This window comes from Vigna angularis, chromosome 1 (genome assembly GCF_016808095.1).
Source record: "Vigna angularis cultivar LongXiaoDou No.4 chromosome 1, ASM1680809v1, whole genome shotgun sequence".
Classification (NCBI taxonomy): domain Eukaryota; kingdom Viridiplantae; phylum Streptophyta; class Magnoliopsida; order Fabales; family Fabaceae; genus Vigna; species Vigna angularis.
The window spans coordinates 15,845,559-15,916,399 of NC_068970.1; the positions used below are offsets into that span (position 1 = coordinate 15,845,559).

General features: G+C 31.9%; 8 protein-coding genes and 1 long non-coding RNA gene across 12 annotated transcripts; 4 read left to right on the forward strand and 5 right to left on the reverse strand.

Moving 5' to 3' along the window:
• The first annotated feature begins 3,733 nt into the window (after positions 1-3,733).
• Positions 3,734-5,587, forward strand: LOC108331855 (homeobox-leucine zipper protein HAT4). The gene is made up of 4 exons (XM_017566838.2): positions 3,734-4,134; positions 4,394-4,704; positions 4,805-4,884; positions 4,970-5,587. The coding sequence occupies exons 1-4, from the start codon at positions 3,969-3,971 to the stop codon at positions 5,298-5,300; spliced, it is 888 nt and encodes a 295-aa protein (XP_017422327.1). The 5' UTR covers positions 3,734-3,968; the 3' UTR covers positions 5,301-5,587.
• A 7,472-nt stretch (positions 5,588-13,059) lies between these two features.
• LOC108329139 (uncharacterized) lies at positions 13,060-14,174 on the forward strand. The gene is made up of 4 exons (XM_017563202.1): positions 13,060-13,276; positions 13,358-13,671; positions 13,746-13,937; positions 14,013-14,174. The coding sequence occupies exons 1-4, from the start codon at positions 13,060-13,062 to the stop codon at positions 14,172-14,174; spliced, it is 885 nt and encodes a 294-aa protein (XP_017418691.1).
• A 349-nt stretch (positions 14,175-14,523) lies between these two features.
• On the reverse strand, positions 14,524-18,594 carry LOC108341209 (protein MAINTENANCE OF MERISTEMS-like). Of its 2 annotated transcripts, XM_052873298.1 has the most exons (5): positions 17,463-18,594; positions 16,242-16,557; positions 15,511-16,173; positions 14,842-15,423; positions 14,524-14,761 (listed from the first exon to the last, which is right to left on the reverse strand). In XM_052873298.1, exons 3-5 carry the CDS (start codon positions 16,090-16,092, stop codon positions 14,576-14,578), a joined length of 1,350 nt encoding a protein of 449 aa, XP_052729258.1. In that variant the 5' UTR covers positions 16,093-16,173; positions 16,242-16,557; positions 17,463-18,594; the 3' UTR covers positions 14,524-14,575. The 2 variants fall into 2 exon arrangements, with proteins under 2 accessions (XP_052729258.1, XP_017434379.1); XM_017578890.2 differs by having other exon boundaries at positions 15,511-16,557.
• A 2,086-nt stretch (positions 18,595-20,680) lies between these two features.
• LOC108321534 (uncharacterized) lies at positions 20,681-23,654 on the reverse strand. Of its 2 annotated transcripts, XM_017553347.2 has the most exons (2): positions 20,885-23,654; positions 20,681-20,798 (listed from the first exon to the last, which is right to left on the reverse strand). In XM_017553347.2, exons 1-2 carry the CDS (start codon positions 22,627-22,629, stop codon positions 20,786-20,788), a joined length of 1,758 nt encoding a protein of 585 aa, XP_017408836.1. In that variant the 5' UTR covers positions 22,630-23,654; the 3' UTR covers positions 20,681-20,785. The 2 variants fall into 2 exon arrangements, with proteins under 2 accessions (XP_017408836.1, XP_017408914.1); XM_017553425.2 differs by having other exon boundaries at positions 20,681-23,654.
• A 7,470-nt stretch (positions 23,655-31,124) lies between these two features.
• Positions 31,125-32,286, forward strand: LOC128196520 (uncharacterized). The gene is made up of 2 exons (XM_052877780.1): positions 31,125-32,152; positions 32,241-32,286. Exons 1-2 carry the CDS (start codon positions 31,125-31,127, stop codon positions 32,284-32,286), a joined length of 1,074 nt encoding a protein of 357 aa, XP_052733740.1.
• A 3,286-nt stretch (positions 32,287-35,572) lies between these two features.
• Positions 35,573-39,228, forward strand: LOC108331997 (phosphatidylglycerophosphate phosphatase PTPMT2). Of its 2 annotated transcripts, XM_017567074.2 has the most exons (6): positions 35,576-36,212; positions 36,931-37,053; positions 37,695-37,788; positions 38,195-38,277; positions 38,383-38,472; positions 38,685-39,228. In XM_017567074.2, exons 1-6 carry the CDS (start codon positions 36,018-36,020, stop codon positions 39,054-39,056), a joined length of 957 nt encoding a protein of 318 aa, XP_017422563.1. In that variant the 5' UTR covers positions 35,576-36,017; the 3' UTR covers positions 39,057-39,228. The 2 variants fall into 2 exon arrangements, with proteins under 2 accessions (XP_017422572.1, XP_017422563.1); XM_017567083.2 differs by lacking the exon at positions 36,931-37,053 and having other exon boundaries at positions 35,573-36,212.
• A 1,354-nt stretch (positions 39,229-40,582) lies between these two features.
• On the reverse strand, positions 40,583-42,724 carry LOC108336134 (deSI-like protein At4g17486). The gene is made up of 5 exons (XM_017572490.2): positions 42,558-42,724; positions 42,066-42,314; positions 41,369-41,656; positions 41,055-41,138; positions 40,583-40,947 (listed from the first exon to the last, which is right to left on the reverse strand). The coding sequence occupies exons 2-5, from the start codon at positions 42,217-42,219 to the stop codon at positions 40,796-40,798; spliced, it is 678 nt and encodes a 225-aa protein (XP_017427979.1). The 5' UTR covers positions 42,220-42,314; positions 42,558-42,724; the 3' UTR covers positions 40,583-40,795.
• Positions 42,725-44,824: 2,100 nt separating this feature from the next.
• LOC128197764 (uncharacterized) lies at positions 44,825-45,997 on the reverse strand. The gene is made up of 2 exons (XR_008250582.1): positions 45,684-45,997; positions 44,825-45,453 (listed from the first exon to the last, which is right to left on the reverse strand). It is a non-coding gene; the product is annotated as an uncharacterized LOC128197764 (long non-coding RNA).
• Positions 45,998-48,591: 2,594 nt separating this feature from the next.
• LOC108331756 (nudix hydrolase 8) lies at positions 48,592-51,717 on the reverse strand. The gene is made up of 9 exons (XM_017566669.2): positions 51,191-51,717; positions 50,543-50,823; positions 50,270-50,335; positions 50,041-50,178; positions 49,861-49,938; positions 49,656-49,706; positions 49,495-49,529; positions 49,120-49,228; positions 48,592-48,973 (listed from the first exon to the last, which is right to left on the reverse strand). The coding sequence occupies exons 1-9, from the start codon at positions 51,327-51,329 to the stop codon at positions 48,770-48,772; spliced, it is 1,101 nt and encodes a 366-aa protein (XP_017422158.1). The 5' UTR covers positions 51,330-51,717; the 3' UTR covers positions 48,592-48,769.
• Positions 51,718-70,841: the final 19,124 nt, after the last annotated feature.

Below are 70,841 nucleotides of genomic sequence, written 5' to 3' on the forward strand. Positions count from 1 at the left end.
ATTTTATTGGAGTGTAGGATTAAATTGTTGAAAGAGGAACATTAAACCCCTAATTGATGAGAGGTTTTTTATTATGAGTGGATAATGAGTTATTTCATAATAGATTTTTGCACAACACAAATTGATACATATGTTTAAAACAATGAAAAATTTGTATTAGATGTTTAGATCATGAGTTGATAAATGAAATAGGCTTAGACATTTTAGAATTGTAATTTTCTGACAGTATTAATCGATTAAATAAGTAATATAATATGTTAAAACAAGTCACAACTCATAGAAAACAAAAAGAAAGTAAAATTATTTGTTCTAATCGATTACATTAGTAGTATAATTGATTAAAACATTAACTTAGGTCTAATCTATTATGCTACTAACCTAATCTGTTAGAGAAAGTCAGAAAAAACAAAACAAGACATAATGTCATTTTAATTGATTACATTAGTATCCTAATCGATTAAAATAAAAACTTTGGTCTAATTCATTTTGCTGACAACTTAATATGTTAAGTAAGTCAAAAGAAGCATAACAAGGCATAACTGTCATTTTAATCGATTAAAACAGAAACATTTACATAATTGATTAAGGTTATAATCTAATCGATTAATCTGCAATGGGATTTGATTTTCTATATAAATCAGATTTGAAACTTGACTCAATACGATTTTCATTTGCAATATACTAACATTTTGTTTGAGTTTGAGTACAAACATATTCAAGAAGAGTTATTAGAGGTTTCAAGTTAAACTGGTGAAGAAGATAACAAGAAATCATTCAAGACTCAAAGGAGCACATATGTTTTGAATTATTTGCACATATTTCTTTCAGGTTCTTTTACTTGTTACCTGTGCTGGATAGGCCAGGTTTGAAGAGAGTGAGTGTGATCCTCTTTTGATTTCTTTGTCTTGAATTTGAGTGTTGGTGATGTTACTAATTAAGTGTATCATTGTATTCTTTACTCAAATCTTGATTTGTGGATTATCTTTCAACGAATGTTGTTGAAGGAGGCTGAATGTAGACTTGTTTTAATAACCGAACCAGTATAAATATTTGTGTGTTATAATATTGCTTTTACACTTCTTTACTTGCTTAATTCAAATATCATTGACTAGTGATTTCAAGATTAAAGAATTTTTAAAGATTAGAAAAAAAATTTGAAATCCAATTCACCACTTTTGACTTGAGTTATAGGGACTATTTTTCTAACATAAATTTGAGAAAATTAGGCTAAACAAGTGGTATAGAAAATTGATATGCTTTGTTAATTTTACAGGTTTCTAAATTTTAATTGGTTTTGTACTTGTATTAATCAAATATATGGATGCATTTCATGTGATCCTATGATTGGAATTGAGATTAGTCAAAACTATCAAATTAGAATATAATTAAATTTAAATTAATTGATTGAGTACTGTTAAGTTTTTTGTAATTCTTGAATCAAGTGTTTTGATGATTTGTACGAGGTGACAAAAGGTGAGAGGGAAGATTGATAATTTGTCTCTCATTTGGTGACAAAAATGTTTTGTTCAAATAAGTTTTTATGTCTCTCCTCGTTTACTTTCTCTTGACCTCCTATATTATTTTTTGTATCCTTAAGAGATTATTTAAACAAGAGATACAGTACTTTATGCATAACAACAAGAGGTCTTGAAACAAATGGATGGTATGCTACAAAATGTAGTTGCAAAAATAGGAAGGTAATGATATATTTAAAAAAAAAATCATATATAGTAAGTTTGTATGAAAAATGCGTAGGTGAGACAAATAAAAGGTTCAATATGCAGGAAAACAAATTTGATAAAAGATTTTGAACATTTGTATGAAAAATGTTTTGATGAAAAAGACTCTTACTAAATTCTGAATAGATTTTGTTGAGACATGCTGTGTTGCTTTCAGAGCAAACTATTTGTTTAAAGGAATGTATAAATCCTATTATTGCATCCTCAAGCATCTACATCATTATCAAAGTTAATATGGCCTGATGAGAGTTACATGTAATCATTTACTACCATTTACAATGTGAGTTTCTTTTATTTATTTTTTTTTTCAATTTATGAGATTGATGTCATCCGCATAAGGAAAATCGATTATATTGTGCTACTTTACCAAACTCATTTTGGTGTTGAAAAGTGACATATTGTATGTCTAGGAAGGAAGAAAGCTTGAATTTATTTAAAAAAAAAATGTATGTAAAGGTGTGAAAAGGAATAATATAATTTAATACTAAAAATGGTTAAAAGGAGGAGTGAAGAGACGTAAGGTATTGTGGCACGTGTAGTGCAGAGGCATGTTGGTTCATGTGAGTGTGAGTTGGGGGCAGGTTTTTTCTTCCACGCTTGCTTCATCGTCGCTCCACGTGAATACCAATCGCACTTGTCCCCCCTCACTGTTTCTTCACTTTCTTAACTTCAGTTGAGACTCACAATAATAATAATAATAAAAATAAAAAAAAATTAAATCTCGTATTTCCCCACCCCCATGATTGGATAGGCCTGCAAAAATAAGTATTCGTAGAATAAGATGTTTTAACCTAACTCTGGGAAAACCAGAGGTACAACATAAGAAAACAAGATGGTGGTTCTTTGAACCTAACTGATTAACTTGAAGCATGGTGAAGGAAGGAAGAGGCGTGGTGGTGCGACGCGCGGGTGGTGTGAGGAGAAGAGGAAGAAAGAGGTGTGTTTGTTTTGATTTAAATTTGAAGAGTGACGGGGCACAGGGTGTGTGATAGAAGAAAAGAAAAAGTTAGGGAAAGCGACGTTGTTGGCTGGGGGGAAGACCCTCGTGGTGATCGCATGGGTGGAGATTTGTGTGTCGCGTAGGATAAGGGATAATGGGGTCCCACTCAGGGACAACCCAAATATAATGAAAAGGTTATCTGTTTGCTTCCAATCATGACCATTGGCTGTGCTGATTTTGATGGATGTCCAGGGACGATGCTCATCATGTCTGTTCCTACATCTCACATTTTACCTCAGCCGTTGATTTAGGAACTCATTCACCCCTGGCCCAAATCTTCAGGTGCCACCTGCCCCACCCTGTTTAATGCTCAAGATTTCTTGCGATTTGCCACCCCACACTCTCTCTATCCTACCTAAACCTAACTCCGTTTTTTTTTCCTTTTTACATTTTCATCAAACTCACCACCCTGTTACCTCATTGCACATTCCTGGCTAATCATAATATTATCAATTCGTTTATCACTTTTATAACATCACACGTTTTAATTCCATAACCAGTCTTATCAGCCGTGTTAGCAAAACTTTAGAAAAGGAAAAGCAGTATCATCAGCGAAAAAAAATATGACATGAAGAATGATGTGATGTATATAGTTATCGTCTTATCAGAAAGGCTTTCAGAAATCATCTTCCTTTGCTTGATGGGTCAATAGTGTGAAATAACAGAGTCCTGGATGTAAATTCAAATTTGAAAAGGGGATATCGTTTTCATATGTTTTCCTGGTTGTGTTCCACTACTGGTTTGATGGGGCATTTAAGGCAGACAGAGTAAAAAACATGGTCAATGGAATTAGTTGTGGTGTTGTGGAGTGGGAGTTATCCAGGAAAGATGGCGTGAAAGTTATCCAAAAAGATGAGAGTGTGAAAGTAAAGTTGAATAAAGTGGAGTTTATTTACCAGATGGTCAAAGGTAAAGAATAAAGAGGTGTGAGGAAGGAGGGGGAAGAGAGAGAAAGCAGGTGGGTGGTATTATTTTGGGGGCAAATGTCATGATTGAGATAACTGGCTTGCTGACATAAAGTCATCATTGAACTTACACACTACTTCCACCCATTCTCTCTCTTTTCTATATAATCTCAACCCACACGGCCCCCCTTTCCACTCCTCCACAACTCCACCCCCTGCTTTTCATCATCATCATCATCCCCTTCTTACTCTCTCTCAACTGCACCTCAATCTCACTCCCTCGTTACCCAACTTCTTCATCGGTTAAATTTTATAAAGCTAGATATGATGGTTCAAAAGGAAGATTTGGGTTTGAGTCTAAGCCTCAACTTCCGTCACAATATTCCCAATCCTCAACATCTTACTCTCATCTCCTCCTCTACTCATTCGTCTTCCCCTTCCGCTTCAAATCCTTTTAAACCCTCTTGGAACGACGCTTTCGCCTCCTCCGGTATGTCCTAAAATTCCTCCACTCTCCATATAACTAGATAAAAATAACACTTTTTCCTTTTTATTTTCATGCAAACAATGTTCCAGATCTGTTCAAGTTTATCTCTTTATTTCCTTTCTCTCCACCAGTTTTTCCTTCACTTTGATCCGGCTTACTGGGTCTCCTTTTTTGTTCCGGGGAGAGAAATATTATTCTGGCCCTTCACTTTCTGTCCGACATCCGTGACCCTCTAATTTAATGGTTTTGTGTTTGCATCCAGATCGAAACTCGGACTCATGCAGAGGCGAAACCCGATCGTTCCTGCGCGGAATCGACGTGAATCGGTTACCTTCGGCCGTGGACATGGAAGAGGAAGCGGGAGTTTCGTCTCCGAACAGCACCGTTTCGAGCGTGAGCGGAAAACGAAGCGAGCGAGAACCCAACGGCGAAGAACACGACATGAACAGAGCCTGTTCCCGCGGAATCAGCGACGAAGAAGACGGCGAAACCTCAAGGAAAAAACTGAGACTCTCCAAAGACCAATCAGCTATTCTGGAAGAAAGTTTCAAAGAGCACAATACCCTCAACCCGGTAAGCTTAACAGAAAACCACCTTAAAATCAGTTATTACGTTTTTGTTGGTACTAAACGAAAACCGCTAATTAACGTTAATTAATTTAATGTTCTGGCAGAAGCAAAAACTTGCACTGGCAAAACAGCTAGGCCTTCTACCAAGACAGGTTGAGGTGTGGTTTCAGAACCGAAGAGCAAGGTCAGTTTACAAATTATACAACACATGAAATAAATGGGTTTAATACAAAGTTTAGTTTTATTAAACGTTGTGGAACCAATTCCAGGACTAAGCTGAAGCAAACCGAGGTGGACTGCGAGGTGTTGAAAAGGTGCTGCGAGAATCTGACGGAGGAAAATAGAAGGTTGCAGAAGGAAGTCCAGGAGCTTAGAGCACTGAAACTTTCCCCTCAGTTTTACATGCAAATGACCCCTCCCACCACACTCACCATGTGCCCATCTTGCGAGCGGGTGGCTGTGCCGTCGTCGACCGTGGATGCCGCCACGCGTCATCATCCCATGGGCCAGGCCCAGAGCCACAGTCGGGCCCTAGGCATGGGGCCGTGGGGTTCGGCAGCTTCCATTCCGCAGCGGGGCTTCGATGGTTTCCACCACTGATTGTGAATAATCTATGGTAGCAGTAGGGTGTAGGTGAAAGATGGGGGAAACAGTGAGAGGTATGGATCTAGGACACGGTGATTAGAAGAAGGGTTCTGGTGGGTTTCCAATGTTTTGTACCACTTTGACTCATGATCTTTTGTTTTTTGCTTGGATGACCCGTATTAGTTAGGAGGTTTTCAGTTTTTAATATTACTTAACCTTTTCCCATCTCAACACTAAACACACACTTTGTGTAAAGTGCAATTGTCTAGTTAAATTAAATTATATACCCTGTTTTTCTCAAACCATTCTTTTCCCGCTGATACTTTCTTTTGTTTTTAGTGTCTATACTTCCTAGGCATCTTATAACCACGCTTTCTGATACCTTAATAAACAAGTTTCTCTTTCAGATCATATTTCTAAAATATCATACAACTCTTTATTTTATTATTATAGGAACACTTTACAGTTTTTAAATATTTTAAATTAAATCTAATTTATAATATTACCATAAGTAAACTTCTTTCCATGGGATAGATACCACTTTCCTATACCTTTACTATGAGAATGAAATAAAGCAAACAAATATACTTTCCAGGAAATATATATTTGTCCATCATATTCAAGAACATAAGAAAATGACTTGATCTTAAAAGTTATAAATACAAAAGAAATATAAATATAAAGTACGTATATAAAATACATAAATTATTGTTTTTTTAAAAGTAAATTTTGTGTACTTACTTTGCATGATTTTAAGAAAGTAATTTAGCTTGATAGTATTTTTAATTAGAGTGAAAAAAAGTGACTTAAAAAATAATTTATGACGGAAATTTGCATTTTTATTTTATTTACAATATATAATATTTAAGGAACGTGTTTTAAGTTTAAATTTAAAAAAATAAAATTAGGTGTTTATTATATTTTATAATTTCCATACACATTTGAATTTATAATACCCTCTGTACTTTTAGAACAACTTTAGTAGATATATTGGATGTGTGTTCGTCAGCATTTATCTCTGTTCTGTGTTCATAGTCCACAGGGAATTGTTCCCCTGCTGTGGGGCCTTCTTAAATCTTGGCATTCAACCATATTAAAGTTTCATGGTTGTTGTTTGATGTGAAGCCAAAATTTGATGTAATGTTAGGAAAATAGTTATTCATCAATGCTTGAAAGATCCTTGTTTGGTTTGGAAGATTTGGTATGGATTAGTGTTTTGGATTGGAATAAGAGGTCAAAATAACCCTGCAGCGAAAAAGTGAATTTCAAAGGATGATAATCTTTTCACTGTGAAACGAAATAATTGGGTGGGTCCCTGGAACGGGTGTTGGGTTTGCCATGGAAAATGCAATTGGTTTCTTATTTTAAGGGTCAATTTAGGGTGTAGAGTGCCACTGAGACCACGCCTGTTCTATAAATAATGGTTTAAGAAATTTGGGTCATCATCAGCCCATATAACAATGCTCTGTTTTTGTGCAGAACAGAGTCCCTGTTTTCGTGGATTATGTTCATTGATCAACTCCAAGAATTGATATGGACAAACTCAAACATAAAAAAATGACCAAAGTCACACTTATATTTAGAATACTAATAAACTTTTAGAATGCAATGATGCAAGTTACTTATTGAATATCTTGGACAATAGAATAATAGAATAAGATGTTGGTAAAATGTGTAGGTGTTCATTGAATTACGTGAACGTGATGAATTTCAAAAATATTCAAACCAACTATATTGGTTTAGTTTGGGTTGATTGAAATAGACAAGGGACAGTTTAGTTAGTTCATTAGTTGAAAAAAATTCAACCAAACACTTCATATGATGATTAGGGAATGTAACCTTCTTAGCCAAAATTTTGAAATTGATTGGTCTCTCTCTTTCTCTCTGTCATTCACAGTCTTCACCTACAAACTAATTCTACTTGTCAAGGCTATGTCATTCAAAGTTACTTTTGTGAGGAATCAAATGGTTACCAAATTTTGGCTTATTGTTTCTCATTCTGTGTCAACGCCGAATGTGACGTGAACTTGTATTTGATTACCCTTATGGTAGGATTCATGATATTTTCTTGGTGGGATTTATGAACTTTAACTAAAGGCTTTTTATGGTAGAAATTGTGTTTAAAAAAGTACCCGAGTTCATCATGTTTAGTTGTTTTTTTCAAATTCGTTGGGGTGTTTCTTTTTATGTTTAGTTATTTTAACAATACCAACTAAATGGATCTTAAATGGGTCAGCTCCAAATAGAAAAGGTTCTTAATTCAACCAAACTAGCCCAAATATAATTCTATGTTTTCGTCGTATAAATTGAAACAAATTTACTCTCATACTGATTAACAGTTCACATATTTTTATGTTCAAGATCACCTGTGTCTTTTATAGAAATTGAACTATGTGGATTATTACAAATACATATCAAAATTTACGTTTAAATTGTTAATACAATTATTGTTATAAAATAAGTGTTACATAGATAATATTGCAAAAGATATCAGGTACAGATTTGTAACCAACAACTCTCGTTGTCACGTTCACGAAAGTTATGCAAGATTTCTTTCGCATATCTTGCCTCCTAGTTGCTTTGAACTTTGCATATTTCTTTTTCACAAGCTAAGTACAATGAACTTTGAATGAATTGTTGCTAATTTTGTTTTTCGTGAGTTAATGAGATATTTCACTCATTCTATACTCATCCTTCACTTATAATAGGTGTCTAAATTTCCTTTCGAAAATATACTTTAGCACTCTCACTTATTCTTTCCTTTTTTCTTCTCTCTTATATTTTTTTCATAAGTCTTTTCTCTCTCTTATATTTCTTTCATAATATCATAAGTATATTTACTCTCTAAGAGAGTTTTTCTTGGTTATGAGATCCTAAAAAAATTTGGGAAATTCATGTTACATCTGGAGAGACTTGCACAACACATTGCAGATAAATCCTTAAGTATAATGAATATAAACGTATTAGGAAGTCCAGTTTATTTGTGTTTTCGTAAGCTATTACAACAATTTTAAGGACTTATAGACTAATAGTGTGGGTGTCGACACCAACTATAGATTAGACATGTCAAACAATGTTACATATATCTTCTATCAGAGTTAATCTAATATCTGTAACATTATTAGAAAAAATTAGGGTTAAAGTTGTCATTTAAATCTGACAAGATTCTTATGACAAAGAATATCATGTTTGTGGGGGAAGGGATATTATGATCAATGTCTCTTTCTACTTAATATTTCTAAAATTATTAATGAATATTGCTTTTGTGCTAATATTATTGATTCATATAATATATGGTATATTAGATTAAGACAAGTGAACTCTTCATATATTATGAAATTACAACGACCAGACCTAATTAATATGCATGGTAAGAAGAGTAGTACATGTGATATTTGTAGAATCTAAATTAACAAAGTAAGTTTATCATTTTGTAGGATGTCAAACTGAATTATTAGGGTTAATTCACACTGATTTAGTTTATTTAAAACAAACCATATCTAAATGTATTAAAAGTTATTTTGTAACATTTATAGAGGATTTTTCTAGATACACCAAAGTGTACTTAATCAAACATAAGGTTGGGCCTTTAATATATTTTTTAACTTATAAAGCAGGAATAGAAAATCGATTGAATAAGAAAATTAAGAGGATTATATTCGCAGAGGTGGTGAATATGTATTGTTTAATGAATATCATGTTAGAAAATATATTATCCATGAAGTAGTTGAGAAAAAGAATAAAACTCTTAATGAAATTATGAATGTTATGCTTATTAGTTCTACTGTACTTGGTAACCTTTAAGGAGAAACCCTTCTTACTGCATGTATTTTTACAAAATAGGATACCTAAAAAAACAATGGTAAAACTCTCATTGAGTTATAAAGATGTTATCAACCTAATCTAAAATATCTAAGAGTACGAGGTGTCTAGCTAAGTATTGTTACTCAATCCTAAAAAAGGGAAAATAGGCTCTAAAATATCTAATTGTATATTCTTAGACTATGCAGAGAATAATGTTGTTTATAGATTTCTTGTTCTCAAAGTGATGTAATTGAGCATAATACTATAATGGAGACAAGACATGTTGAGTTCTTTGAACATATATTTCCTTTAAAGATTAATGAGACACCTAAACAACCTATAGATATTAATAGTAACGTCATGTGAGAATTTGAGAAGAAATAAAAGACAAAGAAAGGAAACTTTTGTTGAAGATGACTTTTATATTTATCTTGTTGATAATGATCCAACCATACTTTTAGAGGCTACTAGTGCTCTTCATGCAAAATATTGGATAAAATCATTAGGACTTAAATTAAATAATACTTGGACCTTAGTAGATTTGTCTACAGGAGAAAAACTCATTGGTTGCAAGTAGATCTTGAAGAAAAAATATCACCTTGATGGATCCATAGACAAGTATAAGACAAGATTAGTAGTTAAAGATTTCACTTAAAAATCCAACATTGATTACTTTGATATTTTTGCCCCTGTAACTAAAGATTCCATGAATTCGAGTATTGTTAGATCTAACAACTATCCATAAGCTAGTGATACACAATGCTGTTCTGGTAATGAAAATAAAGTGTGCAAATTTTTAAAATCTTTGTATGAATTGAAACAAAGACCGAAACAATGACATAAAGAACTTGATAAGGTGCTGCTTTGTGATAGTTTTTTACCTAATGATAGTAATAAATGTGTGTAGTCTAAATCTAAAAATGGTGAATGTGTCATTATTTACTCGTATGTAGAAGACATGTTAATCTTTAGTACATGTATTGTTATTAGCCTCTAAAAACTAAATTATTTCTAGGATGTAAATTTGAAAAAAAAACATGAGTAAAAAAACTAATGTTATTTTAAGTGTTAGAATTATGAGTGCATATTTATGTTTTTAATTTTTAATTGAATTTTTATGTTTAAAATATTGATTTAAATAGAATGTCTGAATGATTGAATATATTAAACTTGTGAAATAATTTTTTTTAATTATATAAATTATTTCCAAGTATTCTAGTATTTATTAATGTAATTAAAGTTAATTTTTTTTATCAAGAATTGAAAATAAATTATTCCTAACTACAAGAAAATAATTTGAAATAATCAGTACTTTACCCCCTAAATTTTTGGGTGTTTCTCCCTCCACCACCACACCTTTCTCCCTTCACCTTCCTTTTACTATTTTGCCCTTCAATAAAATTTTATTTTTAAGGTTATTATTTTTTAATTTTACCCATTCACAACCTATTTCACTAATAACCTATTGTAATCCGGTGCATAAGATATTTTTCTTTCATTTTAACATTATACTTCTTCCTCTCTCGTCTGCGCTGTGAGATACTATAAGTGTGGTGGTAGAAATAATTATCAAGCAATCTCCCTCTTGTGGTGGTGCAGTGTCACTCTCGTGTAGTGCGTGGAGTGGTGCAGTGCGTGTGTGGTGCTTCCTCCTCCAGGTGCGTACTCAAATAAACCTTCAAATAAAACCCTAAAATAAAAAACGAAACCTTTAAAACGGAGGTTACATCCTTCAACGGATGTCAACATCCGTTTAAGGTAAAACAGATTAAAAAACGAAACTTTTAAAAACGGAGGTGACATTCGTTGAAGGATGTCACCTCCGTTTTAAAGGTTTCGTTTTTTATTTTAGGGGTTGTGTTTTTAGTTTATTTTTGTTTTGGAGATATTTTAATAATTTAATTTAAATGTTTTGATTTATTATTTTTGAATGTAATTTTAATGTATTTTAATAATGTATATTTATATTAGTTTATATTTATATTTTTGTATTTTGGATGTTATATATAATTAGTTTTTAAACGTAATGATTTTGTAAAATATATATTTTTTATATATGATTTTTGTATCTTTAATTCTTTAACAATTTTATAATTATATAAAAAATTACTTATTACTTTATTTATATGAAATATATAATTTAATTATATTAAAAATTTTATATTTGTTTGATTAATTATTAATTATGTTAATAAGGCTCATTATAATTTTCTAGGTGATTATTATTTAAAATGGATGAATATCTTCATATGGATTCTCAAATTGGTTGTAGTTTGAAATCTGATTTGTCTTCATCGATTAGCAAAGTTGTAGAGGAAATTTTACAAATAAATTTACAACAAATGAAATATTTCGTTCACGGGAGCACTTAATTCAATGGGTAAGAGGGATGACTTATGATTTAGGATTTGTTGTGGTAATAGTAAGATCTGACATAGCTACTAGTGTACAGGGAAGAAAAACGTTCGTCATATTTGGATGTGAAAGAGGGGGGAAATATCGGAAATACAAAGCCGATGCGGTGGCTAGTGTATACGGCACTCGTAAATGTGAGTGTCCGTTTAGATTAAAGGGTAAACCATGTTCAGATGGAGCCGGATGGGTGTTGAAGGTGATGTGTGGACATCACAACCATGAGTTGGCTGAAACTTTAGTTGGTCACCCTTATCCTGGCAGGTTAAATACGAGTGGGAAGTCATTACTGGTTGATATGACAAAGAGTAAAGTTAGACCTGCAAATATTTTATTAACACTCAAACAAAATAATGATCGAAATGTGACAACGATTAAACAAATTTACAACGCAAGGCAAGCGTATAAACGATCATTAAGAGGGTCCATAACTGAACTACAACAACTTATGATGTTGTTGGATCGGGATAAGTACATTCACTAGAGTAGGTGTGCTGATGATTCAGAGGTTGTTACTGACTTGTTTTGGACACATCCTGATGCGGTCAAATTGTTAAACTCATTTAATGTTGTATTTTTGATGGATTCCACATATAAAACAAATAGATATGGACTTCCGTTGCTTGAGATTGTGGGTATGACATCTACAGGGTTAACCTTCTCAGCAGCATTTGCTTTCTTGTCTACTGAAAGGCAGAGTAATTTCACATGGGCTTTGGAAAAGCTGAAAGGTTTATTTTTAACATCTGAGGGTGGTCCTAAAGTCATTGTCACTGACCGAGACTTGGCTTTGATGAATGCCATTGCAAATGTATTCCCTGAGTCATATCAGATGTTATGTCGGTTCCACATCCTTAAAAATGTTAAAGCTAAATGCAAAATGTTAGTTCATTCTACTGAGGTATGGGAAGTGTTGATGGATGCATGGGAAAATGTGATGGATTGTGATGATGAAAGCTTGTTTGTTGAGTATGTGAATGGTTTTCAATACGCAAGCAGTTCATGGCCTTTGTTCTTTGAATATGTGAATCAGACTTGGATTATTCCGTACAGCACATACTTTGTAAAGTTCTGGATGAACAAAGTAATGCCTTTAGGGAACACAACCACAAATAGGTATGTTGTAATGTTATTTTATTTATTTGTTTTGTAGATAAATATTTATTTGCACTTGTTGATGGTTTTTTTTTGTGTCAGGGCTGAATCTGCTCATTGGAGCCTGAAGAAAGTTCTCGGCAATAGTATGGGTGATTTGTGTTCTTGTTGGGATAATATTCATAACGTCATTATCCTACAACACAACAAGATTAAGGCGTCATTTGAAAGTAGTCTGTTGCTAACGAGTGACCATTTTAAAGGCTACAGATATAGAGAACTTATTGGACGTGTGTCTCAATATGCATTGGATCTCATTGCTAAGGAATTGAAAATAGTGTAGCAGATAGGATTGGACTCCTCAAAGTGTGGATGCGTATTGAGACGTACATTTGGTCTCCCATGTGCATGTGAATTAGCAAGATATGATCCTAGGATGATCCCTATAGGTGAATTTCATATCATGTGGCGAAGATTGCATTTCTCAAATGTTGAATTAAATGAAATTGAGCCTCAGTTATCCATTAAAGATGAGTTGAAACAAGTAGAAGAACGATTCAATGAGGTTGACATTGGCGGTAAAGTCACCATCAAGCAGAAGTTACTTGAGATTGTTTGTCCTACATTGACATCAATGGTCCCTCCATTACATAAAGTGAAGACAAAGGGTGCACAAAAAAGTAAAGTTCAATGAAGTGAAAGGTCTACTACGCGGGATCCATCATATTTTGAGTATGTGGACGCCTTTCATTCAATCATAGAATCTTCATCTGTGAGAAGTAAATTACAATCAAAGCCAAAAGCAGTGAAGAAAAGGAGAGTTCCAATGATAGACCAGTTTCATTCTACTACTCACTCCTTGATTGTGGACGTTGTTGATGTTGTGGCTGATGGTCACTGTGGGTATAGATGCATTGCTGCGTTGTTGGGACTCGGAGAAGATTCATGGCCCGTTATCAGGAATGAGTTGTACAAAGAACTCAGTGCATGGCGTGATGAATATGCAAGCCTAGTAGGAGGCTATGATAGACTAGAAGAACTGAGGAACTCTTTGTTGGTGCAGTCACTGTCGGCAGTAAGTGTTTCCCGTTTTATGTATTTTATTTATTACATTTGTTTTTTTCTAACAACTTCTTTTATTCATAACAGGCTAACATGAACAAGTGGATGACATTACCAGACATTGGTTTTCCAATTGCTAACCGATATAACGTTATCTTAGTGTGTTTGTCATACTCTCAAAATTATACTATCTTCCCACTACGTTCCACACCACCTTCTGATATAACTCAACATCGCTTAATTTGTATAGGACATGTTCATGGATGTCATTTTGTGCAGGTAAGTGCATTTTTTTATGATTTCATTTTAAAATTACTTATCACTCAATTAATTATTGTAATTTGTATAATGCAGGTTAAGCTACAAGAAGGTTGTCCGTTGCCCATGGTGAATATCATGTCCTCAACCCACTGTTATCCTGAGGCACGAGCGTGGTCATATATTTATACTAGTAGGATGCAAGTATTTGAACAGTTGATGGACATAACATCTTTTGTTGACTTAGGTGATTCGTGATATTTTTATTATGTATGAAGATATGTAAAAATACACTATTATATTTTGTTATTTAAGTACTTTATTGTCATTTTTCGTGATATTTATATTATTATTATTCATGATATTTATGTAGTATTTATTTATGTATCAAGATATTTATATTATCAGTATTCGTGATATTTATATTAGTTGTTGTTAATTAAGTTCTTATTTTTTTCCACTTAAAAATATAAATATTTGATCATCTATATAACCAATATAAAAGAACATGTAACTCAAAATGAAAACATTGAAATTATAAGTAATTATAAATGTCTAATACAAATACAAAGGAAATATGATGTCAAATAATACATAATGAGAAAAAGGAAATATAAAGTCCTCTAATACATAATGAAAAAATGAAATACAAAGTCCTATCAATTAGACGTCGACCGTCTACCACGCACATGCCTTTGTCCTCTCTTAGTCGGGGAATATTCGTCGATGCCCTCATTAGCAATCTGAAGCAGGTCCACTGACACCTGATGTGCAACAGTACCCTCGGTCACATGACGACACGATATCAAGGACTGTAACATTCTCGCCATTCGCCTAAATCTAGCCTGCATTATAATTATATCAAACAATTAAATAAACAAGGTGAAGAAAATTTAAATAATATAAGCAATGAAAAATAACATACCAGGGCGCCAGATGGTGAAGGTGGAGACGATCTACGATGGGGTCGTGCCTCTTGTGAAACATCGGGGCGTTGTCTAGGCGCAAGAGCCGGTCGCGCGTCATTTGTAGCAATAATAATATAAGGATGCGAAACCCTCCTGAACCATTGAATGTACCCATCGACACAGTCAGAAGGGGATGCTGCATGTCTGACATTACTTACAACGTGAGCTCTAAAGTGCAACCAAACATGATCAATGGCCACTATATCTGCATCTGGAATCGTAGACGGTGATCGTGGAATGTCTTGCTGAAACCCAAATGTCCTCAACACACGCTCAAGCAAATGACGACAAAGGGTGTCACCAATCCGAATCCATTCAGAATACATACAGATGCCGAAGAATGGCCGAATGGCCCGATGCCCCTCATAAGGATGCCATACAACTCCACTGTATGTCAGCGTATCCAACTGTGACCGAATCTCCGCGAGAGTGGAACTCTGCCTAGGGCTCTGCCACCTCATGGCACGTGGTGTGGTATCATCGTAAGAAGTCACCAACCGCCTCCTCCCCATGCCAGGGAAATGTTCGTATATCCAACTCTAAAAAAAGAATTATTCAATTAAATTTCATCCATCTTCGAACATGGAAATAAATACATGAAATAAATGTCAAAGTTATAACTGTACCTGAAATAGAGTCAAATATCCGGCCATCTGCTTCGTGGAGGCGAGACTCACATCCCCGAGCTGCTCGTACAAATGGGCGAGTGCAGCAACACCCCAGGCATATCTGCCACACGCGTGTACGTCTCTAAATAACAATAAGTAAGATACGTGTATAGAACTGGCACTCTTATTTGCAAAAATCGTGCATCCCACTAGATGCAACAAATATGCTCTGGCAACATAGTCCCAAAGCTGTGACTGACACCTCTGAACATATATCTCTCTAAGCCAGCTGAGTCTGACTTTCGGACCACGTGCGTCCTCCATCTCAGCACCTGTTGTGCCACCATCAACGCCGAGCAACTGCACAAGGGCTGTACGAGCCTCCTCAAACTCCAACTCTTTCAAATCACACATTTGTCCCATCACGGGCAGGTGAAGTAATGTCGAGACGTCATCAAGAGTAATCGACATCTCCCCTATAGGGAGATGAAAACTATTAGTCTCGAAATGCCACCTTTCTATGAATCCGAGGAGTAACCCCTTATCAACGTAATCATAACAAATCCCTGTGAGAGACATCAAACTAGAATTCAACATCATGTGTTGAATTTCCTCGTGGCATGGTCCTAACTTATTTATTTTTTTTCCGTGGGAGATCAACTTCAGTGTGTCCCCTCGATCCTACACATCAATATTTAATAAAATTTCTATTAAAAAAATAATAAAATAAATTTTATTTTTGCACTCACCCGGCCTTGTGAAATAGCATAAGCTACATGTTGAACATAGTGCGTCAGCAATGAATCATCACGTGGACCTCCAGGAAATCCACCGACATCCTCTTGTATGTCATGAACATTTGCATGCTCCTCCTCATCGTCCTCGTCGTTAGGGGCCTCAAATGCATGCTCCTCACCATGAGTCTCATACGCCTCATATGTTTGTTCCTCAACGGCTCGCTCCTCAGTTATGGGGTCATCCTAGATAAGAGCTGCACGACCTCTACGAGCAAAAACGGTAGGTCTTCTCCGAGCTTCGCCCTGCGACGAACTCTCTCCTCGAGAACTAAAAGATGCACCACATGTTCTTGTCATTTCTAACAATAATTTATTTGTTTAATTTCAAAAATTAAAAACAAATATTGTTTTAAATATCATTAATAAACTATAAAAAATACAATTCAAAATAAATTAAACTAATAATAATCAATTTATTAACTACAACAAAAATTAAATAAAATAAACAATTAGCTAATTAATTAAAAAAATATATGTAAATACATTTCCATTTAATTTTTATTAAATTAAGTATTATTACAAATACAAATTTACTATAAAGAAATTAAATAGAAATACAAATTTACTAACATTAAATACAATTAAATTAATAATATTTATTTCAAGAAATAAAAATAATTTAAATATATAAAAGTTTACGTATCTAATTCAAACTTAATCAATTCATTTAAAAACTATAGAAAAATTTATAAAATATTCAAATAATAATCTAAAACGTTAAAGAAAATCTAAAAATAACTATATATATATCAAATAAATATATATATATATATATATATATATATATCAAATAATACTGTTTAAAAAAAATTAAGAAAAAATATATCAAATATATATATTCCAATTATAATAATTCTAAAAACAATTAAAATATTAAAGAAAAAAAGTAGAGCATCCCGAGAGTCAAAACGGATGTGGGATATCCGTTTGGCCTTCAACGGATATCTGACATCTGTCGACGGAAGTCGGACATCCGTCGAAGGTCAAACGGATATCCCACATCTGTTTTGGCCTTTCGCGGGCACTGTTCAGCGACGCACAATCGAACCAGCGGCGAGCAGAATCCATTAACAGTGACCAATTCAGCACATATTCAAACAACACAAACAATAATAAATCCTAAACTAAACTACCTAACATAAAAAAATGAAGAGAATCGTGAAAAAAACCAACCTGAAAGAAACGAAAACGGCAAAAAACTCCTCTCCTCACGCGGGTCGATGTCTGGGCGCTCCTCCACACCACGGTGGCGACGCTCCTTTACACACGGTGGCAATGGAAGCTTTCAAACCAAAAGGAAACTGGAAAGAAAAACGAATTGAAGCGCAGGAGGTGGGGAGGTGAAACGGAAATGGGAAAAGGAGAAGAGAGTTCCTTGGGGTGAGTGGTGGGTGGTGGGAAAGTAAAATTAGGATTTCAAATTATTTAAAATAGGACAAAAGTAAAAATCTTTTTAACTTAAAGATATAATTATATTTAAAATAATGTGGAGAGGTGGAGGAAATATACGGTGGTGAAGGGAGCAACACCCTAAATTTTTTATACACCTTTTTAAAATGGGTCTCTGAAAACGTAGTTCTATGTCCTTATTTTTCTATCTTCACCCCTCTTATTACTAACAATTAGTCCAATCAAAATAATGTCATGTGACAATATACTATACTTTCAAATCTGTTTAATCAAAACATGCCATCTGTCATCCATCACTCATGAATCTGAGCAATCAAACACTGCCTCCTCCACTTACAGCCGCCAACGAAGCATCTCCTCCACTCCAACCCATCCCTGAATCGCCAACATAGCACCCTCGATGCAACCCATGAACAGCGCAGATCGGCGCAACCCATGAATCTCGGTGGGGTTCAACTCCATTCCTGCATCTGGAAGACGCAAATCGCGAGCCAGGACGAACCAGCAAAACGAGATCACACCGCGAGCCAGGCGTGAAGTCTCGTCGGAGACGCAACCCACCAGAACTTTGCACCAGCATGGCATCATCTTCTCCAAATTATAGCACGTCACCAGTCACCATCCTTCATCACGAGAAAGAAACAGATCGGAGCCATGCGCCTGGAACAGATCAGAGATGCATCCCGCCACCCAAGAAGGCCAGGATGCACGATGATGCTGTGCCAAAAGACACCTACCAGAAACCTTGTTCCTCCAATCCCGTAACCTCAGCATCTGAACCAAATCACGGCAGAGCTTGTCGGAAAACGACACAGCTACCTAGATACCTCCATCTTCACCGTCAGCCACACAAAGCAACCAGCTGAAATATATCAATCCTAATTTCCTAAAGTGGTGAAATGGATAGCAGGAAGAAGTGAATTGGAATTTTTGACATTGATAATTTTTTTTAAACATTTTATAAAATAATTAATTTTATAATTTCATAATTTTATAATATCATAATTTATAATTTTATAAAATAACATGCCATAACTATTGAGAGTTACCAAATTGATTGGAGATTTAAAACATAATTAAATCTAACAAAAATTTGAAAATTAAGAAAAATCTTATAATGAGTCAAAACTGACTTTAGTTTTCACCTTAATCCACTTTAAAGAAGACTTTAAGAATTAATTTTTTTAATCCAAACAGTAGTGACCAATAAAAAATAATTATTTTGGAGTGAATTATAATTGGCTGCTATAATAACTAACAACTTGTATCATTACCATTGTAGTTGTCTTGAGCATGAAAACATTTGGTAAGAAAAATATTTTAACTATTTTTATGAAGAAGAAAATGTAATTTAAGATATTTTAATTGAAAATTGAAAATTTATTATTTTCTTAAGGGATTCTTTAACTCATTTATTTTTATGGTTGTAAATTATAAAAAGAAAGAAAATTCAGTTATGTCAACTCATTCTTATATTTATATGTTTAAATCTTATGTTCACAAGGCTCCATTTTGGTAGAATTTGCATAACCTTTTAAAGTAAATTTTTACTATGCAAAGCTTCGAAATAAAACTACTTCTCAAAAAGCAGCACAAACAACACCTAACACACTCTTTCTTTGATCATCTTTCAATCTCAAAATAATTGATATTTAAAAAATTTAAATTCTAGTTAATAGTTTTTTTCCAAAATACACTATAATTAATAATTAACAGTATTTTTGGTAAGTATTGTTTAATATATATATTGTGTATGTATCAAGATCTGGGCATTCAATAAGGATTTACTTCCATTAAATATGTTTATGTACACTCAAAATTAACTTCTTGTTGTGATATAATTGACTCCTATATATAATTATGGAGTGAAAATTTAACGAAGAAAGAAAAAAAATTGTGAAATTCATTCTGTTTTCAATCATAGTAGAAATGAGATGATTTGTATGGATTTATACCAATTTTCATATTTGACCCGGGTACATTTTATAATTTTCATATATTTTTTCTCTTAAAATAATAATAATAATACAATTTTTTTTTATTTTAAAAATTAATTTTTATTTTTTTATAATAATTTTTTCAATTATATATAATATTAATAATTATAATTTTATAATTTTTATTAATTAAATAATTTTTTTATATATCGTATCAATTAAATTTTATACTAAATTTTATATATTTTATTTCTAATTCTATTCTTACTTGTCTTTAAATTTCTTAAAAAAACAAGAAATAATTCGTCTTCAAATACTCTGTTCCAAATTAATTATGTAAAATAAACACTATGAGATAACATTGGTATCATAACCGAGGTAGCAATTTCGTTCTGTCAGTCTCCAACTTAAACGACATTGCTGGAAAACAGGACGGAACAGTACTATCTTAATTTGTATGGATGGACAACTTCAATTTCAGTGTCCATTTGGTGAAACACTTTCATTTCCTAGGAGAGGCAATGCAGTGTTGTACTTGTAAACTGCCCAAAATAAAGAACGACAATAATTGTAGCCATAACATACTTTTATTTATTCGCTTTTATGATGTACTTGCCAGCATAAGACAAATACCTTCCAGCCAGAGACAAGTTAAAATGTTAGTGAATGAAGCCACAGATCCACTTTTCTCCATGATGGTCACAAATTTAAATGAAAACAAGATTTTTTTTTTTAAATGGTGTTTTGACTATTAATCTGTGCATATAACCAATTAATAAAGCTTTTTTAATCACAGCTAACATCTTCTGTGCTTCTGCAATCGTCACATCTTTCTGTGAACAATCACTCTCCTAACTGCGTCATATTTTCTGATTTAAACTCAATGTTTTCTATGACTTCTAATAAATTTAATCAACAGTAAAACAAACTTAAAAAATGTTAAAAAAATACTCTATTAACCTTGTCTCCCACCATCTGTAAGTTGTAATAGGTGAATACTAAATTCACTACAATTACCGTGTACAAACAAGAAATCCGTATAAAGTAGAACTCATAATTAAGAAATTGAAGATATTGCAAGGCTTAAGTAAGATCAGTAAATCTGTCTATGCCATAACCGTTTATGGGGAAGAGGAAAGGAGTATCCAATTACAACCTTAATCTGTGGAAAGAAACATCCTTGTCAATTTAATTACATCCCATTTAGAAGGATATGATATATGGATATGGATCTTCAATATTATTTACCTTGAAGAGTTTCTTGCATTCCTTGTACTCCTCTTGATAGACTCAATTCTCTGAAGCCTTATCTGCTCTCTGAACTTGGCAATGAACTCATCAGCCTTCTTATCCACATCTGGTCCTTCATCACCGCTTGTTCCACTGAAACCACTATCTGTTTTTGAACTTTCTTCACCAATAACAGCTCCACCCTTCGCTTTTCCCTCGTTCTCAACCATGATTCCTCCTCCGACATCTTCATCCTCGGTTTCCGTGTCTTCTTCATCATCCTCATCAGATTCCACAAGTACCTTGTCAAGATAGCTTTCTTTCTCAACTGCCTGTGTCACCAGAGGCACGCTTGCATGCCCCGTGAGCTTGTCACTTCTAAACGACGTGAGTTGCATGGATTCTTTTTCTTCAGCAAGTTTTTTCCCCGTTGGCTTGTTTTTCTCACTTGTGAAGCTTCTCTTCAACTCTTTATCGAAGGAGGGTTCGATGAATGAACCACCGTACCTTGGCTTCATGGACACTGATTTCTGATACATCATTGGTGGGGGTGGTGGGGGTGGTGGAGGTGGGGGAGGACAGGATTTGTAGAATCCCTTCTTCCGCACTAAATCCTCTGAGTTTTTGGCGAGTGATTCTGTCGATAAAGAAGACAAGGAACTTGCTCGAAAAGAACGTGAAGTTTGAGGCTTCGGTGGGCGAGATTCCACCTTGGAGAACTCGGATTCTTCCTTTGAAGATTGATGGGAAAATGCATCGTCAACTTCTTCTTGCTTAGGTTCCATTCTTCCTGATCTAGAACGCCATGGAATGGGAGAAGGAAGCACCACACTCTCTTTCTTTTTGTCCTCAGCTCTTGGTCCTTCAACTTCTTTATTTCTATTTGAATTGCTTGAAAATCTTTTAGAAGATGCTGACCTATTTAGAGATTGAACACCAACATCAACATCATCGGCGTCAACTTCTGCTTTTCTATTCGAGTTGCTCGAAAACCTTTTGGAACTCGATGACCTATTTAGAGATTGATCATCAACATCACCCGCTACAAATTCAGCACTTTTACTTGAATTACTTGAAAATCTATTGAAGGTTTTTGACCTATTCAGACATTGAACATCAACAGCAGCACCCGCGCCATCAGCTTCCACGACTTCACCTTTTCTATTCAAAGTGCTTGAAAATCTTCTAGAACTCATTGACCTATTTAGAGATTGAACATCAACATCTTTATCATCATCAGACAAGCGAGACTTGAGGCTTCGAATGGGCAAAAGCAAGGGCTTGTCCCCACTCTGGTCATCAAAACTAGAAAGCTTTTTCAACGGTGGAGCAACCACAACCACAGGTTCATTCCTGCGATGTTGGTTGCTCCACGTTTGGACTTTGGTTTCATCGGACTCAGGTGGGTTTTCAGCCTCGTCCTCGAAGAAGGAAGAGACCTGAAGGAACTTAGAGACAAGAGTTTGGGCGGTGTCGAACTTGGAGTGGTTATTCTCTTTCTCTGCCTCGTGGTTTCGGCGACTGAAGAGGCCGTAAGAGATGGCGACACCGACGAAGAGAAGGTGGAGGAGTTCCCAGTTTCTGGTGAGGAGTGATTGGTTGATGAAATGAGGAGCTTGTGAGGGGAACAGGGGGAGAATAACGAAGAATATGAGAAAGAGTGCCGCTTTGTAGAGGAAATGGTAATAGAATTTATTTGGGTCTTGTTGGTTTTGTTGAAGAGGTAACTTTTGTTGCTTGGTAGCGTGGATTGCAGCAGCCATTGCAGAAGGAAGGGAGAATGTTTAGTGAGAGATGGAGAAGAAGGAGAAGAGAGTTTACTTGGAAGAAGAGGTTAAGGAAAAGATGAAGGTGCAGCGTCAAAGACAAAATGTCAAGTGTAGCCTTATCTTTATTCCTTTTCCGTGTTACCTTTTAACCCTTTCGGTTCCATCACAGATATGCTTTGCCTCCTGCAATCTCACTTAATATATAACGTCAAACTTACCAACTTCCCATATCAAATTTTAATCCTTCCTTATTCATTAAATGTTGGTAACAAATTAAATTCCAAAACCTTAAAATTTAACAAACTTCACTTGTTTTCCCTTGAAACTTTAATTTATGTGGATGTTTTCAATCTTCTCTTGAGACTGATTTGGTTGGCTCCAACATGATCTGTTGATTCCTTTTCTCTTAGTGTGAACTGATAATAGACTTGAGCCATGGTCCCTCACACTACCAAAAGAAACTCAACCGATACCTTTCTTAGCTTCCCTTTGTTTCTAGAAACTTAAATTTAGGTGGAGATGCATATCTTATAAATTTCACATGAAGACCAAGAAACAGTGAAAATTTGGCACATGGAGCTATATGCTTAACTCAAGTGAGCTTTAATTGGTTTGACCAGTATTTTCCCCCAGTGGTGCTACAGGTTGATGGAATAAAAGTAATCGTAAAGAGAGTGAAACGAAAACAACAATTTGTTGAGGTGATGGTCCATTAAAGCAGAATTGGAGGAACATATGCAGAGGGTCCATGAGCATCGAATAGATTTGCCTACCTACTGTTACAAAATGCAAGGTGCAAATTATTAGCGTTGGAATCACTCATGATTCCCCTCTTCTACTCCTACCATGCCTTTCATTTGGATGGAGCCTGTTGGATTTATGTGACAAAAGAAAAGACAAGTTCCACACTTGGACAAAACTTAGACGTGAATTCTTAATATATTTAGAATTTTAGCTCTTTAAAACTGTCATCGCTTTATTCCAAGTCATCTATAAACTGTACTAAAGGTTTATTTCATTTAGTATATTGTTTTTAATATAAAGAATTGTTAAGTGTTGGTCTTTATACTTATCTACTGTTTTTGGCTGCTGTTGGATTCTCTTAAAGTTTACGCAGTGACTCAAAATGTTCCCTTAAAGGTTACGCAGTGACTCAACATGGATGCAAAAGTACATGGAATAAGGATCGCGATATGTTCACAACGCAAATTTAACAACGTTTTGACAACGTCACGTGTTGTATTGGCCCATTTTAAAATTATTTTTTTAAAAAAAATTGATTTGGAAAAGGGGTCAGAGTTGAACATTAGCTTATTCTGAAACCACCCTCCTTCCTTTCAGCACTCTCTCCTTCTTCCGAAACACTCTCTCCTCTCTCCATTTTAGGTTTTTAGTTTTTTCATTTGATATTCTCTCCCTCCATTTGGTGAAGTTGAGCAATCTCTCTGGACGTTGAGGAAGTTCTGTCGTCGGTGGCCTCGAAGTCTCTCGTTGTCTCTCGAGTTCGTGATTTCAACGATATACGTTCAGCGATCTCTGTGGTTGGTCTGTTGAAAGTGTCTCGTTCGGTGTCGATTTTGTCGAAGTTCTGAGCTTTTTTTGTGCAATGGGTTCGTCCGCTGACATTGGTTCTTCTAACAAGGTATGAACTTTTCTCTTTTCGTATTCGTATTCGTATTTTGGGGTTGGGTTTTTGCTTTTGGCCTTTATTGGACATTTTGCTGGTTTTTGCTTTTGGGTTATGACTTTTGTTGGTTATTTGTACGAACAAATATTAATTTTTTTTTGTAGTTGCTTGTTCGTCATCATTGAAAACAAAGTGTATTGCTACTTTCAATGGAATTTTGAGTGAGGAGCACAAGTCCATTATTTCGAAGACGCAATTTGGATATTTTTAGAAAAATCCCCTTTTGTACCGAAAGTTGAAGAGTGCTACCCATACATGGCTTAAGCACTCTCCAGGGGTCCTTACGAGTGTGTTTTCAATGTTGTGTGAATTGATTATCCCTGATGGCTATGGTTGAAGGTGTCCACAACAAGAAATTTCAAGTTAGGTCAGTCCTATGTGGATGGAAGACCAAGTTAAGGTGTTTCTAGGTTGAGAGGTGAGTTCCTGCACCATTGACACATGACTGATGTTGTTGTAATCAATTACAGGGAGCTGGTAATCGCTTACCAGTAGAAAAATCCCCTTTTGTACTGAAAGTTGAAGAGTGCTACCCAGACGTGGCCTAAGCACTCCCCATGAATATTTTGGATTCGTTATGACTGTCTTTTGAAGGTTTTGTGGATGGATCATTAATGAAACACTTCAAGTTGGAATACTTCAATATTAAACAAATATAAAAGAAATAATGAAGGGTATTGAGTAATGAAAAATTATAACAATATTAAAAAGCACATACATTAATAAAAAACGTAATGACATTTCACGAAACAACAAGTTTTGAAATGAAAAGGTACATAATAGTATACAATGAAATGTAATCTAAGAAGGTGGTTGTCGATTAATTGATTGCGGAAGTTAATAAGTTCTTGCTCTACGAGTTGTGCAAAAATCGTCATGAACTTGAACTACCTTGGTTCAAACACCTATAAGAGTTTTTACCTCCACAATTGAGTGGAGGGAAACTGTGTTTTGATACACTTGACACCATCAATGATGACCAACATGTGTTTCATCCACAATTGAGTGTGCCAAACTGTGTTTTGATGCACTTGATACCATCAATGATGAGCAACGCGAGTCATCCATGCAAAAAAATAGAAAAAATCACTTATAGGGACACAAAAACGACTTTGGGGAGTCAAGTTCATCTAGCTCGGGAGTACAGTTGAAGTTTCTGTACAAATAACCCTTTTTCCTCCTGTAATCGATTACCAGAGGAAAAAGGGTAATTTGTACAAAAACTTCAACTGTACTCCCCAGCTAGATGAACACTACTCCCCATGCTCTATTTTTGCTGAATTTTTCATTTTTTGAGATGGGTGAGTGAGTTCAATGTTATTGGGTGTGCTCCCTGCATCAATAATGAGGTGAGTTCATTGATTTCTTTTAAAAAAATGTCCATTTAGGTGGTTTTCTCCAACTGAGGTGAGGTGCATCACCATTGTTGTAACACCCCTTCTCGGAGTCTCATACGAAAAATTTTCATTTTATTAATTAAGAAATATGTCATCTAATGTTGTTACAATGCACAAATTTTAAAAGGCATTTTCAATAAATAATAGATCTGTCAACAAGAGGGAAAGATATACGTATAAGATAACCCATGCTGTCAACTTTGACCTTTGCTGACTATTTTAATCATAACTTTTTCCACAGACCTCCAAATGATGTGATTCTTTTTTTATTAGAAAGTAGACTCAAATATTTCCAATGACTACTAATTTATAATTTTTTGACACCTGAGTAGGTGCTGTTAATTCCTTAAAGTTAACGTTTTATATATTTCTACCACCTTTGACCTTTGCTGGTTGTTTTGCTCATAACTTTCTCCACCGAACTCCAAATGAGTTGATTCTTGTTTTGTTGGAATGTAGACTCAAAGATCTTTCAAATGATTACTAACTCATAATTTTTAGACCACTTTAGTAGATGCAGTTAATTTCCCAAATACAACGTTTTTCTAAGCTTCCTAAATGAGTTTACTTTCACGTTATTGTCTCATGTTTCTTATATTATCCTAATTTATTTTATTTCTTTATAAAATGTTCATAATTCAAGGTAAAATAGTAGTATAATTAAGGTGTGGTGTGATTCTACTACCACAAGCCAAACACTTATATGGACTTCACCTACCTTGGTTTAAACACCTATATGAACTATTTTGTCCACAATTGAGTGGGGTAAATTGTTTTGATTCACTTGACACCTATTTTAACTTCTTTGAGTCTAGATTCCAACAAAACAAGAATCAAGTCATTTGGAGTTCGGTGGAGAAAGTTAAGAACAAAACAAGTAGCAAAGGTCAGAAAAACAGAGTTGGGGAGTGTTGTTCATCCAGGAGTACAATTGCAGTTTCTGTACAAATGATCCTTTTTCCTCTGGTCATCGATTACAGAGGTCTTGTAATCGATTACCAGAGGAAAAAGGGCAATTTGTACAGAAACTTCAACTGTACTCCCCATCTAGATGAACATTACTCCCCATGCTTTATTTTTGTTGAATTTTTCATTTTTTGAGATGGGTGAGTGAGTTTAATGCTATTGGGTGTGCTCCATGCACCAACAATGAGGTGAGGTCATTGATTTCTTTAAAAAAATGTCCATTTAGGTGGTTTTCTCCAACTGAGGTGAGGTGCATCACCATTGTTGTAACACCCCTTCTCGGAGTCTCATACGAAAAATTTTCATTTTATTAATTAAGAAATATGTTATCTAATGTTGTTACAATGCACAAATTTTAAAAGGAATTTTCAATAAATAATAGATTTGTCAACAAGAGGGAAATATATACGTATAAGATAACCCATGCTGTCAACTTTGACCTTTGCTGACTATTTTAATCATAACTTTTTCCACAGACCTCCAAATGATGTAATTCTTTTTTTATTAGAAAGTAGACTCAAAAATATTTCCAATGATTACTAACTTAAAATTTTTGGACACCTGAGTAGGTGTAGTTAATTTCTCTACCACCTCTGACCTTTGTTGGTTGTTTTGCTCATAACTTTCTCCACTGAACTCCAAATGAGTTGATTCTTGTTTTGTTGGAATTTAGACTCAAAGATCTTTTAAATGATTAATAACTCATAATTTTTAAACCACTTTAGTAGATGCAGTTAATTTTCCACAAACAACGTTTTTCTAAGCTTCCTAAATGAGTTTACTTTCACGTTATTGTCTCATGTTTCTTATATTATTCTAATTTATTTTATTTATTTATAAAATGTTCATAATTCAAGGTAAAATAGTAGTATAATTAAGGTGTGATGTGATTTTGCTAGCACAAGCCAAACACTTATATGAACTTCACCTACCTTGGTTTAAACACCTATATGAACTATTTTGTCCACAATTGAGTGGGGTAAATTGTTTTGATGCACTTGACACCTATTTGAAAGCTTTTTGAGTCTAGATTCCAACAAAACAAGAATCAAGTCATTTGGAGTTCGGTGGAGAAAGTTAAGAACAAAACAAGTAGCAAAGGTCAGAAAAACAGAATTGGGGAGTAGTGTTCATCTAGCTGGGGAGTACAGTTGAAGTTTCTGTACAAATTACCCTTTTTCCTCTTGTAATCGATTACAAGACCCCTATAATCGATTACCAGGGGAAAAAGGGTAATTTGTACAGAAAATTCAACTGTACTCCCCAGCTAGGTGAACATTACTCCCCATTCTCTATTTTTGTTGAATTTTTCATTTTTTGAGATGGGTGAGTGAGTTCAATGTTATTGGGTGTGCTCCCTGCACCAATAATGAGGTTAGGTTATTGATTTCTTCAAAAAAAATGTCCATTTAGGTGGTTTTCTCCAATTGAAGTGAGGTGCATGACCATTGTTGTAACACCCCTTCTCCAACCCCTCAATGGGGAGCTCTTCTTCCACAGCAGGGGAGTGGCACTGCACTTTCGATATAAATTCGTGATTTTTCACTGGTAAGCGATTACATGCTACTCGTAATCAATTACAGATGCACATAACTGGGAACAATTGTCTTCCAAAAACAGAACTTCCAGGCAATCAACAACAACCAATTTAGTGAACTTATTGTTTCAGTCCAACTCCTCTTCAGTACAGGGACACATCAATTTTGACCCAACAAATTAATGAATAAACTCACTCAACCAAAAACACTGACAAAGAAAATGAATATGAAGAATAATTAATCAAGAATAGTTTAGCTGTATTCATTTGCTATAATTATGTACAATTCTGTAAAAAAAATTTATAGTATAATTCTATACAATGTCTATTCATTTGCTATAAAATAAGAATCTAAACCAAGAACACATTTCTAATGCTATAGTAATCCAAGATGTTGCAGCGTTTGAAATCTTCGGACGTTGTCCTCGTCTAGGATCGAGTCAAATATATACTTCTTCCTAAACGCAGCCAAGTCCTCCTGAAATGAACATTTTGGAATTTAGAAACAATATGAAGACAACGATAATGTAATATTTACAAATCATAGTGAGGGAAGAGAAGTTAAGTCATGAACTACTCAAGGGAACAACTAGACTCTAGATTTTTGCCGTTAATGACACATTATTTGAAGAGAAAGTCTATGAGCTAGCCTATGCATGTGAAGATCTTGAACCTAAAAGCAACTTTAAAGACATGGAAAGTGAAATATTCATAGAAAGAGTTTGCAAGTTGGAAGGGGAAAATAGGTAACCACATCCATTGCACAATACAGAGTACAAAGAAAGGAAGAAACCATTGACAAACCAAAAAACCACAGTAATGAAGCATGATACAATGTGCGAATAAACAATACCTTTGGATAAAAAACGAAAATCGCTGCTGACAAAGTGACCACCGCACCCAACCGATGAAGGACCAATGACGACGACAAAAAAACGAAACCTTTCGACAAATGATGCCAACGGTGGACCCAAGCGAGACTTCCTCCCAGCACTTTAATGGCGGACCGACACACACGACTTCGTCCAGATAGAACGGTGGACCCAAGAACGAATTTCACAACGGTGGACAAAAAGCACTTCGTTGGTGGAGCGAGAGTTTCGAATGGAGAACGAAAGATTGATGAGAGAGTTTCGTAGGGATGAATTTTACTTTGTGAAAGGCGCCAACAGGTTTCAGCATTTTTCTTTCCAAAAACACCCTCGAAAACAAAATTAACATTTTTTAATAAATCATTTAAAACAACAAATGATAGAACTACATGTGTCGTTGTCAAATTGTTGTCAAATTTACGTTGTTGAAGAAACGTTTTTCATGGAATAATTAGCTTATCTCAGTTTGGGATTTGTTTAATGATGCCCACATACACAGGAAAGTTCTAAAAATGTTAGATGATTCAAGAATGGTGACTTGTTCCATTAGTGTAACTATCCACTTTATAAAAGCTGCTATAATTTGCCATCGTCTTCAAATATTTTGGCTTTTTAAGTGAAAGATAATGAAGAAAGTTGAGAATGACTATGGAATTTGTGGATCATATAAATTATTTAATGGCGATTATTTTTTTAAATAACAGGTAGGTTTATCTATGTCAGACATCCTTAGCCGTTGATTTGTTTAATTTTATGAAAGGTATGATAGAATTAGGTTGAACATAATCATAAAAACATTTGTTTGTACGTAGAATGTTAGTTTAGTCATGAAGAATGAATGAATCATAGTTTTGCATGGGTGGGAATACATTTGTAAGAGTTTTTGGCAATGAATCTGATTCCCATCCAGCTGCGTTTGAATATTTCAAATTCTAAGAATAGAGAAGGGATGAGTTAGATGCTCTTTACCGCCACACCAAGAAAACTCAATATGGAATATTAAGCGACACATATAGATACCAAAACAATCTCGATAAAACGACCGTATTAGATAAAATCATGTGGCTGCATCAGTTGTATTTTGCTTCCATTTTTTCATGTATTTTTAGGTAAATTTTAGTAAATAGAGTCACAAAAATCAATTATACTGACAAATCGGTTTTAAAGGATGTGATTGAATATTTATGAAAAAAAATTGATTAAATCAATTTTAAAAATAAGGTTTTTTACAATTTGATTACCTTGGAATTTGAGAATTAAAGTAAACTGAGTTTTAAGTTAAGCTATTTATATTTGGAAAAAATTGTATTCAAAATAAGTTTATAGAAAAAATTAGTTAGGTTTTCAACCAACATAAAAGATTTTTAATAGACACGCAACTCTTATTTACAATTGATTTTAAAATTAAAACCCCTTAAATATATTCCCAACATAACAAAAACGTTAAGAAATAATTAAAGTTGACCACATATACATTCTAAGGTTCCGATAACACTATTTTAGGTAAGAACGTATTATTTTGTAAAAGAAAACATATAAGAATTAGATATCTTAATGGGAAAAATCAATAAAATGAATATATGTTCGATTCATTTTATTTCATAGAATTAATTTTTACCAAAAATTGTGTTGATAAGTGTCAGAAATAAATCAAGTAGTGTACCGCATCTTTGTTATGGGACCATATAATATCTGCTTTTGATTCACGGGTGTATCTTTCTTTGTCTTTAGGAAACATTTGCTATTATTATATTGTAATTGTAGCCTATAAAAAAGGCAACTCTAATGCACTGATTAGCACAAGTTTGTCAAGTGAATCAAATATCAAATTCTTCCTCTGTTTCTTTATTTTGAGTGAGTGCATTTAGAAAATATTAATCCCACTGATATCAAATTGGTATCAGAGCAGGCTAGATCCAGCATTAGTTTTTTAAGTCTGTGAGAGAGCAGTATAAAATTTTCTGAGTGTGTGAGGAACAAAAGCGTTCTCACCTTAACAAAATTTTTGAGTCTATTTGAGAAAGAGAGAGATGGCCACAAATTACAATATTGTTTGGTCTGGTCCCAAATTAGATGACAAAATGGATTACAATTATTGGGAATTGTTGATGTCCACCCATTTGAAAGCTCACAACATTTGGAGCTTTATTGAACCAGGCTTACAAGAACAAGCTAATGCAGAAAATCAAAGGAAGGGGCAGTTGGCGCTATCACAAATTCAACAAGGAATAGATTATTCAATTTTTGGCAAAATTGCAAATTGCAAGACTGCCAAAGATGCGTGGGATACATTGAAGTTATCATACAAAGGAGTAGAGAAAGCTCAAAAATCCAAACTGCAGTCCTTGCGAAGAGAATATGAAAGGTATGATATGTCTAGTTCAGAAACTGTTCAACAATATTTTTCACGTATCACAGATCTTGTCAATAAGATGAGAGTATATGGAGAAGATATTTCTGAAAGCAAGGTGGTTGAAAAAATTCTACGCACCATGCCGATGAAGTTTGATCATGTGGTGACTACAATAATAGAGTCTCACGACACAGACACCATGACAGTTGCAGAATTGCAAGGAAGCATTGAAAGCCATGTGAGCAGAATATTGGAGAAAACAGAAAAAGGAGCCGAAGCATTGAAAAGTCAAGTGAATTTCAATAAAGTTGCGGAGTCCAATCAAGAAGTAGAAAGTAGAGGTCGTGATAATTTCAATAATAGAGGAAGAGGAAATTTCAGAAGTAGAGGTTGTGGAAATTTAAGAGGTAGAGGTCGTGATAATTTTAATCACTGGAGAAACAACAAATTCAGACCAAACAATCAAGGAAGAGATGGAGATAGTTTTGTACCTGCCCATCGAGGAAGAGGAAGAGGTGGCTATCAAGAAAGAAGTAATGTTAATTGCTTCCACTGTGGAAAATATGGCCACAGAGTAGCAAATTGCAAATTCCGACAGCAAGCAAACATTGCAGAAAATCAGTACCAGGATATTGGTGAGAATTCTAATAACCCACAAAGTTTATTTTTGACAAGCAATAACTTCTCAGAAGATGAAAATATCTGGTACTTAGATACTGGGTGTAGTAATCATATGTGTGGAAAAAAGGAATTGTTTTCTTTGCTAGATGAAACAGTTACTTCAACTGTTAAGTTTGGCAACAACAGCGATATTCCAATTTTGGGAAAAGGCCAAATAATGATTAGATTGAAAGATGGTTCACAGAATTTCATTTCTGATGTTTTTTTATGCTCCTGGTCTTCATCATAATTTATTAAGCATGGGACAACTATCAGAAAAAGGATACAACATGCAGATTCATCATGGGAACTGCACATTGATTGACAAGAGTGGGAGATTTATAGCCAAGGTAAAAATGACTCCGAATCGCCTATTCCCTTTGAAAATTCAACATGAAAAATATCCTTGTTTGAGTTCTATCATACCAAATGATGATTGGTTGTGGCATATGCGCTTCGGACACTTTCATTTTTCTGGATTAAATTATCTGTCAAAGAAAGAATATGTTTCTGGTTTGCCTGTTATAAATATTCCCAAGAGTGTGTGTGAGACTTGCCAATTGGGAAAGAAACACAGAGAATCATTTCCTACAGGAAAGTCATGGAGAGCAAGAAAGCCACTGGAGATTGTTCATTCAGATTTATGCACAGTTGAAATTCCAACACATGGTGGTAGTAAGTATTTTATTACCTTTATTGATGATTTCAGTAGAAAAACATGGGTATATTTTTTGAAGCAGAAATCAAATGCTTGTGATGCCTTTAAGTCATTTAAGGCATTTGTGGAGAAACAAAGTGGCTGCAAGATTAAAGCATTGAGAACAGACAGAGGTCAAGAATACCTTGTCTGTGCAGATTATTTTGAGCAACATGGAATACATCATCAACTAACAACCAGATACACTCCTCAACAAAATGGAGTTGCCGAAAGAAAGAACAGGACCATCATGGATATGGTAAGGTGCATGTTAAAAGCAAAACAATTGCCTAGAGAGTTTTGGGCAGAAGCTGTTGCTACTGCTGTGTATATCCTGAACAGATGTCCAACAAAGAGTGTTTGTGAGAAAACACCAGAAGAAGCCTGGAGTGGAAGGAGACCATCAATTCGACATCTCAAAGTTTTTGGGTGTATAGCTTACGCCCATGTACCAGATCAGCTAAGGAAGAAGCTCGATGATAAAGGAGAAAAATGTGTGTTCATTGGCTACTGCACAAATTCAAAGGCATACAGGCTCTACAATCCGGAGACAAAGAAGGTAATTATCAGCAGAGATGTGACCTTTGATGAAGAAGGAATGTGGGATTGGCTATCCAAATCCCAAAATAAGCCTACAATAATTCTAGAAAATTATGAAGAGGAGAATGGACATGTAGATTCAACACCTGATGAGCCAGAAACATCAAGCAGACCACAGAGGCAAAGGAGACTACCAGCCAGATTAGAGGATTATGTTGTGGGTAATGACAATGACTCATTTAATGAAGAAATTATCAATTTTGCCTTATTTGCAGATTGCGAGCCTATATCATTTGAAGAAGCATCAAATAATCAACATTGGAGAAAAGCAATGGATGAAGAAATTCATTCCATTGAGAAGAATCAAACATGGGAGCTGACAGACTTACCAGCAAACAAAAGGCCAATTGGAGTGAAGTGGGTGTACAAAACTAAGTACAAGCCCAGCGGAGAAATTGATCGTTTCAAAGCAAGGTTGGTAGCAAAAGGGTACAAACAAAAGCCAGGAATTGACTATTTTGAGGTATTTGCTCATGTAGCAAGATTAGATACAATTCGTATGCTCATCTCTCTATCAGCTCAAAATAATTGGAAAATTCATCAAATGGATGTTAAATCTGCTTTTCTGAATGGTACTTTGGAAGAAGAAGTATATGTTGAGCAGCCTGGAGGATATGAAGTTAAAGGAAAAGAAAATAAAGTCTACAGATTGAAGAAAGCATTATACGGCTTGAAGCAGGCACCCAGAGCATGGTACAAAAGGATTGATTCCTATTTTTTACAACATGGATTTCAGAGATGTCCATTTGAGCACACTTTATATATTAAAGTTGTTGATCCAGATGATATTATTATAGTATGCCTTTATGTTGATGATCTAATCTTTACTGGCAATAATCCAAAGATGATTGCAGAATTCAGGGAGGCCATGGTTCAATGTTTTGAGATGACAGATTTGGGTCTAATGTCATATTTTCTTGGCATTGAGGTGGATCAGCAGAATGATGGAATTCTTATATCTCAAAAGAAGTATGCTACAGACACTTTGAAGAAATTGAAAATGGAGTATTCAAAGCCAATCTCAATACCTGTTGAGGAAAAGTTGAAATTGAAAAGAGATAGTGATGAAAGAAGGGTTGATTCAACATACTACAAAAGTTTGATTGGAAGTCTGAGATACTTAACTGCCACTAGACCAGATATTGTATTTGGAGTAGGATTGCTCAGTAGATTCATGGAAGAGCCACGTGCAAGTCATTTACAAGGAGCAAAAAGAATTCTCAGATACATCAAGGGTACTCTAACTGAGGGAATTTTTTATTCTAATAATTCTAATGTAAAGCTGGTTGGATACACAGATAGTGACTGGGCAGGAGATATTGAAACAAGGAAAAGCACGTCGGGGTACACGTTTCATCTAGGCACTGGAGTTGTATCATGGTCCTCAAAGAAGCAGCCAACAATTGCACTCTCAACAGCCGAAGCAGAATATATAGCTGTAACAAGTTGTGCTACACAAGCAATATGGATGAGAAGGATGCTTGAAGCTATGCATCAGATGCAAGATACTCCTACAGTGATACATTGTGATAACAAGTCTGCAATTTCACTATCAAAAAATTCAGTTTTTCATGGACGATTCAAGCACATTGATATTCGGTTTCACAAGATCCGAGAACTAGTAGCTGAGAAAGAAGTAGTAATCAAATATCTTCCAACTGATGAACAAGTTGCAGATATTTTTACAAAGCCACTGAAAACTGAGTTATTTTACAAGTTGAAGAAAATGCTTGGAATGGTAGAAACTTGATTTAAGGGAGGCAATGTCAGAAATAAATCAAGTAGTGTACCGCATCTTTGTTATGGGACCATATAATATCTGCTTTTGATTCACGGGTGTATCTTTCTTTGTCTTTAGGAAACATTTGCTATTATTATATTGTAATTGTAGCCTATAAAAAAGGCAACTCTAATGCACTGATTAGCACAAGTTTGTCAAGTGAATCAAATATCAAACTCTTTCTCTGTTTCTTTATTTTGAGTGAGTGCATTTAGAAAATATTAATCCCACTGATATCAATAAGTAAGGAATACGGAAATATAGTTAAGAAAATTAATGTAATTGTATTAATAAAATAAAATAGAAAGTAAGAATTAAATTAGAAAAAATTAATTGAGAAAGCTTGAAGTGTAATAAGATTTGAACGATAAATTGTGGAAACCTTTGACATTATCTGTCTCTTAGTTAGCAAACCTCATCTAAAAGGAAAATCCCTAAAAGTGGTGACTTTCGTGTCATTCTCTCCGTGATTTTCACCTTCCTTGCATCGTAATCGTGTTTTCTCTCTTCATTCTCCCTAGATCATTTACTTTCGGGTGCAACAGAGTTTGTTGAGAGAAAGGATCATTTTCTGATTCTCCTAAATCCTGGGTTAGAGATTCCATTTCCCGATTTTCTCTCTTTTTCGATTCTTTTCCCTTAAATTTTTCTTTCTCCGGACAATTGTTTCCTTTCCGTCTCTCATCCATTCTGCTCGTCCCGAACCATCAACCTTTTTTGAAAGCAACATAACATGGGGGATTGTGAAATTATAATTGTGGCTCATGCGATAGGTATTTGTTAATTAGGTTTTTTTTACCACCTGGATATCCTGTAATTTTTAGAAGTGAGTTATGCATATAGAGGAATTGAAGGGGGGTGACATAGAAGAAGGTGAGGAGGAAAGAGGGTTGACGCTTCTGGGTTATGATGCAAAGAGGGTGTTGGTTGGAGCAGGTGCTCGTGTGCTATTCTACCCAACCCTTTTTTACAATGTTGTCAGGAATAAGATTGAGGCTGATTTTCGGTGGTGGGATAAGGTTGATGAGGTATGATATCTACTTCTGAGCTTAACTACGTATTGTATCATATTACGTTATTTTGTGTCTGTTTGTTTTCCTCTTCAATTTAGTTATGTCACAAAAACATGAAATCCAAGAAATTTAATGTATGTAGAAGGAAAAATACTTGTGGGTTAAAATATTATTCCATTTTCTTTCAAAATTTACTAAATAAGCCTTTTATGTGATTCTTATGCTTGAGTTTTGTCATGTATAATGTAAAGTTTAGTTGCTTTGCTCTCAGGTTTGCCTATGTCATCAATTTTGAATGTTTTACATGCACTTCGACAAATTTATAAATGTGTATATGATTATCCACTTACAGAGGGAAAGTCTAAACTTTGTCCTTTTTATTAACATTGATTGAATATGTCGACCGTGCTTGATCATTTTTTGTTTGTTATGGTTTTATTGAGATGGTGATGCAACTTATGGACTGGAAATCATATCTTGTGGTAACATTACCATATATGGAGAAGGGGCATTGTGGTTTACAAGATTATATGTTTAATATACAAACTCTTCTTAACTCATTGCATCTATAATGTGAACTCTGAAGCTATTAAATGATTGTACTTTGGCGTCGAGAGGTGTCTCGTTTTTCTTTTAACTGTATGACATTTTAAAAGTTGGTTCTATATTAAGTTGTCTTTTGTTATTTGTGGGACTCAATGTTGATCCTAAATTTTATGCACTTAATTTTCAGTTCATATTGTTAGGTGCTGTTCCATTTCCTATTGATGTTCCACACTTAAAGAAGCTTGGTGTTCGTGGGGTCATCACATTGAATGAGTCATATGAAACTTTGGTTCCGACAACATTATATTATGTGAGTTTGATATGTCTTTTTATTTCTGGTTATGGTATTAATTAAAGGTTGACTTTCATTATTGTGTAGTAGTACCTACCTTTGTAGCTAAATCCTTTTGACTACTTGATTCTATATCTGAATGATATGGAGTTATAAAGTTGTAACTTGTGAAATTTGAGAGTTAAGTTCATAGGGTTTTGTTGTCATAGAAATTTGGTGATGATTAATTTCCTTTGTTGTCTTTGCAATTTCCAAAAGGTTTTCAGACATTGACTATGAAATAAAACACATATTATGGTTAAATGAACCAAGTATACTTGGAATGGTTTACAAGATACTAAATCCTGAAGCAACTTCTGAATTAGGGGCAACATTGTTACTATTAACCTACAGCATTTTTTTAGTTTGATGCTTGTGCGTGTATCTTGGCTTTTATGATAAGTTTAGAATATAAAACTTTTACAAGTGACATTAATTTTACCGTGAATCATTTTGTGTTCTACTATGCAATGTGCTTTAAGATATTTCGGGTCCAATACTTATTTGTGCAACATTGTGTTATATTTTAATTGTATGGGTTATTTATCTTTGGTGTCTTCGTGACTTCAAAACTTTATGTATAAAATTTTCTCCTAATTTCATCTTGTTAAACTTGACAGACTCACGGAATTAACCACTTAGTGATCCCTACTAGAGATTACTATTTTGCTCCTTCATTGCATGCCATACGACGTGCTGTGAACTTCATACATGGTGAGTATTATGAAAAATGATTAACTATAATGATCTCTCGCCTTTCAGTGGCATATTCATGTTACTTGCTTTATGTGGGACAAAATTGATTATTGATTTTAAGTTATATGTAAAATGTTGCATGCAGTGTGACCCACAGAATGGGAGCATTATGAATTAATTTCAGTATTTGCATGCTCAACATTTCTTATTATTTTATATTGTATTCCCTTTCTGCATTTTGAAGTCTTTCTTCCTTCCACAAAAAAACCAAAAGAACTGAAAAACGAGACACCTACAAGTGAAAAAAATGGGGTAAAAAATGATTGTGTTTAGAAATTATAAAACTCAGTTAGTAATTTGGCATACAATTTTGAATACATCGTTTGTAATTATTTTGACCTTTTCCATTTCTTTTTTAATGAAGAAAATGCATTATCTGGACGCACTACATATGTGCATTGCAAAGCTGGACGCGGTCGCAGCACAACTATTGTTATTTGTTATCTGGTTGGTTTCAAAACTTGAAAATGAGGGTAGAAAAAGGTCAAAATAAAAAGAAAATCCGTTTGTATTGTCACTGGCTAACATTGTTCTTATTTGTTGAACTTGTAGGTGCACCACAAAATGATGACACCTGATGCTGCATATGATTATTTGAAATCAATTCGACCAAGGGTGCTTCTAGCTTCCACTCAGTGGCAAGTAAGTGTCTAGTGTATCTTTCAATCACTGTCATTGTTATTTAAGGACTTCATATCTTCAATTTACCTAACATCTTTTGGTTAAGTTGGTCTATTAAACGATGAAATAGAACTGTATATTTTCTACGATTTTGGACTGAAAACTTAATTTTCTTTTTGAAAAATGATTAATAGTACTGTTACTCGTCAATATAATTTCATGTGAAATTTCAGGTTGTCCAAGAATACTACCACCATATTATGGTGAGGAGGGCAGTTGGATATGCTCCTTCAACCAATCTATTGGTAAGGGCTTCTGAAGGGGCACTAGATTCACAAGATGTTGTGATATTTGATGACAGCTCTTTTGTCATGGTAACTGGGTCAGATTTAGAAGGTTACAACCCAAGTAATGAATCGAGAACTGTGGCAAGTGAAATATGGGCAGATTTAAGAGTTGTGTATCGTGTAAGAATTGCTGGACAAGCGGCATTTCAGAGAATATCCTGCCTTTGGCTACGATATGGTACTAACCACAATACTTTTACTGCGAAACCAAGCAATCGTCACTTGGGAGAAATTAATGTTGATATCCACATGTACTGAAAAATAAGCCATATTTTTCCATTTTTTTGTCTAAAAGTGTTATATATTTGGGCGGGGCCTGAATATAACTCATTTTCCCTTGTATATTCCATTATTTTCTCATTTGGGTCAGTCAAACAAGTACCTTGTTTATATTGATATAATGTTTGGGTATCAAGGTAGTCATTCCAAATTTTAAGAAAACCTTGTTGGATGCAGTTCTTCGAAAAAAAATTATGAATGTGAGAGGGCTATGAACTTACACTTGTGGGACTACAACTGGAAATCATACTCCATTTGTTTTAATTAAAAATGGCATGCCTTTTCTATGTTTTAAGAATATAACTTTTTCACTTGCCATAATTTGAAATACCATCAATTTTTAGGTTATTACCAATTTTTTTATTGAAAAATGTTAGTATTTTTGCTAGTGGCAAGAGTTGAATCCATAATATTTTTATCTTTCTTTCCAAATTCATCAAACTAATTTTATATCTTTCAAGTAATAGCAGAGAGAGTTCAATTCACAATCTCTCATTCTTTCTTTCAACTTCTATCATCAAGTCACCTTTGAGCATTTCTATTCTTCCTACTTGGTTGGAAACTATTTGGTTTGTGAATCAAGATTAAGGCTATATTGAATTGAATTGGAATCTAATAAGATTAGGAACATTAGTGAGTATATTTGAAACGGATTAATCACAATTTATTATATAAGTTGTTGTAAAAAAGTTGTCAAAAAAAAGTTGTTAAAAAGAAAATTTTCTAAATGTAATAATACTTTTATAGAAAAAAAAATGAGCTGTAGATTTTTTGTTTTAAAGTTGTCTATTTAAAAATACTATATATTGTATTTGTTTTATATTCTTATCTGCTGATTTCTTAAATATATCCTAATTTATATAGTTTTTATTGTTATTGTAAAATGTTTGATGCCTGGGAGAAAACAAATGAGGTGTGAGTAGGGTGAGACAAGAAAGAGGCGTAGGAAACTCGGGAAAATGATGTGTGAAATAAATCTTATTCTTAATTAACATTCCCAACACTAATTTAAGAAACATAAATAGTTATATTTCATCTCCTACCATCATTCTTAGCATAACCTCTCGGAACACTAATTGAGTGGATTTCATCAATATAAAAAGATCTTCAATTCAACTTCTTTAGTAACAAAAATTAACCATTAATGTTTATCGATAAAAAAAATTATCAATATAATCATTCATTTTCTCATTACATCAAGCTCTTTACCTACAAATTCTACGTTTCTCACTAGATAGTTTATTTAGTAAAACCAATTTTTGTTTATTACAGGTTTCTCGATAGGCTACACTATTATAACAATCCTTTTATAAGAACTACTACAAAAATTAAAGAAACTAATGTCATGTAATCTTTTAAATATTTTAATATATTTTATATTAGGTTATTTTTACAATGTACTTCTTCAATACTAATTTATAACCATCTTCCATCAATATCAAAGAATAAGTTACATTGGTAAAAAGATAACATTGTTACACAAGAAAATCGAAAATACGCTTAAATAATAATAAACAAATTGTTTGTAATATTACACATCTACAAGAGAATCATTTGATTTTGATACATATTCATACAAAGAAAACTATCATTTTTATAGTATAAAGACGGTTGGTAAGTGAATATTTAATTTTTATAAAGCTTGTTACACCTTGAAAGCTAATTTACATATATTGTAAAAGAAAAGAAGAATAAGATTGGTAAGTAATAAAAGAAAATCATAGGAGGTCTCGTGCAAGAGTAATTGGTTTTTCCGATATAATGGTGACATCTCTACTATCTGGACTAGTTATCAGATGGCGGTGATTCGAATCCTCTTCTTCACTCTCATCTGATTCAATAAGATCATCATATTCTGATCCTTCATCATCTGTAATGATGTATAGATGTTTAAACCCTTGTTCTTAGATATTGTGATTTACAATGTCAAAATGTTTTGTCTATTTAACAAACAAAATTGTTATCTTGATATCTTACCAGAATTAAGATCAAGATGTTCAGGGAGATGTCTAACAGCAGCAACCTGAAGGCTTTCAGGCAGAAGACAATTACAAAATGAACCTGGAATTTTAAACTCAATGTGGTCAAATTATAAGGACAACTTTGTACATATTATATGAACATGTCCAATTCATAATAGAAACAAAAAAAAAATGAAAGTTATATACTGTGAAACAGTGAAATTCTGGATAATAGAAAAAGCAACAAAAAATCATAGAAAAAAAAATAACAGAAACAACAATTTAATCTTAACTATATAATGTTATCTGTAATAGAAAGAGAATCCTCACCAACACGAGCCAATCGATTTATCCATGCCGGAATAGGCTTTCCGGTTAGTTGTTGGCAAACTTCATCCGTAAAATGGTTGCAATTCTTAGCAATCAAATGGTAAGTGTCTCCATGATATTTTGAAGAAAGACATTCTATGAAAGAGTGAAATTCTGGATAAGACATATTGGTGCTACCTAACAATATTGAACGTCTGAAGATGAAACCAGGACAATTCCTAGGTTCCACCTCGAATATACCACTTGTTGGATACTCGTGTGCTCCAAATCCATATTCCATACCATGCACTATTCATCAAACACAATTTCCTAAAGTCAGTTTTAGAGTCCATTCAAATAACAATCCCAAAACTTAACAATATTAAAAACTTTCAAATATTGTAAATGAAAAATTGAAGTTTAGATAGTTCCAATCAATAACCATCAACTCTTAAATAATAAGGATAGATTATGTGTTTGAGGAAATTAGTTTTTGGTAATGCTTATGAGAGATTATGTCTTTCTGTAAATTTCATTTTGTTAATGCATATGATTAATTGTGCTCTTTTAAAGAGTTATAGTTCAAAGTTGGAATAAAGAGTTTATGACTTACAAAATTAGGATTAAATTAAATTAGAGAAATTAAAGGTAAATTGTTGAATAAGGAGTTTTAAAAGGAAATGTTTGTGATATTATTATAGAGATGGCAGAAACAAACCTTCTATGCCCGAATGAAAAATTCCAACTCCAAAGAGGTAAAGATAATTGTTGGCAGGTGTAAGATCATAGACATTGAGATGCACCATATGACGTTTCTTTTTCTCTTTATCTCGCATCATTTCAAGGCTCGATTTCATGGGGAACTCCGACATTGTGTCTCTGTTTTCTCCCTCACTTCTTTCTCAATTCCCCAAATTAGATTCCGACATTGTTATACTTTCATCTTCTTCGCCCTACCAAGAGAGGCCTGAAAAATTGTAATGAAAAAACATCATTTTTACATGCACATCAAAACCCCTTTTACAAAAGTATGACATATATAATATAACGAGATAAAAAAATTATAAAAATTGTTGTTTTTTGGTACTATGAAATTGCAGATGAGGTTAAGGGTTTGTGTGGCTTTGTTGAGGAAATGATAAACATAAATGTATGAAAATAATAGATCCAAAAAATGAGAAAGAGGAATGAGAGAAAGAGAGAATCTTACGAAGGGGGGAAGAGGAGGAAAGTGGAGGAAAGGGAGAGGGTAGAGCTTGAAAATTCAACAACAATTTGGGGTGGAATTTGGAGAAAAGAATGTGAATCATTAAAAACCTAGAATCTCAGATAACATCTCTCTTTGGCCATGCCTTTCTCACCAAAGACAGAAACAAAATCTGTTTTACGTTTCAGAGATTTAACTTTTCTTTTTATCTTTATTAAGTTAACTTTTAATTTGGTTGCTTACAGTCTCTCAATTTTTGGAGGTATTCTTAATTTATATATATACTACTGAAAGTTACAAAGTTAATTTATTATTTTCATAAATGTTTATTAAAAGGCTAATCAGTTTTATTATTACTTATTAAGAGATAAGTTATTCAGTTAAATAAATGACATGAAATATTATGCCATAACGAGATATTAATTAAATTCTTTATTTATAAAGATCTTTATAAATAAGATTTTTTATTTATTTTTTTTCTTTACGTGCAAATTTAGTTTTTATTTATTTTGTCTCTATAAGATATAGAAGTTATCATACGAATATATAACTAAAACCTAACAACAATACACGACGACGTCATCAATCTCTATCATCGATAAATTAACACCTATCTCATCATTTGGTCACACTAATAGGTGATCATTGAAAAAAAATAAAAATTAGATGATCATTGAAAAAGAGAAAACAAAATTAGGTGATCATTGAAAAAGAGAAAACAAAATAGATAGAAAAGAAGACAAGATAAGTTAGTATTAAAAAATAATTATCATAAACAATTTAACATATTACATATTAGTTTAACCTTTATAACGTTCAAACATATAAACATTTGATTTATCTAGATACATGCTTTGATGTAGACTTCATCTGAAGTGTGCACTCGTAATAGCATTTATACTCTACAGAGACATAAACACAAATATTTCAACCTACTACTCATGAGATTAATCTTTCACTTCTAAGACTCAAAAGTCTAGGGTAAAGACCTCCTACCATTCTCTCCCTCACCCCATTCATCTCTACATGAGTTAGATGATTGGTAGAATATCAGGATACCTCCTTTCTGACATCTGTTTGTCAAGCATACACTAGCACTTTCTTAAATCACAGAATCTCTCCTTGATATTTTTCTCACATTCTTATATCATCCATACTCACAATCATAAACCATTTAATAGGCATCAATAATATTTAACTTAAGTATACTTTAATTTAGTTCAAACAAATCATGAATTAGAAAAACATAGAAACGGATGAAAAGATTTGAAGAAAACAAGTGCCCAACGCTAAGTCTGGCACCAAACGAGCCATGAGTCTCGCTTAGCAAGACAATCTATCGCCCAATGAATTAAAGGAGAAAGAAAGCTCAGACTTGTAGTGGAAAGTGGTACTCAATGTCCAAGACATCGCTCAACGTCTAAAAAAACAGAGAACTCACTGACTTCACAACACTCAACGCCTGGAATGGTCGCTCTGTGCACTGGAGTCCAATGGCTCTCAGGTTTTGGAGTGTTCAATGCCACATAGGACGCTCAACACTATACTAGAATACAAAAACTTAGAAACTTGATTTAGATGCACTCAAGACCTATCCAAATGACCTAATTAGTATTCTTAGCAGTGTAATTGATTAGAAAACATGTTTATATCTCAAATTGAATACAAATTTGCTCATTTGGCTAAGAACTAAATCCATCAAATCAAGCGAACTACCCAAAAGCACTAATATCATATTTCACACTATGCAAACCAGATTTATGCAACATAAAAGGTCAATCAAGTCTTAAATGACATGAGAACAAACTTCAAAACTCAAACTTACTCAAATAACAGTCTCTTTAGAGTTTCACCTATAAAAACTCCAATTTTAAACCAAAAACCAACCATTCTTCTAACTTATTATTAATCCAAAGTTCAACCGTAACTAATCAAAACAACAAATCTAATATTTACAATTCATCAAGAATCAAATATAATTCAAGAACTTGTTTACAATAACTCATTAAATTCAACTCAACAAACCAAAATTCATTAAACAATTCAATTCCTCAAACCAACTCTTATATCATCATAGAAACATTAATTAAAACTTGTTTATTTGTTAAAATCAAAATAATTAGCAGACTCCATTTATTGATGCATATATTACATTTTAAATTTGAATCCGAAGTTTATATTTATGTTAAATATTCTAAGCAAAAACTTTTAAATTCTACCAATATAATAAAAATATACTATAAATGTTGTTTAATTATATCTTCTGTATATGTTGTATCTCTTAATATTTGTTATGTAGTTATCTTGGTAATCTCTTTACTAATTAAATGGCATTTTAGTCTCTCCAGTACCCTTTTGATATGGTGCCAACACCATAGCTTAGAACGTGATTGGGCTCTCCTTTCAAATTTCTTTACCCTTTGCCTATTATATAATTCCAACCCAAGTCCTGAAGCTTACGTACATCGATTCTAACTATGAAATAACCAATTCCATATGAAGATGATGGTTGAAGATGAAGTCTGAAGCTGAACAAGATGAAGAACAGTGGCTGAAATGAAATATTTTGGAGGTGTATTCGGTTCCCTTCCACTCGTATTCGGTTCCAGAGGTGGGAAGAATTTACATGGCACCTGTATTCGGTTCCCAGTTGCTGTTATTCGGTTCCCATTATTCACAACCATTGTGTATTCGGTTCCCAAGCACGATGTTCGGTTCCATGTGTGTTTGGCTTGACGTTTGACTAACCGTGTTTTCGGTTCCAACGTTAGAGGTGAAGGCGCCATGTTCGACGAAGCTGGAGGTTGCTTTGGTGGTGGACGCTGGATTATATGCGACGGAGGTGGAGGATCCAACTGCCTTGGCTTCTGGCCAGAGATCCACTGTCACCAACACATTTCTGCATGTTCAAGCAATCCCAAGAGCCAACACAAAATAAAGAGAAATTTGGTTGTAAATAAGAGGAATTATTAAAATGAGGAACCACACACTTCATACAAAAAAATGACATTCTCAAGATAAAAAAGAAAAAGAAAAGTAAGCACAACCAACAACTAAAAAGCTTGAAAATAAGCAGACAAAAATGAGAAAGGTGAGGACTTGATTGTTGAAAGAGAGGAAAGAACACACCTGTATCTTCTTCAAAATCTCCTCTACTCATGTCTTACCAGGCAATGAAGAGAAAGGATTGTGATTTGTAAGAGATAGGGGAAATGCAGAAAGGGTGGTAATAGATCTGAGAAACCAAGTCGGGAAAAAAACAAAAAATAAGCTAGAGAGGTTCATCCAATCTCAGACTTATCCTCTACAACCCTTGGAACCAAACACACACCCTTCAAACTCAGCAACAACATTACCCGTGTCTCTTTCTGCAAAGACGTGTAGAAGAAAGAAGAAGTTTTCCCTATATTTTCTTTCTAATCTTTCTTTTATTCTTTAATATTAGTGCAATGCAGTATTATTATTCTTCTATTTGTAGTATTATTATTCTTCTATTTGTAATTGATTATTTATAACCAATAAAAATGCGTTTTATTTGATGCATTAAATTGCTTCTAAAATAAAATTTAGAAGGTAATATATAAATATTTAACAATATTTAATATTATATTACAAAAAAATATTAAATTATATTTCTAATATATAAATATTTAACATCATTTAATATTATATTACAGAAAATTATTAAATTATATTACAAATCATACGTAGTAAATTATATTACAAAAAATATTAAATTTAAAATAATTTTATTTTACTAAATTATATTTAATTTAAAATAATCAATCTCACTTCTATAACAAATAAATTCATATTACTTGGTAGTAAATTATATTACAAACAAATATTACATTTAAAAATAAATTTATTTTACTAAATTATAATTTTTTTTACTTTTTAATAATTATTTTTAATTTTTTACTTTTTATAAACATTTTTACAATTAAATATAACATTAACAAATATCATTTTATATTACTTTAATAACTAGGGGCATTTTGGTAATTTTTAATTTATACCAATTAAACAAATTTTTTAAATCTGTCAGATGAATCAAATCTTACACTAATTCTCATAAACTTTACTTCCAAATCTACTAAAATAAACAACAAAAAAATTTACTCTCAAATATCCCTTTAAATTCATTCAATCACTCTCTCCCAAATCATCTCAAGTGAACACACCCGAAATGTGTATCTCAAATCGAGAAGAAATGTTTTCCATTTATCTGCCTCTCTTAAACCCTAGGGAGCATAATCCTTTCATGTGTTAGTTTTCTCTTGAGTTTTGATAAGGTAATATTTATTCTTATGTTCTATTGTTAGACGTTTTTTATGTTTATGAAACCATGTACGGAGTGCCATAGTTTAATATTTGATTGTTGTCCTGTTTTGATGTTTCTATTTAACAGAAAATTCTTACATGGTTGGTATGCTAAGTTTGTGAAGTTTGGATTTTTCTTTTGTTTTTATTACCCTATTTTTTTTCTGTTTTAATATAATATTTTCTTTGGTCGTTTAAATTATTTTATGAAATGACACGAGAATAAACATTTCCAATATTTAATAAAAGAAAATGAAATTTAAATTTAAACTATTGAGAATATTTTTTTTATAAAAAAAAGTTATCTAATTACTAAAATATTTCACAGTAATTTAATGTTAAGAGTGAAAGAGCATAAACTACAGGCTGTCCCAAATTATATAAATGATTATGTCCGTTCAAGAGAATTAAAACTAAATAAATAAATATTCACTCATTGAGTTCTGAAACAAAACTCACATAAAGTCACGTGGCATTGGCTTTCTGGATAAACTAAACCCTACCCATGACTCACATTATTCTCAAACTTCAACCACGTGAAAGTGTAACTGCTGCGCCAAAAAATATACCTATTAATATTTATTAGTCAAGATATAATTAAAAAGTATAGTAGTTTAAACATTATGATTTAATTGTGACTAAATTTATTTGGTCTTTGCCATCAAATGATTGATGCCACCAACAAACATCAAAGCAAATTTTCCGTTTAAAACTCTAGAACCTTCAATCTTTTTATTTCATAATTAGACGAGTGGTCAATTTTTCGTTAGACCCTTTATCAAAATTATCAAATTCAAAATTAAATATAAGTACTCAATTGAAGGAAAAATAATAATCAGAAACGTAATTAAATTTTTTCAAATAGTTTAGCATCTCTTATTTACTAATTTAATTTAAAAACTGGTATTATTCTATTCTAATATAAATTATACTGTCTCAACAGCGAACGTTTTACTCTCAGGAAAAATCTCGCTGCCTGCTTTCCCAATGTCATTGTCAAATTAGAAGAGGTCTTCTTCAGCCACTCCAACTATTTTGTTTCATTCCTATCTAATAACAATGTCGTTTATTTATGCTAATGGAGAAGAAATTCAGAAAGACATAAGCAATAGTAAATTTTTAACCAAAGATCGAATCAATATAGAAAATAAGATTTATATTAACTTATATATTATAAATTTATATTATTTTTAATTTAACACTTTCTTATATCAAAACATATATAAAATTAAAAATTAATAAATTGTCTAATATTAATTCAATAACAAGTCAAATAAATTCAACAAATAACAAATTTTTAGTGACATAATAAATTAATAACAAATTTCAATAAACTCTAATTTATAACTTTGATATAATATTAAAAATAATTTTTAAACTTACTTCAACCTTCAGAATGATTATGTAAAACAAAGCTAGTATTAAGTTATATATTATAAATTATTTCTAATTAATGTTAAATATCCAAACATTATATTGACAAGCTACTACTTGGAATGAAACCCTTAACCCATATAGATAATGTCTTATATCGTTGAATAATAATGTTTATGATCTTGGGTTGTTGAAAAAATGACCCAATTATAATAGGTCTATGGCAATATTCATGAAGATTTCCTGTAAACTTCGTTTTTAACATGTTATTAACCTTCAAATTTAACTGCACGTTGATGTTCTTTTTGCAAGAATGATTGGTAAATGTAGAATGTGATGATGATGATGAAGCAGCAGCATGATGGAGATATTTATATACATAATAGGGATAAATTGTGATTTGCATGTTAACATACACAGTATAGTGGTTAGCTCGGTTTTCAGCTTCATGCTGAAATTTGAGAAGCGAGGGTTGTTATACATCGAGCCAAGAAGCGTTTCATGCTCCTTTTGAGTTCTCATTTTCCAACACAGGTATCTTCATTGTCGATGACATTGTAGTACAAGGAAGATACCATGCCATCAAACTTTGAAACTACTTGATGAGTTGATAAGCCACAATATCGTTTCCCCAGACGAGCAATAAAGATATCCACGATCTTCTTGAACATGGAGTCTTCTTGGATCAGTGGTTGCTCTACAAACTCAACCAGAGGCATCCACTGCATCACATCACCCATAACAGTTTTTTGAAACTCAGATCAGTGAAACTTTGAATGCAACAAGACATATAAGGAACAGCAAAGACATGAGTTACCACCTCAGTAAAAGTTTCCATTAATTGTCTTCATGAGTAAGAATATCTCACCTTTGCTGCTTCAATTTCAAGATCATCAACAATGATCTCAGATGACAGGGGTCTTAGCATGCAGATGAAGAACAAATCTGACTTCTCAAAGGCCACATTATGAGCATGCCTACAATTGATGAAGAAATTCATCGGACCTTGAAGATAAATACAACAAAACTGTGGCAGTACTGAAATAAAAGGTAAATCATGTACCACTCTCACCTTACTAGATTCTGTCACTAAGTACTTTAACCCATCCAGTAATCCAATTACTATAAATTATTTACTATGAATCGAGTATATAAACAGAATGAATAGTTATAGTTTCAAATTTATTTTATTAAAGAAAAGTTCCACTTTCTTGATGGCTGGGAGTATGAACGGAGTTGTTACCTAAATGCTATGACTTCAATGAACTCTGTATCGATCTGCAACATAAAACAGCTAGCATAAAAAGAAAGCCCCTCAGAGAATTGAAACTTAGCATACAACCCCATGAATAAATTCAATTCCAATTTGCACCCCAGGAAAACATAAAATTTCATCAAACTTACCCCAGTTTCCTCCTTCACTTCTCTTACAGCTCCAGTATATATCTCCTCTGCCTGAGACAATATTCAAACAGGTAAGTGATAAAGAATTCAAGTTGAAATAGAATTACAGAAATGAGATAGCCATTTAACAGCATCTCTAATTTGGTCTTTATATTTCATTTCAAGAGCATTTAAAGAAAATTAAGTGAAGGTACACGTCAAATACCTCAAGAATGAATCCAGTTGGTATCTTCCAAAGACCAAGAGTTGCTGGAGAGCAGTGTTTCTCTTGTACTACAAGCACCTTCATAAATTTTTAAACAGAAAATTACACAAATATCAGTTTCTGCATGATTTAAATGTGTTTGCTTCCGTCTAATGTTTACTATATTAGAAGCAACCATACTTCATTTTTGTCGTTGATGACAAACCCACCAACTCCAACTTGATGAGAGGCATTCGCTGGAAGCATGCTGGGTCCTTCAGGAATCCAGTAAGTTAACATCAAATATCCTGGTTCGGCATGGTGGTATTGGAAGCCTTCCTGAGACCAAAATGAGGTTACTAATAAGCTATCATTTGCATATCTATTTTGTTTATTTTGTCAATAGTAGATATGTTAAAAGTTGAGTTACCTTAACAGCAATTGGAACAAGGTCAGATTGCTCTAACTGCAACTTAAGCCAAATTCCCTTTTTTCCCTGTAAATGATCAGATATCTTAATGCATAACATAGAAGCAGACGCAGTCTCAAAATATAAAGTAAATGGAAAATACTGATATGTCTTTGTTTTCTCAAACATGACTTGTTTCAAACGACGAAACACCAGAATCACATTAAGAGGTGACTGATTTGCAAGTAGCACAGTTCATGTTAGGGAGGATGAAAACATGGACAGAGAATTTACCATCTTTTTCCACTGAAAGAGAGACAAACGCAACAAAGATGCGAAGGTATATGGGTTGGATGGTATCCTATCTGAATCAACGACAACTCCCCCATATTCATCATCAAAAGCATCAAGTACTCTCAGATTTCTGTAATAGAAGCTCGAAGTTGAGCCATTGGTTCCGTTAATTCTACGGAAATTCGTTTCTGCTGCAAGATTATCTTGACCAACTGAACTACTTACAACTTCATTTGTGAAATATGCCTTGTCCGAACCACTGTAAGTCCTCAGAAACAACCCTGAAATTAAACATTGGAAGGCATTAAACTCACAGTCCTATTCGACCCCCAAAAAATCCAAAACAATTTTATTTTTCAAACAAGAAGCATATCTTCCCACATTCTTTGAAGTAGAAAAAAGGGGGCATCAAATACTAGTAAAAATGTCAACTTTAGAAACGAATGAACGAAATTAACCATGGCTTATACCTACCTCATCAGCTACAATTAGTTCAGATATTCAGTTTTACTGATAAAAAAAACTAAAACAAGAAGCTCAAACTAACAAGCAGGTCCAGTATCATAAAAAGAAATAAAAACAACGAAAATCAAAGGGAAAAAAAATAGAAGAATAAAACCTCCAAGAATTTGGGCAATTGTTAGTTACCTCTGCGGCACTTGAAGTGGGTAGAAAATTTAACTCCAACTTTGTGCCTGAAAGTGGAGATGAAAGTAGAATAGGATCTTCCAACACGGGCAACATCAGATGTGGACACAGAACTAGAAGAGAACGATTTGAGCTCCATCTAAATCAGAGGTCCGAACTCAACTCACAACCCAAATCTCACCTATCTGACACAAGCACACTGAATCACTGTCCAAATGTAACTATGCTATGGAGGGTAACCGCGTACATACAACAATCTTCACGAAATTCTAAGCAACCTTAGCAGGTATCGAACCTTGACTTGACTAAAGAAACATCACGGTCATGGTCGTGATCATGCTCATGGGACTCATCGTTTTTTCTGAGCGGACTATACCTTCTCTACCAATGCTAGAGTCAAGAAGCTTGATAAGCCAACTAGGGTGCCAACAAAGTATACAAGATATAATTTCAGCACAATCCACATTGGGACGAAGCTAGTTTTGACAGCACTTGGCTACTCAAATTAGTGGTGCACATTGAAAGATGTGTGGTTGTGAGTCATATAATGTCAGAAATATCACCAGAAACGCAACAAAATTGAAAGTTTGTTAATTTCTTTCTTTGTCGGGAATTATAATATAATAAGTTATACTATAGTAATAAATGGAGAAAACGAGGGAAGTTATTTATTCAGGTTAATGATAGCGGAGTGCTCTATAGCATTTGAGAGACCGTGATTAATTATTCTACTGTCAACTTTTTAATTTTTAAATTCGACTTTATATTATTAATGTGGCTTCTTTTCTCTCAAATATACTTTTTTATACATTAATCATAACTATCTGGGAGGATATTCTTTGACAATTCCAGAGAGAATATCCATGACATAAATAAAAAACACTTCCCAAATTAATAATATATTAGAAAATACTTTTAGATTCACTTATTAAGTATTATTTTTTTATTAATTTAATAAATTTTAAAAAGGTAGATTTATAATTGAGTAATTATCTAAGATTAACAATACAATTTAGAAAATTTAATGACATTAATGTTGGAAGTCCCAGATCAAATTATAATATATAAGTGAGGTGGCTTAAAACTCACTTTTTAATATGGTATCAGAGTCATGGTTGAAACATTTTCTAGCGATATTTCTTGTTTTTTAGGCATTTTTATTCCACCCGTTGTCGGCCACTATCGTATCACCCATTTCTAATATTACGCTCGAAATTATAATATATAATTGAGGTGCAAACCTCACCTTACAAGCTTACAAGCTGATTTTGTGGGATTGAAGTTAGGCTTAAAATCCACTTTCTAATAATTAAATTTGTTTTTATTTGTTTTCTCTTGAATTTTAGATTCAGGTGCATTTTATCTCTAAATTCTATTTTTTTATCACATTATATAATCTAAGTTAGATACAAAAATATCTTTTTGAAAGATTATTTAAATGCTTATACATTCCATTTTTTAAACAAAATGTAAACTTGTTTCTTGTTTAAGATTATCATCAATATGTCAAAAATAATTGTATTCATGCGTATTTTAAATAAAATTAAGGTAAATAATTGGTATTTATGAATATTTATTATATCTAAATAGTTAATGGATGTATTTTAAGCTCTTTCTATTAACAAGTGAAATGTGAATATTATATTACCCGTACATCAAGTATTCATTATTAAAAAATTAAAATAGAAAATATTTTTAATAAGTTAAATTTAATTAAAAATTAAAATTAATTTATATTTTATTAAATTAAATTTTAATTTATATTATATTTTACATATTTTTATAATTTTATTTAAAAAAATTATAATTTTTCTAATATTCGTGAATATATATATATATATATATATATATATATATATATATATATATATATATATATATGAAGGTAGTTTTTACACTAATATCCAACTTGTAATGAATCATATAATAAATAAAGTTTTTTATTTTTATCGGTAACAGATAAGCAGTATATGCCGTTTTCATCTCTACATCCAAGTTTACATACAAAGTAGAAAATTGATATCTAAAACATTATTCTTCTCAATCAAATCGTTATATTTTGTAGTCTTCCAAAGTCTTACGATAAATTCATATTCCTTCAATTAAAAGAAATATTTTGAAATTCATATATTGTCTCAACGAAGAAATTATGGCAAAAAAAATTGTTCAAAGTCCTAGTCAGTAAGCATTTTGACAAGAAAAACAAAAATAAAATGCCGCGTAAATGATTTTCACATTTTTAATTTGCACCGCGTGGAGAGTTATTATAATGAGAATTGGTAATTGCGCGTACTAACTTTTCCACACGTGAGATAGAAATGACTATTTCTTATTTATTTTAAGACTAAATATATTTTTTGTTTTCAAATTATCTACGAAAATTGTATTTTGTTTCTGTTTTAAAAGTTTGTATAAATCGTGTTCTTCCTGTGAATGAAAAATATTTTTAGCAACTAATGGTGTTAGAATATTTCACTTCTTTCTCTAATTTTTATCATCAGGGTAACTTTTTTCTTTTTTTTATTGTCTTTTATTGTAATAATGTCGTTTTAAGTGAATGAGCTAGAAGTGGAGATTGTTACAGGAACATGCCTAAATTGTGATTACGGAGATAGGAGTTGATGACTTTGTAGTTGGAGGTAAGGTAATGTAGTATTGTAGAAAAAGTTGACAAAAAAAAATATAAATAAGGATTTTTTTAAAGCACGTAGATTACTGTTCTTAAAAATTTATTTATTATGTATTGTGTAAATCTTCATAATACAACAAAAACTTTTTAGAAGTTTTGTAGAATATTAGAATTATCAAAAAAAACTCCCTTAAAAGGAAAAAAGAATATCCATAATATTATAAAGAAAAATATAATAAATGAGAAAGTGAGAGAGAAGAAAGAATACAATAAAAGAATGTTGAGTGAGAGAGAGCATCTTAGGGACTTTTTTCCTTCTTCAAAAGGAGGAAGCATGAGTTTTATTCATATAATTTGTTTTTCATCTGATATATGGTCAAAGATATATGGTCAAAGACTGTTTTAAACAAATAAAAAGGAACGTTGAGGTAAAACTAGTGCCTTCACTTGCGGAAGAATATTCTGAAACCCAATCCTTTCGGTTTTGACAACATGTAGGTGGACATGGAGGGTAAAGGTTTAGGATTTGAGGCTCCTTGCATCTATGTCTCTCATGACAATTAAATCAAGTGACAGTGTAAATTATGAGCAGAAGCTGAAGAAGAAGAATGAATTGTTCTAAAAAGAGAAGTTGAAGTCACAAATGTTTTTCTTGACACAATTAATGTTATTGTTAAAACGACAAAGTGTATAGTTAATGAAGTAAGGATTATGAGTTCGATCTCAATCGTTTATATTTTGACTAATTGGTGAAAAAAGGTCAAATTGTCAATCTGGTAAGAGGTCTGCATATCAAGAAGAGTGGTGTAGTGGGTGGATATGAGGAAGTGAGAAAGGAGTTTTGATGAAGTGATATTAGAAAGGACAATATGAAGAGTTGGGGAGTGATGGCGAGCAAGGGTATAGAAAGAGAGGTGGGAGCATGTGGTGATTATGGATGATAACAGATCAGGTCGGGTACGAATAGTGTCTACTTGTAATATACTTACAACCAGAATATTTAAAACATGTAGGTATATGTAGATATCCACGAATATTTAAAAAAATATTTTATAAATTTTTAAAATAAAATTACAAAATAAAATATAATATAACTTAAAATTTAATTTTAATTAAATTTAACTTAATAAAATATAAATTAATTTTAATTTTAATTAAATTTAACTTGATAAAATATAAATTAAATTTTAATTTTAATTTTTTTATAAATAATAAATACTTGTAAGTATATATAGTATAATATCTGTATTTGACTCTTGGTGAATATTAAAATATTTACTAGCGATCGAATAATAAATACCTACACGTTCTAACTATGCGCTGCAAATACCTTTGTTATTTCTAATTATTACTGAGACATGAGAGAGAGAGGTAGAGAGGCTGATGAAGGGAAGAGAAGAATGAAGAGACTATAAAATTATGAACGACAATATTTTAGCATATATGAGAAATGTTAGGAAAAATTGTTCATCACAAAAACTCTTGCTACCACTAGAAAGAGAGGAGAATAAACCTTACAAAAAGAAAAAGAGATTCTAATGTTAAGTGTCACTTGTTGTTAAGAGCATTTTATATTTTTTATAAAATGTCGATATAAAGTTTATACATACTTTAAAACAGAAACAAAATATAATTTTAGTGAATAATTGATTAAAAATATATTTAATAATTTATTTTACCTGTATAAATTTAGTTTCAGAACGTGCAGTTCAGCAAATGTTGGAAAAATCAATATGAACAATTATATATATATATATATATATATATATATATATTAAAAATATAATATACTGTTTGATTTATATCAAATTTTATATAAATACTTATCAAAACAAAAAACGCTTCATTCAATCTTTAAAATTAATTTTGTAAAAAAAATAATATCCTAAACTTGTACTTTAGAGTTAGGGGATGCCTCTCCATCTTTATATAGATAACATTATCTTTTAAGAAAATATTGAAAGGTGTAAAGATGATGGTGATTAGCTGGACCCGGTTCATTTATTTGCTATATTAAATAGATTGCAGAACCAAGTTCTATCATGTTTTTTGTTTCATGTAAGACAAAAAAATTGCATTCCCTACTGACCCAAAATTCACTATAAATTCAAAATCCCTTATTCTGTTAATGTAGCACGTTTTCTACATGCAAGGAAATATTTTCTTTTCCAAGATAACACACTTTAATTCTTTTTTTTCTTTCACTAGTACCATTATTTTCAGATAATTATTCAAATGATACAATTTATTGTAAATTTTTTAAAATTAGAAAATTGAACTTTGAATTATTTTTTTTTATTCAAAAGTAAAGGAAGGAAAATTTTAAAATTTAAAATCGAATTTAATTAATTTTTAAGTTTTTGATGAAATTGGATATTTTTAATTAAGTTTCTATTTTTTATTGAATATTAAAAAGGTTATATTTTTCAATTGAGGTTTTGTTACTAGGTATCGTGATTGTTATCTTATTTTATTATCTTACTTACTTTATCCACACATTAACAATTGTGAAGGTTAATGATTAAAAGATAAGTGGTATTGTATTTAATGAAAAACAACGAATAATTTGTATTGTTTTCATTGAAAACAGGTTAGTTAACAAAGTCATCATGTTTTCTAAATATATTGATCAAGTGATTGTCTTTGTCATACCATTAATGAAATCATTTTTGTTATTCAACACATGTTCACATAAGCCATAAAAGTTAATATAATTTTAGATTAATCACAATACTATTTAATATTAATAACATAATTTCATAGTTGTATGAAATAATTTTGTATTTATATGAAGATAAGTAAAATGACGAGATAAGATATGAATGGTGACACCCAAAAAAAAAATTAAACTACTAAGAAAGTGAATTAAAAAATATAATTTTTTTATACCAAATAAAAAAAAATTAATAATAAAAAATTTAAATACTAAATAAAAATAATAAAATAAAATATACTATCTTAAAAATAAAATAAAACTTTAATATGTTGTTAAATTGATATTGTATTTCACTTTAGAGTTGTTAAAAAACCATACTTCATTTTAAAATAAAGGGAAGTAGACCAAATAAAGCAATAATGTTATAATAAAATAAAATAAATCAATGTACAAAAATAATGATTGGAAAGCACATAAATTTTGATTCATAATCTAACAACTTGATATCTTTTGTGCTTTGTTTATTTCTGAGTTTGTGTTGTACCAATTGAAACAAATTAAATCCCCTTATTTAGGAAGAAAATGGAAAATGAATACACAAAAAGTTGAGGTGGCAAAATAGGCAAGCACATTCTGATTTTATATTCAGTTTGCTTTTCGCATGTAAAAAGCAAACCAGATTGAACTAGTCCATTACTAAAAATACGGGTTAGAAATTACAATCTATTGTCACAAGACATGTTCATTGCCTGGCAGGCTCATTCAGGGTGTGTTCTTTTGGGAGAATTTGGGGGAGATGATTTGGGAGAGATGATTTGAATGGATTTGTGTGGATTTGAGGGTAATTTTGTTAGTTGTTTTTTTGAGTGGATTTGTGGATAATTGAGAGTGGATTTGGAAGTAAAGTTTATGAGAATTAGTGTAGGATTTGATTGATGTGATAGATTTTAAAAATTAGTTTAATTGGTAGAAAATGAAGATGACCAAATTGCCCCTAGTTATAAAAGTATTATAAAATGTAATTTTGTAATATTATATTTAATTGTAAAAATGTTTATGAAGAGGAAAAAATTAGAAATAATTGTCAAAATTAATGTTTACAAAATTATAAAAGTTATAATGTAGTAAAATGATTGTATTTTAAAATGTAATTTTAAATGGTAAATATATTGTAAAGTTAGGCAACTCATTAATATTTTAAACATCATATACCTTCAACCAATTCAACACAAAGCTTCCCAAATCGTAAATCCTTTTTCTAACTGGGTCATCAATTAACTTGGATGACTTTCAATCATACATGTATAATGAACCCCAAATTATGACAATGCAAAGAAAGACACTCTTGCTGGAACACACTTTCACCACTTTCACCACGCACCACCCACCCTACTTCTTCTTTAGGTCTGCAACAGTATACAAAATGGTTAACAACCTTCCAACCGGTCTGATACTGTGTTACCTAAACACTATCACCCTTGCACAACCTTCGGTCTCTTCACAAAGGGTAGCACAAAGCTCCAGTAACAGCACTAGATTCCTACAACAGCTTCAACTATATCCTCGCGGCTTCACCAAAGTCGTCCACCTTGACTGCCTTTGCACAAAGTTCAGAACTCCTTCACCTGCAAGAAAAGCAAAAGCAAGGGTTACACTGATGTTCCATATTGCTGCTGCTTCAAGGAGTGCTGCATCAGACGCTCCCTCACGCACTGCTTCTACAGTCTCCATACTCCACAATTTAGTGGACCTCCTCATCTCGGCCTCATCCATGAACCTGTGCATGTCGTCCTTCTTTTTCACGCGTACAACGTCCACCGCCAACCACTTAAACAATCACACAGCCACCCACAGCAACCATGGAAGAACGATGAAGGCTGGCATCGCCACTGCAAACCAATACGAGAAGCAAAAACTGTAACACCCAAATATTTTAAAGGGTATTACTGATAGTAGAGACTAAATTAATTTGATATCTCATATAAACAATCAAACTTTATTTCAATTCCTCCAAAGTACAATACCAAACTTACAAACTTTAAACAATATAGTCTTCACCACTTAACATAAATTTTGAAATTTCAACTTATAAGTCTTACACAACATAATTTTTCCAATACAAATTTATTCTTTTTTTTTACAAAAATCCCTGAAAGCTTTTCCCCGCATCTCTCTCATCTCTAAGCTTTTTCAACCGCATATGCAACATTATCTATTCACATATAACATGAGTTATATGATCATAGCACAAACAAATAAGGGTAAGCCAACCATATCATAAAATCATTAAACTTGTAATAAAAATATTTCAATCATGTATTTCTGCAATTGATAAAATATCATTATCCCAATCTCATTAATTCATCATTATCAAAATCATCTTTCTCATTTTCATAAACCTTACAAGTGTATCATGCTTACTCACGAAGCCTTATGGTCAGACCGCTCTCTGCCTGCTTCCTTAAGCCTCACCTGTATACTATGTCTTACTTTCTGAAGCCTTATGGTCAGACCTCTCTCTGCCTGCTTCTATAAAACTTATGAACCATATATTTATGTCAAAGCCTTATGGTCAGACCACTTTCTGCCTGCTTTCATAAACCTCGGGTGTTACTTTGTTCATATCCAGCTCTCATGGTATAAACCGAACATACTACTCCCAGTAGTAAACATCATTTCATAAGTAATGATTTCTCATATCCAATCCAACATTTCATAAAATCAACAAATCATACCCTCTTATCCACCTAACTCAATCATGTTCATTCTTTAATTATAAATTGACAATAACCCATTTTGATGTCAATACCCAAAATAAAGTAAACCTATTGCCAGATATCATACTTCATATTATAAACTCATTTTTTTTTAACAAGTATAACTCAACATATTTTCACCAATCAAAGGTCATAGATCAGCCAAAATACATCAACATGTCTTAGGAACTACATATTAAAATTTGGGCTCAATGTAGCGGTAAATATATATGAAGTCTTTACCATGATAACTTTATGCATCTACATTCAACTTGTTTTATTTTATTTTCATCCTAGTAGAGATCTTTCTTTACCCCAATTGGTCACCGGAGAGGACCCAGATGTCTGAACGCATCAAACTCACCTTCGACGCCAGCACATATGACTAGTCACAACTGACAAGACCAGGCCAAGGCTGCTCTATGATCAGGGATGTGCCAACTCAGGTTTTTAAGGTTCCTCTATCCTACCAACAAAGAAAGGCCCTCAATAATTAACAATTCATTTATTTAAATTATCTACCATGTTCTCTTATGCTCTAAATCTGAAATGCCAAATTTTAATATGTTCACTTCCTCTCACAGCAACCTCAAACAGTATCTATACATCTATTTAATACCCATATACAAGCTATTATAGAACCCTTACTCCAGACCTTCCAACAAGATCAATTTCAGCCAACAAACTCATTCAAAATAGATTAAATTCATCACATCACAACATGTACTATTTTACAGTTTTAGTTATAACCTCCAATATAATAAAAGTCATAAAACAGTTTCACAAGAGCACACCCGTTCAACATTCACATGCATATATTTTTATAAAATAAATTCATACAAAAATAATTAGCTCCCCTTTACCATCAAATTAATCTTAATATAAAATTCAGGGGAAATAAGAAGTTGAATCTGGCAGAGCCGGTTAGACAACTTCTCATCCTTCCAAAAATACAATATAAATAAGAAATAAAAAGTATGGGGAAATAAGAAGTTGAATCTGGCAGAGCCGGTTAGACAACTTCTAATCCTTCCAAAAATACAATGTAATTAAATAATAAGAACAATAACAGGTCTGGGGAAATAAGAAGTTGAATCTGGCAGAGCCGGTTAGACAACTTCTAATCCTTCCAAAAATAAAACGAATAAGGAAAACAATAAAAAGTATGGGGAAACAAGAAGTTGAATCTGGCAGAGCTGGTTAGACAACTTCTAATCCATCCAAAAATACAAAAATAAACAACTAATAACATACAAATGGCATAACATAATCAACATCATATTTTACAACTATCACACTTGGATCTAAACGTAGAAGCATGTTCTCATTCAAAATTCAAGATCATACAGAAACAAGATACTTCATATTCAAGATTGAAGATCAGACAAGAGCAAAATATTGCATATTCAAGACTCAAGATAATACAAAACGAAATACTCAAGGTTAGCTCCCCTTACCTCTATTACAGACTTAATCTCCTCGTTCTCTGAAAACTTCCAGAATATCCCCTTTGCAACTAGAAATTCTTCCAACTCTCTTCTCTCAAAATTTTCTAAGTTTTTTGGTGTAAATTTTCAGCCTCCCCCCTTAGCTATTTATAGCAAAAAAATTTACTATTCATTTTTACTATTCATTTTAACTATTCATTTTACTATTACAAAAATAATTTTTTATTTACAATTTGATGAATTCTGATCTCTTATGACTCAAAGCTACGTGGAATACTTATCCCTTCCAAAAATATTTTTTTTCTTTTTACTATTCACGATTTACTATTCACTTTTTACTTTTTTTTTTAATCTAGTATCTGACTTACAAATATTTTCAAGGATCTTACAAAAACCATCCCAGTAACCGATTACATTTCTGGGTAACCGATTACAACATTATGCTTTCCTCTGCCTGATGTGCGTAACCGATTACGCCCTTAGTAACCGATTACAGCTTTGCCATCCCAAACTCTGCACGAAGCACACACGCGGAAGTTCTCCATCTTCAACGCCTCTTCCTCATTTAACCTCTCCTTCCCCATCTTCAACGCACATTGATTATCAACAATGAAAGCAACCACGTTCCAACATCACCACACACCATTGTCGGTTCATCATGTCTTCTGCATCAGATGCCTCAAACCTGCAAATATTAAACAAACATTGCCAACCGATACTTCAAGGGACAACTAACCTCATGAATGTGATGAAGCTATGCTCTTCAATGCACTCAACACAAGGGACATATCTCGAGCACATACAACCTCAATAAGAATTAAGTTTGAAGGACAAAGACATATATTTCACACTCCTTCATAACAGACCATCAAGCTCGCTCTTAATACACAGACCAAACATGCACCAACCTTCACATTTAAATGGTCTACAGTCTTCTTCAATCCTGTTTGAAATTCAAAGCAAACACTGTATGGCCAGGAATCTTTCCTGTGTTGCATGTGAATGCTTTTGTGTATAGTTGTGTCAAAGCACGGAAGAAGTAGAGAACCGAATCTCTGCATTGCTAGGCTGCCACTGCCACAGTCAAAAGTCAAGGCTGCCAAACTTACAAACTTGGGCTGTCCAAGGCCTATGTGCACTCGTGAATGGAAAATTTAGCAAAGCCCGCCAGCCACAGTATATACTCCTTAGGTGTGGATTTTTTATGCATTACTACGTATTACCCATCATTGCAGTGGATGAAATATAGACTTAACATATCAGAATAAAATTGATTTTAGCACATGGTATTATCAGATTTTATAAGGACAAAAGGGCCTTTTCCCTTTAAATCACTGCAAATCTTTGCAATTTAGCGAGTGATAAAAATAACCTCCATCCCGCAAATCTTACCATTTTCATCCTCAGAAATCCACACAAGCGAACACGGTTTGTATTCAATTCATCGCTTGCAAATCCGCATGAACAGTACAATCTGTTCATGCGAACACAGCCTCAATGAAAGAAACAAATTCAACCATTAAAGATTAATTAAAAATATATAAAAAGTGAACACTAAATGAAATTTTTTGTTTTAATAAAAACTTAATTGAAAATATCCAAATTTATAAAAAATTTAATTCCTGAAACTAATTAACTATAAAATTAGATAAATTGGTTACTCAAACTAATTACATTATTAATTTGATTTAAAAAAAATTCCAAACCTTGATTTATTTGTATATTGATAGATAGATTATAAAGCCTATTTTCAAAAATGAATTTAAGTGGTTTAAGAGGGGATATACTACTATATTACCGGGTTTAAAATTAATAATTTTGGTTTCGGTTATAAATTTACTTATTAATTGTTTGTTGAAATATTTAGAGTGTTAAATAAGAGTAAATATTTTATTTCAATATAATAATTATTCATATTTATTTTTTTATTAAAAGAAAAGTTAAAAGTAATATACAATTAATTCTAAATAAAACTTATTTTTTTTACTAGGTTAAATATGTTTTTAAGGGTTTGACATTAATATTTTGATTTCGGTTATAAATTAACTTATTGTTTGTTGAAACTTTTACCGTCTTAAATAAGAGTGGACACTGGATTCAATATAACAAATATGCATATTTAATTTTTTATGATAAAAAAATAGTAATCTTAATATAAAGTTTTAATTGTACTAATTTTATTTTAATTTTGTTAATAATAGAAGTAATTGGACAATCTTATAAATTTATCAAATAAAATTTGTTTTTTATTTTTATTAGGTTAAATATGTTTTAATTTCTAAACTTTGAGGTAAAATTGAAATTTATTTTTAAAATACACCAAAACTAAAAAAAAAAAGTTTTGAATAGAGTTTTAAGACTTTTATGTAAATAACTATTATATATTATTGTAAGGGTTAGACGATAGGTAAATAGTGTTGAATACTTATATATTTTTAGAAATATTTTGAAAGTTTTCTTTAAAGAAAAATTAATACAAAGGCAAACTGAGCTACGTCCAATTATTCTTCATCACTTTTAAGAAATTTCATTAATCTTTTAAAAGATTATAAGCGAGTTTAACCACTCCTAGTTTTACAAATTAACTCAACTGACGAGTTTCATTACTCTTGGTATAACTCTAATTCAATTAACTAGATTGTTTAACTTTATTGAGTTAAACTTACAAGTGTTTTGATTTACTTCTAAATCTAAAAACAATAAAGTGTTTTTAAAATATAAGTGCAAGTGTTTATTCTTTTTGAGAGGATATGAAATCACTACAAAAATATTTGAAAACTTGTAAATTTGTTTTTCAAAGATGAAATCTAAACGATGTAAACTTAAGAGAATATTGACATCCTAAGAGCAATAATAAAATCTTGATTCTTTGTTTTCTATTCATGCAGTTCTCCTTATTTAGACTTCTTCAAAATATATATGTTACTAAAAGCATTTACTTTCGATTGGGATGTATCCTTTTTGTACGAGGTTAAATGTTATCTTGCATCTTTTAGTGCTGCGCTTGTACACAAGAGATAGACAAAAGACATAAAGGAAACATTTCAAGAATATATTTCTATCTCTTAACATTCTTATGTTTAGATACAAAACTTTTGAATAAAGTTTTATATTTAATTGATATGCACAAAAAAAAAGCACAACTCAAGACAAAAAAGTATTATCTCATACATGTATTAAAAGTGTTAAACATTTCTTAATTGTTTAGGGAATGTACATGTAAAAGCATTTAGGCACAGCAGTAACCTTCAACGTTTAGGTATGTTTGTTAATGTTCAATGTTTAGGATATAGTTAATGCATACATTGTTTTGCGAATTTGTCTATATGATTATATGATTTATTTGATCAAACGTTATCTTGTTAAAAATAAGATTTGTTTAGGCGATCGGTTTTAACTGTATTTTTTTAAAATTTGATACACTTTAGTGTTTAAACTTTGAAAATGAATAAATATAGTATTTTTAACTCAATTACATTAATTTTGTGTTAAATATTTTTCATACTCATATTTAAGTTATTTATACGGTTTAATATATTATTGTTTCAGTATCAGCTGAGAAATTATTTGACACATTAAAAAAATTTAACGTAATTAAATTAAAATGATTATATCTATTATTTTTTAAATTTGAGATCAAAATTTTATATATCAATAAATTCTAGTTTCACTTTAAACTTTAATAACTAAAACCATATTTAATTTTTTATTTTAAAAACTTAAAATACTTGATATATAATTAATTTATTTTATAAACACATATAATAATTACTACATTTTATTGCTATATTAATAACAAAATATCAATATTTTATTATACTGATTATTTATCTTAAAAGAATAGATATTGTTTAAGATCCACGTTGTAAAGAAGAAATGGTAGGTGGCATTTGGCATGAAAGTCGCGTGGGTGAGATCGAAAAGAAAAACGAAATAGAAATTGCGTGGACAGCATTGTCACGTGATTTCAACCGACACAAGATTATATGAGGATTTTGCACTTCTCAGCAACGTGGACAACATCCCTGTCTATAAGTTTTTTATACAAAATATATATTTAATCTTTAAATTTTATTATATTACAATATTATAGGTTAATTAATTAAATAATATATACTTTAAATTTGATTAATCCGTTGTGTTGGTTGATAAAATTGATTTGATTTATATTAAAAAATTGATTTTAAAATTAATCCTTTCTAGATTAAATAGGAAACTAAATTTCCGGATGAGAATTTTATTCTTACTTCTTGAATGAGAATCTCAAAGATTAGATTCTTTAAAACTGACGAGTGTTTGCATATTTTACTTAAGGAAAAGATACTTAATACCGATTACTATTACTACAGAATATTTTAGGGATAAAATAGTTATAATAACAAAAAATTATCTTTTATATTTTTAAAGGAAAAAAAGAGAAAAATAACAAAAGATAATGTTAAATAAGTGTAAAAAAAATTAATATTAAATTACCATGGTTCTTTACTTAAACTTTAATTAAAACATGAGGATTTAATTTTATTTTTTATAAAATTACAAACAAAAAAGTCATAGATTTGTTTAAAGAAAATAACAATTGGCAAGTCCTCCTATATAAAATGTTTCTTAAGACTATAATGGTTTTTACAATAGGAAATTGGAAATACATTTAAAATGAATAAAGATCACCAAATGTGAATGATTTTCACAACAATAAAAAAAATAATCTGAAATCATTATTAGTTTATTTTAAAAAATATTGAACTATAATAAAAAGTCATAGCAATTCATGTTGCTACTTGCACTAATAAGTGTAATTCCTCCTAAACATTAAAATATGTTCACATGAGGCGGAACATATTTAGTGGTTATATCATGGGCAATCGCTTGAATTTCAAGACGTTCTTCGAACCAATCATAAACTTTATTGAGATAGGTAACCCAAAGAACCGTATATGCGAATTTCATCTCCTACGGCTCAAACAAAAATACCCCAATATTGATTGTAACAAAAACAGATATCTGTAATAGAAAGTTTGAAACTGCTTTATTTAATCCTATGATTCTAATTTTCTCTTACGATAAAAAAAGAAAAATACGAAAGCTATTCTTTTTTGTTATTGTTATAATGTCAAAATATCAAGTCGGCACACTCGTCTTTATGGTGATCTTTTAAGGCCTCTTGAATATTCTTTACTTCATTTTTTTTATTTCTATAATGTGAATTTACTCTTGGCCTTAACTTATTTTATATTTCAAAACAAAGAAAGAAGAAGAATTGATAAAGTAAAACTTTCGGGAAATGGTAAAGATGCTAATTTTAATTTATGTTTGTACAAAACAACTTTTGGGATTTTCTTTTACATCTTATTGACTTCAATTATTTTGCTGAAATAAACCGACAATTTATTATTATAAAAATCAAAACTAAGACCAAGTGCTATATTTTGAAAAACAAAAATATTGAAACGATTTAAAAGGATAGAAAAACTACCTCAATTCTTTCATGTTACACGGAGAAGAGAGTTCTTCTACTATCATGCTCGTTTTACCTTCCCATTCTTCTTTTGTCTTTCCATAACATTTAAACTTTTCATTTCTCTTTTGTCCTTCAATAACATTTAAACAGATGTGAATATATATTTTTTAAATGGACGTCAATCCGTTAAAAGATAACTAGAGTAGATATCTGTTAACAGATGACTTGTAAATAGGGTCCACGATGTTGACATCCGTGCGTCACTTTTTCAGTTCGCGGTCTGCCTTATCATCAGTGCACCACACACCACGCCATTACTTCAGTCGCTCGACACTGTCACCAGACAAAACCCTGGCGTTTCAGTTCCGGAAAAGCGGGCAAGAAGAAGAAGCAGCCGAAGGATGACCCGAGCACGGTCGAAAACGAGCTCCGGTTCAGTTTCATGGAGGAGCTCATGGACCGGGCCCGGAACCACGACTCAAACGGCGTATTGGAAGTCATATACGACATGATCGTCGCGAGCCTCAGCCCTGACCCTCGGTCATTTCATGGATTGATAGTGTCGCACGCCCTCAACGGCCACGAAGAAGTAATAATTTCTCTTCGACGACGCCGGAAGCCGTTTGAATTCAACTGATTATTGTTTTACGCAGATGGAATCGTTGAGAAGAGAGTTGGTTGTAGGGCTTCGACCGGTTCACGAGACATTCATGGCATTGGTAAGGTTATTTGGGTCTAAACGTCGCGCCATTAGAGGTCTCAAAATAACTGGAGATATGCAAGACCTAAATTACGATATTCGCTAAGCTTGGATTGTTCTTATTGGTGTATTCATTTTGACTAATTGAATAAACTTCTCTGCTCTTAAAACGTATAGGAGAAAGAGGTGCGAGGATAAAATGAATTGTGCTTTATTAGTAAACTATAATAAACTTATGCACTTGAACTTTTGTAGAGGCTAGTATCTATAAATGCTAAATGTCGAAGTTTATGTTAGCTTGAGGGCCTGTATGGACGAGTGTCTTCATAAAATCTTTTAAAAGAGAAATTTAAGAAGAGGAGCATGGTTATGCAGCGTCCAGTCGAGGCCGATCGAGGCTCGAGAGCTTGGGCACGGAACTTCCTTCTACAGTATATGCACATGGAGTGTAGAGAGATTTAAAATTTTAAAAGTGATAAATAAAATTAAATTAATATAGAGTATTTTTGAAATTAAAAAAAAATAATAGGAGATGTAGAAGCACTTGGGGTGATGGAGAGAGCAACTCTCCACAAAAAATAAGCAGGAAAAATTTTGGCCCATGAAACCAAACCCACAACTCTTCAACTAAACCACATGCAATTAAAAGGCCCATTGAAAGGGCGAAATGGGCCTGAACATAATGATTATGGTTTTTGCCAAGAACCATATCACGATGCCCACCTTCTTATGTACTCGAAGAATTGAAAATTGAAATGAAGAAAAATTTTGTTTTAAAAAAATGTATGAACTGGTAATAGATTTTAAACTGAACAAGAAATAAAGTCTATAAATTAAAGTTAGATACTTATTTCTTTATTCATTTTAAAGTCTTAACTTTACCATAGATATTTTCTCTCTTTACATGTTATCTATCATATCACTAGAGGTGTCATTTGAGCCCTTGGCCCATGGGTTGACCCTAACCCCTTCTAAAATCAAGCCCCAATTTTCTAGCCCCTTAATAGGGGGCTTTTTAAAAGCCCCAACCCCTAAAGCCTCACATAAAGTGGGTTGGGGTAGGGTTAGGATGGGGCTAGTCCCCAAACTAAATTAATTTACTTTTAATGTTTTTTTAGTTATTTCTTTTATTTACTTTACAAGTTCAATAATTTTTAAAATTTACATGATATTTAATATCTTTTTAATTAAATATAAATGTATAAATATTTATTTTATAAAAACTTATTTAAAATAATTTTTTAATTATAAGTATATTTTAAATATATAATTTTATTATTTTGGAAAGTTAAAAAAGAAAATTTTTATTATTATTTTTATTTAAAAGAAAATGAAAAAATTTCAAAAAAGAAATTATAAAAGTAACACAGTTGAAAATTTGATTTTTCAATAATCGAATTCTGATATCTATATAAATATTTGAAATATTAATTATGGATAGATTTTAAATTCAAATCTACTGATTGGATGAATTTTTAATCTCGATGTAAAATTTTTATTTTTTATAGTTTGTCATATAAAATTCTTTTGTTGAATGTTTTGTATAGATATATATACATTAAAAAATTAAACCACAAACTTTGTAAAGTTTAAAATTAATTTCACGTAATAAAATAACTAACTTTTTAGTGAAAATCCTTGTTAGGCAAAATTCTTATGAATATCATATATGTTAGTATACAAGATCTAGATGTAATCCCAGTGGTTATAAAATCATATTTTTTTTCTAACCTTTTAGATTAAATTAATATTTTAAAATCATACTTATCTTTATCCAACAAAGATCGTTTTTATTGAATTATTTATCATAATTGAGCCGATTGTAATAAAAAATAATTAAATAATAGATACAATATTTTTAAATAAATATAATATTATAATTTATAATACTAAAATTAAAATTATTATTGTATTTAATTATTAACATATAAAATAAATAAAAATTATAAAAATTATAATAATAAATAAATTACATCAATGTCTCTTAATAAGAAACTAATAAAAAAGACAAATGAATATAATATAAAATATATGAAAAAGACATAAAAATATATAAATTGATGTAAATGACTAAATTATACGTTTCATAAATTTTTTTTAAAAGAATTATATAACTTTCTAAATAATAAATATTAATTTTATTAAATTTGGAAAATTAAAAAAGTTAAAAAGTTATTAAGTCAAAATTTTAACATGTTCACACCAATTAAAAATAATGTAATTTTGATCACAAATCTTAATCGAATGATATTGATTTAACCTAGTGACAAAATAGATTATCATCTATAAATAAATTCGTTAGTCCATCAAAATTTTACAAATTAAATCAAATTTTTTAACTTTTAAACCTATTTTATGTGGATATCTCTAAACCGTCAAATTTACAAACCAAAATTAAGAAACCAAAATTAAGATGGAAAAATTATCAAAACAAAATTTGGAAATTAAGGAATAATTGTATAAAAAGCATTATTATTAAACTAATTAATATAGAAACAGTTATGAAGTAGAAAATTAATTTTATTGGTAAAAAAATATAATTATACATGAATCAATTATGGTTATAAGTTATTACTAATAAAGACAAAATGAAAGCTGGATAAAAAATACACATGATTTGTGATTACTTGTATGATGATATTATGTTTCTAGACTTAAATTTTGTAAAAAGGAAAGCCTATGGGCTGGCCCTGGCCTATAGGGCTTTAGGGGTTTTTAACCCTGTGAGCTTTTTTAATAAAGAGTTATTTTGGCCCTGTGGACTTTTTTGGCCCCAACCCACATGGGCTAGGGCCAAATCTTATTAAAGGGGCTCATTTGATAACTCTACATATCACAAGTTTATTATTATGATTTCTTTATTAGACTAAGATTTTATGAAGTTGTTAAAGAGTAGATATGGTTCCACCAATCAATTTTTTTATTTTCGTAAGTAGTTTTATTCTTATTTATGTTTTTTTAGGTTGTATTTTGGATTATCACTTTAATTGTTAAGAGTGATTTTCCCAAGTTTGTTAGATAAAAAAAATGCTCCATTCTATGCTGTAACATCTTACTAATTTTATTAATTAGGTATTATATTTTTCTTTATCCGACACACCAAGTCTAAATTTTTCTTTTTTTTTTCTCACAAAATATATAAAGGTAAATGCGAAGATGTAAATAAAATATGATCAATAATCGAATATATTTTTTAATTATTTAAAATCTAAGCATATCCAAAATGAAATTCTTTTGTATCCTCCTATATATAAAATAACACAATACTTTACAATATAAAACTTGAAAAAAAAAACAAAAATAGTTTCTCTAAATATTAAATATTAATTTTCTCCATATGCAATATATAATATGTTATTTTAACACTTCAAAATATGAATTCAAAAATTTAAGTCATTACTTAGTAATATCAATACTTAAAATCTCATACATATCTATATATAATAAGTTTAAAGGCTAATACACTCTCTTACCTTAAGATTGTATTTAAAATTGACATTTCTTAAATATATAAAAGTATCTGAAAATATGATAAATAGGTTATATAATTTTATGTAAAAACTCCATCTTCTTAATTATCACTATCTTAAGTCATTAGTGATTGACTTTAGCATCGAGTTCTTGACCCTATCTATCCTATCTCTGTTCACATAATGATCATATCAAAATAAAATAATATCAAGCAACCCAAATAAAAAATACAAGATAAGCTAATGCATTTAAAAGAATAATAAAAAATAAATAAATCACATTATGAAAGGTATGAAAAAAATTCGAAAATCAAATATTTAATAAAATATCAATTAAAAGAAATAGCTTTCTTAAACTAACGTGAAGATCATGAAATTTCGTACAATTTAAAATTTATATTATTAAATTCTGTATAGTTAAAATTCATACAATTAAATCTTATATAAAATTTATTTTGTTGAATATCTTTATTGTCTTTCGAAAAATTAATGTATTGAATAGATTCGTAAAATTATACTTATTTTCAAGTTCTT

Excerpts from the sequence above, each read along its gene's own strand:
- LOC108331855 (XM_017566838.2), top strand. The coding sequence starts at position 3,969 with ATGATGGTTCAAAAGGAAGATTTGGGTTTGAGTCTAAGCCTCAACTTC. Across the intron at positions 4,135-4,393 it reads CGACGCTTTCGCCTCCTCCG|ATCGAAACTCGGACTCATGC; the intron begins GTATGTCCTAAA and ends GTTTGCATCCAG. Across the intron at positions 4,705-4,804 it reads AGCACAATACCCTCAACCCG|AAGCAAAAACTTGCACTGGC; the intron begins GTAAGCTTAACA and ends ATGTTCTGGCAG.
- LOC108329139 (XM_017563202.1), top strand. The coding sequence starts at position 13,060 with ATGTGGCGAAGATTGCATTTCTCAAATGTTGAATTAAATGAAATTGAG. Across the intron at positions 13,672-13,745 it reads TGGTGCAGTCACTGTCGGCA|GCTAACATGAACAAGTGGAT; the intron begins GTAAGTGTTTCC and ends TATTCATAACAG. Across the intron at positions 13,938-14,012 it reads ATGGATGTCATTTTGTGCAG|GTTAAGCTACAAGAAGGTTG; the intron begins GTAAGTGCATTT and ends TGTATAATGCAG.
- LOC108341209 (XM_052873298.1), bottom strand. The coding sequence starts at position 16,092 with ATGATGTTGAATTCTAGTTTGATGTCTCTCACAGGGATTTGTTATGAT. Across the intron at positions 15,424-15,510 it reads GATATTTGACTCTATTTCAG|AGTTGGATATACGAACATTT; the intron begins GTACAGTTATAA and ends TTCTTTTTTTAG. Across the intron at positions 14,762-14,841 it reads CTTCACCATCTGGCGCCCTG|GCTAGATTTAGGCGAATGGC; the intron begins GTATGTTATTTT and ends ATTATAATGCAG.
- LOC108321534 (XM_017553347.2), bottom strand. The coding sequence starts at position 22,629 with ATGGCTGCTGCAATCCACGCTACCAAGCAACAAAAGTTACCTCTTCAA.
- LOC128196520 (XM_052877780.1), top strand. The coding sequence starts at position 31,125 with ATGGCCACAAATTACAATATTGTTTGGTCTGGTCCCAAATTAGATGAC. Across the intron at positions 32,153-32,240 it reads TCAGAAGATGAAAATATCTG|TTTGGCAACAACAGCGATAT; the intron begins GTACTTAGATAC and ends TCAACTGTTAAG.
- LOC108331997 (XM_017567074.2), top strand. The coding sequence starts at position 36,018 with ATGCATATAGAGGAATTGAAGGGGGGTGACATAGAAGAAGGTGAGGAG. Across the intron at positions 37,054-37,694 it reads TTCCGACAACATTATATTAT|ACTCACGGAATTAACCACTT; the intron begins GTGAGTTTGATA and ends TAAACTTGACAG. Across the intron at positions 38,473-38,684 it reads TAGCTTCCACTCAGTGGCAA|GTTGTCCAAGAATACTACCA; the intron begins GTAAGTGTCTAG and ends GTGAAATTTCAG.
- LOC108336134 (XM_017572490.2), bottom strand. The coding sequence starts at position 42,219 with ATGTCGGAGTTCCCCATGAAATCGAGCCTTGAAATGATGCGAGATAAA. Across the intron at positions 41,657-42,065 it reads TTTTCATTCGGGCATAGAAG|TGCATGGTATGGAATATGGA; the intron begins GTTTGTTTCTGC and ends TTTGATGAATAG. Across the intron at positions 40,948-41,054 it reads ACATCTTGATCTTAATTCTG|ATGATGAAGGATCAGAATAT; the intron begins GTAAGATATCAA and ends ACATCATTACAG.
- LOC108331756 (XM_017566669.2), bottom strand. The coding sequence starts at position 51,329 with ATGGAGCTCAAATCGTTCTCTTCTAGTTCTGTGTCCACATCTGATGTT. Across the intron at positions 49,939-50,040 it reads TCATCAACGACAAAAATGAA|GTGCTTGTAGTACAAGAGAA; the intron begins GTATGGTTGCTT and ends AAATTTATGAAG. Across the intron at positions 49,530-49,655 it reads AAGTGAAGGAGGAAACTGGG|ATCGATACAGAGTTCATTGA; the intron begins GTAAGTTTGATG and ends TTTATGTTGCAG.